General features: G+C 43.7%; 4 protein-coding genes across 6 annotated transcripts in view; all 4 read left to right on the top strand.

The window, feature by feature from the left end:
* Positions 1-182, top strand: part of LOC308332457 (protein sel-1 homolog 1-like) — a gene marked incomplete at both ends in the record, with an annotated part of 2,424 nt that extends 2,242 nt beyond the window's left edge. Inside the window, one exon of the mRNA XM_080788365.1 lies at positions 1-182. This exon is cut by the window's left edge and continues 2,242 nt beyond it. Within this exon, the coding sequence (XP_080644491.1) occupies positions 1-182 (182 nt within the window).
* A 3,382-nt stretch (positions 183-3,564) lies between these two features.
* snapin (SNAP associated protein) lies at positions 3,565-9,254 on the top strand. The gene is made up of 4 exons (XM_080787570.1): positions 3,565-3,701; positions 5,208-5,254; positions 7,274-7,392; positions 8,343-9,254. Exons 1-4 carry the CDS (start codon positions 3,574-3,576, stop codon positions 8,448-8,450), a joined length of 402 nt encoding a protein of 133 aa, XP_080643696.1. The 5' UTR covers positions 3,565-3,573; the 3' UTR covers positions 8,451-9,254.
* Positions 9,255-22,950: 13,696 nt separating this feature from the next.
* Positions 22,951-49,737, top strand: smad10a (SMAD family member 10a). Of its 2 annotated transcripts, none has more exons than XM_080787923.1 (13): positions 22,951-23,194; positions 24,606-24,681; positions 29,742-29,982; positions 36,184-36,358; positions 38,821-38,844; positions 39,036-39,245; positions 39,547-39,834; positions 40,301-40,402; positions 42,302-42,355; positions 42,527-42,710; positions 43,494-43,662; positions 43,899-44,037; positions 44,355-49,737. In XM_080787923.1, the coding sequence occupies exons 1-13, from the start codon at positions 23,191-23,193 to the stop codon at positions 44,564-44,566; spliced, it is 1,878 nt and encodes a 625-aa protein (XP_080644049.1). In that variant the 5' UTR covers positions 22,951-23,190; the 3' UTR covers positions 44,567-49,737. The 2 variants fall into 2 exon arrangements, with proteins under 2 accessions (XP_080644049.1, XP_080644048.1); XM_080787922.1 differs by having other exon boundaries at positions 39,027-39,245.
* Positions 49,738-50,501: 764 nt separating this feature from the next.
* On the top strand, positions 50,502-60,716 carry chtopa (chromatin target of PRMT1a). 2 transcript variants are annotated; one of them, XM_080787924.1, is made up of 6 exons: positions 50,502-50,779; positions 53,392-53,481; positions 54,478-54,631; positions 55,420-55,594; positions 57,050-57,253; positions 59,710-60,716. In XM_080787924.1, the coding sequence occupies exons 2-6, from the start codon at positions 53,417-53,419 to the stop codon at positions 59,928-59,930; spliced, it is 819 nt and encodes a 272-aa protein (XP_080644050.1). In that variant the 5' UTR covers positions 50,502-50,779; positions 53,392-53,416; the 3' UTR covers positions 59,931-60,716. The 2 variants fall into 2 exon arrangements, with proteins under 2 accessions (XP_080644050.1, XP_080644051.1); XM_080787925.1 differs by having other exon boundaries at positions 53,392-54,352.
* The last annotated feature ends 11,373 nt before the right edge of the window (positions 60,717-72,089 follow it).

The raw sequence follows: 72,089 nt of genomic DNA, 5'->3' as shown, positions 1-72,089 counted from the left end.
TGACCATCTGGTGGCTCATGGCCTGCCACCAGATAATGGTCATTGCTCGAGGACCGCCTCCATCACCACCCGTCACCAACGCCGGGTCACCCCAGGAGCAGCCACAAGCACAGGCCGAGCCCAGAAGCCATGCTGACACACAGCAACAAGCCCATGACCAGGAGGAACAGCAGCAGCAGTGAGAGAATATAATACAACAGATGGAAGAAAGACAATGACAGGACCAGGATTGCTCAGGGTAGAAGACGCAATTAAAAATGGGATTGTTTTTTGGTTTTTTTTAAGATACCGCAGTCAAAAGGGCCACAGCCACAATACTATAGGGAGTGACAACAACGTTCATCGTGCCATGCCGTGCCACCCAACTATAGAACAAAAATATCTCTTTCTGCTATACATTGTCAGTATGTCAGGATTGCCCTGACATCGTCCCTTAAAAATCACACTTGTGTGAAAAGAGGAGCGCCTGGTGTCGGTTGCCACATGACGTCACTGCTTAAAGTAAACATTAAAAGTCCTAGACTTGATGTCACATGATGTCATTTTTCAAAGCCAGACGTTTGAGGGGAGCTAGCCACTAGCCAGTGATGTGGATCACTGGCTAACTTCAAAACAAGCTAAAGCTATATTTTTTCTTGTATACTTTTGTACATAATCATACAGTTGTTTTATATTTAAATCATAAACCACCAAAGTGGAAAAAGAGCAACTCTCATTTAATTGAGAACACTTATGCGTTTTGGCAATCAGCCTTAAATCTGCTCTGAGGCCGGGGGAGGCTGATTGGCGAAACGTGTAACACCTTTGGTGTTATCGGTCGCCCGGTCTAATTAATCACTGTAATTATGAAATGCATTAATTGTGATGGAATACAGCCATTTGTCCTGCATGTTTCCCCACCGTAACCTTTGGTTGAACTGCTCAAGTTTCTTCTTTGTCTCCAGAATTTGGAGGAGAAAAGAAAGAATTCCTGCAGTTGATTTGCAGTCTTCGATTTAGCCGACGAGGATGCTTACATACAGGATACACTTTTTTTGCCCTCATATGATTGGACCGTGACATCACAATGTGTATGTCCTGCCCTCTTCTGATTGGACTATATTCCTACGGTATAGAGTCGAGATAGGCAACCGCACTCGCAATTGACCCTTTGTCAAGTCCCACCCTGCATGGTTGTGGCCTTCTTAGAACCCATCGGTTGCTGTTTCTTGGTTGGACAAAAATCCTTTCTCTCCATCCACTACAATTGACAAAACGTGGTTTTCAGTTGCTTCGTATTAATATTCTGTGAATTCAATTCTTATTTTAAACTTGGTGTCAGTAAAAAGGAACATCTCAGGTGCAGTATAGTGACTGGGGCATATTTATAGAATAAAATGACGGCGTGGGGTCGATTCCTGCTGGGGATGCTGGGGGCGTGTTCTCTCCTATCTATCAGTGCCCACTGCCCATACCCGAGGTGGCACGGCGCATTCGCATCAAACGGCACTGGAAGAAAACTATTCCTTGCAGGCTCTGCTTGCGCAAGTAAAAACTAGAAAAAGTACACATAAAGAGCTGTGTTAGTTGCGACCGAAGGTTGCAGTTAACTATGGAATCATGCATTTCCCGTCAGTGTGTTGGTCAGGCACCATATATGGTTCCCGGGTCTCGTGACATCCTCAGGGATGTAAGTGTGGGAGACCCTGATGTCATAGTAAATCAATATTGGCCAGCAACTCTATAAGACCTCAAACCCTTATATATCCATGTGGATATATTATGTCAGAACCTGTTCTGAGATTCCATTATGTTGATCCTTCCCCATCCATCCTTCCTCTCTGATGTCTCCCTTTTGACTGATGTCCATTTAAACTCTAGACAGGCCTGCCCCAAAATTATTAATACAGTCCCGGCCCTACCTGGGCCCTCATCAAACCCTGTACACTCAAGAGAATGTCCCTGCTACCACCCTTAGATCACCATATACTGTATGGACCTGACCTGTTCTGACATTCCATTATGTTGATCTGACCTAATCAAACCCTGTACACTCAAGACATGCTCCTTATATGGACAGTACATAATGCATTCAATGTTGATCTGACCCCCCATGCCAAAGCGCCAGTGCTCGTCCAGCAGTCTGCCGTCAACGAGGCGGATGCGTGCAAATATTGCCACACTAAAATCTGAACCCCCACCCACCCCTTTTACCCCCTCACTGTATATGTTTTTTCCCCTGTTTACCTCTTATTTGATGATTTCTTGTTTTTGGCTATATAGAAGTGTATATTTCTACATCTCTAAATGTTATGAATTGAACATGGTGGACCCTATTGTAAACAAGTATAATGCTTTATGGTGTCGTCCACAGTTTTGTATTGAGTTGTGCTTGAAATGTACTGTAATTCTCCAATCTGTTAATCAATCAATCAATCAATCAATAAATCAATCAGTAGTTAACAGCATACAGCAGCTGTTCATGTTGGCACACACCCCACACTCACTGTTGTTAGGTTAGGGTTGTGACGTTGTGTAGTTACTTTGCCATGAGGCAGACAGTTTGCAGTGAATATTTTTCTATGAATACTCTATGAATCCAGTAGATGGCGGCAATGCAACACTATACGGATGCCAAGAACAAGGACAAGAAGTGTTTCTAAAGGTAAAATGATTAGTATACCTTTATGCATGCATACAAGGCTTGGATCAAGAGATGTATTTGATCGATTCTGATCTGACATAAGCAAAAGTCAGACTCAATAAAAAATAAAATACATTGATGATAGTCTTGATCCAAGGATACATGTTAACATACAAACTATAGCATAAAAGTATCCCATGCGAGAATGCAGACATCAACAGTGTTTTTAAGGTTTGATTGATTGCATACTTTATTAACAGTCTGTAGAAAAAAGCACAAAGAAAGTACAGTTCAATACATGGTCTAAGAGGATTTTAAACCCAAGAAGGCCTATGGCATGCATGGTTCATTGTCATTGGTTCCATTGGGGTTATTTATATTAAATTCATCTGAGGTAAAAACAAGTAGGATCCATGCTTGCAGACAGCAGTTTTAGTATGATGATGCACTACAGACAGCAGTACTGATCTTGAACATGGATGATGGATGGATGGGGAACCCTGCAGGTAAGTCTTAGTGCTTTTCTGGTTTATCCTCGTAGCTAATTTTGTATTGACCCGTACTTTCGTTTGAACTGTACTCAATCTACAAACTGTGAATACAAATTTGAATACAAATTTGAATCAATCACCTCGGCTCGTACAGTACAATTTTTAGAGGTAAAACAGTACCCCATGCAGCAGTATTATTGAGGGGTGCTAGCCGCCCCATATGTTTAATGTTTGTTTTTCCTTAAACAAACATTAAAACGCCATTGACATGGACAGAGTTTAATGTTTGTTTTGTCCATATTTGTTTTGTCTGATAATTACGTCATAAAATATAGGCCTATAGCTATTAGCGCCCCTCACTTCACACGGGTGTGAGTTTTCTAGTATTCAAGGTAAAAACAGTACCCCATGCAGCAGTGCAGCCGGCGCAGCAGCGGCAGCACAGAGAAACAGACAGACATGGCGGCGGCTGTAACATCGGTGTGCACTCCTTCATCCTCAGACCATTCAGATCCTATCGCAGAAGGTCTGTTAGATCTGTTAAAACCTGCCGTGCAGCAACTAGATCTGCATGTTCACTCCGTCAGGTATGTAACATCGATTATTACTAAAGCTAAAGCTGTTTTTGACGCAGGTTTTGTTCTGTTGTTATGGTTATTATTGTGACTGGCAGCTGGCTGCCCCATGATGGTCATGTGATAAGTCTGGCGGCTCTGGCCTTCTCCATATGAATACGACAATAATTAACAATAACATGTCCGTCTCGCTGTACAAAGAGCTGATGGGTTGTCATCTTCTTATCGATTATTGACTAATGACTATCTTGATTATCTTATCTTTATTGATTGTAGGCCTACTTTGTTAGATTAAAAAGGTGCAGTACGTGATATTGTTTTGTTAAAATGAATGTGTAATAGCCTACTAAATAGCTCTTTAATTTGTGGTGACGGTTGGACCAACCGTCACCACAAAGGTACCACAAAGGTACACTTGTACGGTTACAACCGTCGGTTGTAGTAACCGTACAAGTGTACCTTTTCTGTATTTGGGACGATACAGAACGGGTAATCTATAGGGTCCCGAAGAGAGGATAGCCAAGGTATCCCCAGCTACTAGCCTATTTGTAAACAGAAAATACAATATGGCATGTTTGCCAACAAACGTTTTAACGTTTGGATTTTATATATTCCAATTAACGATTCCTGTAGATCGGAAACTGAGAGTTATGTTGGTCCTTGAAATGTAAAAGTTTCAGAACCACCGGCGTTATGTGGTCGTGTTTGATGACTCTCATTAGGACCCTGCAGGCAGCGCTGTTCTGAATGTACTGGAATGGGCACATTTCAATCAAAAGTACAGGTCAAGGTCAATGCAAAAACTGCTAAAGACTTAATTTGTTTACAGATAAAAGGGCATGAAAATAGCGTTTGTTTTCACAACAAATTGTCACTGTTGCACTTATCGGTCTACTGGACATGCTGGGAGCCTACTGAAAATGACAAGCCTCCTCATACCCTCCCCTAAACTTAACCGCAAGCATGACGCACTCGCAGGCGCAGCGCAGTCCTAATATTAACGCATGTTCGCCAACCTTAATCCTGTCGTTTTGGTCTACTGCCTACTAAAAACGACAAGCCTCCTCATACCCTCCCCTAAATTTAACCGCAAGCATGTCGCAGCGCGGTCCTAATATTAACATGTTCGCCAACCTTAATCCTGTCTTCTTTTTCTATCAGTCGGCAGAGCATGCCCATACTCGTCAAACAATCGTACTTATCACTGCGGACCGCAGTGATCACTTAGGATCTTAGGATCACTTGACTGTCTTCAGTGCGGTTGGGTGCGCACCCAACAATTTTGACACCTCTTGGTCGGCTGGGGGAGAGGTCCAAGAGGTGTTTAGGAATTCCCCGAAAATCCTCATGGGGGGCCCTGGCCCCCCGGCCCCCACAGACTCTACGTCACTGACTGCGGTCTTGTCTATTGATAACAGTCGAAACGGGTGACCTTGCGTGCAACGTCATTATCGTCATTGTTGGATTCATTTGACCATTCTTGTAATTCTGTGTTCTGGTGTCTGTTTATTTCCCCAGAGAGAGTCAGGTGGAACTGAGAGAACACATTGACAACTTGGCCACAGGTAAAACCCTGCTGCATAATTATATAGCCTACTCTACTGTGTAGTCTAGTCACTAGACTACACAGTAGAGTACACTAGACTCTAGTGTACACAGTACACTGTATGTTGTTATACTCTCAGCATATGGATAAGATAATTAAGCTGTTAAGAGATTTCATTTTGGTTCTATTCACATGGGACACCTCATTATTTGATAATTAGGAGGATGTCTGCATTTGTTTTAAAACCACTTGACTAGATCTGAGTTGACTATACTTGGCTTATGCGTGGGCGCTTGAGCTTGCCTTGTACAGTATACTGTTTTTGGCTTTGTCTAATTTGTCTTTGTAATCCCCAAGTGTAATGTAATGATGGTCACACTGACATCTGGTGTCTCTAGACACATAATTAGAATTTATGAATAAGCAGCAAACCTGACAATGTAGAGTCAAGTGGATAGACAGTGCTGTCAGCACTAGTGTCACAACACAACATTACTACTATGTTCTGTTATTAGTCCATTCATTGTATGAAATCGATTGTTTTCTGTTTTAAAGGTAGGGTAAGTGATATGTTCATGCTATAGCGCAGGGGTCTTCAATGTTTTTCAGGTCAAGGACCCCTTAGTTGAAGCAGGGACCCCCACAACATATTTAATTCATGTTAAATGTGTTTTCTGACAATTAACCACTTAAACCCTCAATACTTTGTAAACTTGACCTTTAGCTCTGTAATTGGACTGCTCTTTTTTTCCCTACACCAAACCTCTTCCCCCGAAAATAGCTGATCTACAAGTTCACAATGTGCCGCTGAGCACATTTGCTATTTTCAGCTAATGTTCCCCGCATAGGGATGCTATTGCTAGGGTTAAAGTGGTTAATGTACAAATTTAAAAAAAGTTTATATTACAAGATTATAATACATAATTAGATTATAAGATTTTCCGACCACCCTGCAGTATCTCTTGAGGACCCCTTGTTGAAGACCTCTGCTATGTTTGTTACTTTGTTCAGTAACAATGGTCTCCCTGTCTCGCCAGCTCTTAAAACGGAAAATAATTTTTCAGGCAGGTTGTCAATTTCATCCAACCAGAAAGGAGAAACCATTTATCAGCATTTGATAGTGTTGCATGTATTGATCCTGTATGACTTATATGTTATATCTCCTGGTTGGATGAAATGTGTATCGCAACCTGAACAATGAACATGTATTTATTTTGTGTTTACTCAAGAGCTGGAGAGACCTATTATTAATACATAGTATACAATGGACCTCAAGCTCCTGGGGATTTTTGTTATACCGGCTTTAGCATGTCGTTTGACTGTACTGTCAATAATCGTGTGATAAATAATCCAAAACCAATGTATAGCAATAATTACTATCAAAGCTTTACTTGGATATTGAGATGTGTTCACCTAGGTATTTGTTCCTGAGCACAGCGCATATGTTTTTAATTGTTTTCAATAGGAGCTCCTCAGCATTCTATGCTAGAAGCACCAGAGACCTTATCTCTCACGCCTAGTTCCAAAGTCGTGATGTCACTCCCACTACACCTATGGGTCCGTCACAGCGTTATTTTAGGCAAATCTTAGATCCCGCCATATAAGAACTGTGTTCCAAACCAAAAAATAAAGTCTTTGGATAAATTTGTACTTTTCCACAGTCAGTTGATGCTTCATGTTGATGATAACATTGCCGGGGTGATTTGATTTGTTTATTTCTGGAGCACAATTCACACAGAAGGGATCTGAGATTTCCCTATGGGAATTCCAATACAAAAAAATTCCACTGTGCCCCAGGGGGATAGGGCCCTTTAATGGCAGTGAAACAAGAGCATCTATTCTGCGCTGTTCTTTTATTTATTATTTGGTCACCCAGAGTTTACAATTCATCTCTTGGCGAAACATATCGCTTTCACCCCCATTAATTACCTCTCATTCATTAATGACCATTAGTTTTAATAGTTTTTCAACAATATTAACTTTTGATCGATATACTGTAGCCTTTTTTAAACTTTTTTCTAACATTGATTGTTTACAGAGCTGTGTCGAATCAATGAACACCAGAAGGTGGCGCTAGACCTGGATCCTTATGTGAAGAAGCTTCTGAACGCACGGAGAAGGGTAGTGCTGGTCAACAACATCCTGCAGAATGCTCAGGTCAGTGCCCGACAGTAACTAAGTATATTTACTCAAGTACTGTACAAAATAGGTACTTTTACTTACTTTACTTTATAGTTTATACTACTGTACCTCTTTCTGTACAGCTTTAGTTAAAAGTGACTTTGTAGATAAATTGTATTACTACAAAACAAATTAAGACATGGCTTTGACTGTCACATCACACTGCATTGTGAGCTTGTAATAAATAAGGAAAAACCGTTTTAGTGTCAAAATAGCTGATTTACAAGCTCACACAACACACGGTGATGTGAACCGTCGTCAGCTTGTATATTGGCTATTTTTTTGTGACATTGTGAAATATGGGCTTTTTCTTGCCATATATGGCACATTACGCATTTTGATATTGGTACTACCAGCCATTGTCAGTCATTTCTTTATTTGTCATATCTGCTCTGTGCAATTTGACAAGTACTGATTTAGAAGGAATTTGTAGATTCTTTACTTTACTTACTTTACTTTGTTTTTACAAACCAATGCAACTTAAATACACCAGAATTAGCAAGGATGATACATTTTATCCGCAGTCCCCACACAAAACATAAAATCACACCCGTGTGAACTGTGCAACTCCCCTCTCTCTCTCTCTCTCTCTCTCTCTCTCTCTCTCTCATTAGCAGGCAACAGTGCAGCACTGTCTCTCCCTCTCTGTTTCTGGCACAACAGCACCCCTACTGGTACTCATAGTCATATACTGGTGCTCATTAACGTCACACGGACACATTGCTGTTCCTTGGAGTGGTTGCACCACTCAAAAACAAAACAGGCAGGCAGTGAAGCACATCACCGGTACATTAATGAGACAAGGCATAAAAAACAAACATACAAGAAACAAAGTACAAGATTCGTCTTAAGCGTTTCAGAGGTGAGGAGACAGCCAAATGAAGGTTGTGTTTGATTGTAAAAACCCTCAACTGTATCTCCTGCAGGAACGACTGAGGCGTCTGAACCACAATGTTGCCAAGGAAACGGCGAGACGGAAAACCATGCTCGAAGCATCCGGAGCCTTCGCAACGCGCTCCCCTAGTAAACCATGACTCCTCCTCCTCCCCCTGGATCCCTGGCCCCTCCCACTTCTTAGAAACAGTGGGCGTGTCTGGTGGAATCGTTCAAGTTGTCACCGTGGTGGTGTGACATATCGGTACAGGACCTCGTAGCAGTGAGTGACAAAGTCCTCACTTGCCTTTAGCGCCATTTGCTAGCTAAAATCTGGTGCATTGCTTGCTGTACTAGCCCTACTTTCTTGGGCTTTATGATATGGTGCACGAATGAGTGAATGAATGAATGAACGAACGAACGAACAATGAACGAAATGCTACAGAAGGCTTTTCCGCTTTCCCACTGCAGAGCACCAGCTCAAACTGTCTCCTGGCTTTACTTTGTTTTCTGCTGCAGGTGGGACCATGTTAGGGGAAGGGGAGCCGGGCTAAGATGGCCATTTTTTGTCATTGGGCTCCTACGGGCTTGGGGGTGGAGCCGGTCAGCAGGGAATGTTGAGAGAGAAGAAGTAGGACCTAGTCCTCCCGGTGGGGGCTCCTCACTGGCATGTCAGCCGGTACGATAAAACAAATGTGTTGGGAGGGTTACCTGGTATAAAAATAATTGGCTACTCTTAAATTTAATCAATGGAGTAAAGTTAGGCCGCTACCATGCAGTGGAATAACGCCATATTTATTTGCAAATGTCTGTTTTTTGTATAACACATGATTGGCCACAAGTGGGCGATGTTTTGCTATTTAGATTTAACTGGAGAATATGAAGGCAGGCAATTGTTCCATATCTAATAAGAATGAACGTTTATTGTATTGTTGGAGACAGAATAAACATCATAATATGAGCAACTGATTGTGAGCGTTATAGTGTTATCAACGGACTGTATGTAGGAGTGTGTTTGGAAATCTGGAATCGAACCTGGGACCTCTGTCAGCCCAGGCAGGGGCTATAACCATTCAGTTATGGCCACCCTTTTAAAATTCACTCAAATTAACACTAATTCATGCCATGTCTAACATGATTATCACCTGTTTAGTAAGTAGATGTGTGTTGAATACATACAGTCTAGAACAGTGTTTCCCAACCTAGGGTCTGGGCCCCCATTGGGCTACCCCAAAGATTTACAGACCTCTGGAGGTAGTCCAACATTTTAAATAGAGATGCACGATATTGAAATTATGAATAATGATTAGTGACCGCATGACACTCCATGACGACAGATATTTTCAGAAAGCAGTCATGTTTTTTATGACTGTCGTGTCATACAGATACGTCACTCTTCTGCACACAGAAATATCTTATGCATGCACACACCTTCAAATAAAGTATGAATGGTAAATTCAGTTTAAAAATAAAATCTAAAAACCCACTGACGTATACGCAAAGACATACCGGTATATGCAAATAATATGCATTTGATAGAACTATATAGGGTCCCCTTACTGAACAAACCTACCTACCTATAGGGACTGACGCACACACACCAATGTATCTAATGTAGTTTATTATTTAGTCACAGCCTAAACAATCACACTTGTGTGAAGTGAGGGGTGCTCTTATCATCATACATCATCACATTGTGCTCAGCCAATCAAATATCACATTCCAAGACAAAGCTGTGCATAGGAGGACCTAGCGCCCCTCAAAAACAAACAAACGCAGACTTAAAAACGTTCGCTTTCAAATATTATGAATGATATAAAAAATGGCAGATTGGCTATTTTCACTACTTTTGTGTGACACTGTCTATGACAAAGTAGGTGGTCTGGTGTCCCACAGGTCTGTATTGGTCTCCTCCTTTTTCCTTATTCGCAAATCTCTTTGCTCAAAGTAGTAGTATCTACAGGCTCACAATGCGTCGCATTGCATTGTGGTCTTTTAGATCGGATATTTACGCCAAATGTTCACTTATTTTCGCCGAATGTTCACCTAGTATGCCATGGCCAGAATAGAGGCTCTTGGAAGTCAAATTATTGTCTCCACCAGGCCGAAGGCATGGGGAGAGAGTATGTGTTGCACTCTGTCCGTGTGTGTGTGTGTGTGTGTGTGTGCGTGTGTCCTTCCTTCCGTCCGTCCGTTATATACCAGCTAATCTCCGGCACCGTTGGCCCGATCCATGCCAAACTTTGCACACATACTCCCTGGATGCCAACATGAACCTCTGCCCCAAATATTCCTCAACGGCATGTTATAGCGCCACCATGAGGGCGATTTAGGCAATACACATTTCTGTATATTACTTGTACACATTTTATCCATACATCACACATTTCGGTATACACTATCTCCATAGTCATGTGATCAACATGGAGCGGCACCATTTCCCATCTTCCATCCTGATTGGCTAAGATTGGCTTTCGAACAAAATGCCACAAATCACAAACACAGTGTGCAATTTCCGTGAAATTATACACGCACATTTCCACTAGGCCGAGGACGACATTTGTTCCCCAAAATCAGCCTCATGGTGGGGCTATAACAGGGCAATTCCTGTTTTTACCTATAACTGCATCGATCTGTATGCAATTTATGTACGTGCACTCCCTAAAGGCCATGGAAAAACATTTTCCCTGCATCCCTCCACATCTGCCAGTTATAGCGCCACCATGAGGCCCATTTCTGCAAAACACATTGTTTATGTTGGTCGCACAGATTTAATCCAAATCTCATGCAAATCGGTACACATGATCTCTGTAGTCATGTGATCAAGAGTGGCCCGTTTCGTTGCACATGTCCTGCTCATCCAGAATTATATCCTAGTCTACACTCTACAGAATGAAGAAACTTGTTGCAAAAAATCAAACAAACATGTTTATATACTCCTAAACATTTTGCCAAACATCACACACACTATTATCCTCCTGGTGGAGACCTGTGCCCAGAAGGGCACTTTTTCTAGTTTTCTTAATTATTTTGCCTGTCACTGAAGATGAATAGAAGAACAATGAATGTTCTGAGTCAAATACCTTGCTCTGTGTCCTAACCTTCCTTAATTCCCCATTTCTTAATAAACGCCATTATCACTCGAATCTACTGCGAGTCTTCTCTTCTCCTTGTCTATAGCATTGTTCTGTTGACCCATGCTCCCCTATGAAATCCCTGCCTTGCATTCTCGTGTGAGAAGGGTCACCTTCAACCCCCCCCCCCCCCCCCCCCGTATCTCATTGCAAAACATTCATTATTGACACAGGAGACGCGCATACCATACTGCACATCCAGTGATGGAGGAGCAAAGCCACTGCCCTGCTGAAGCTATGTGTAGGTGAAGATTGCTTTTTAAAGAGGGATGTGCTGTACATCGTTGACCCCAGGGATCATTGAGGGGGTTCCAGGTGTGTTCGGTTCTTTTGAGTTTAAGTAGTTTATGGACATAAAAAAGCTCATTTATAAATAATGGGAACTGTGGAGTGTTAAAAATATGTTTACTTCATAATTGTCCTATTTAATAATTTAATAACTCTAATTCTTGCTTTACATTATGCGATACGTGTGTCAGTATAATGGTCATGATTATGTTTACGCATGCGCGACTGTGCGACCGCGACTATATGAATGGTTGCTCATAGCGTCACTCATTACATTCAACGTATTCAACGTATGTCAACAGGAGCACACAGCCCGTTGGTGAGTTAGATCTTGAACTGTAGTGTGTGAATGTATAATGTTTATAATGGTTTGCTATGGGCTAGCAGTAGTATTGTCGTTGTGTCCGCGTTGGTACACCGCAAGTATTAAGCAAGCAGCGCACGAATGTTTATGTACATGTTTATGTAGCAATGCTATAGTGTTTAGCTGTGGCCAGCGTTGGCTGTTTTTGACAGGTTGCTCTGTCGGAACGCTTAGCGGACTGTAGCGTGGTGGTGGAGAAGTCCTGTGTTATTGTGTGATGATGTTTGCACGTCCATATGTATTAACTTACGGACTCTGTTGCCACGGAAATGTTTGTAGTATCGTGCCGGCCGGCATAGTGCGTGCGTGCGTGCTGCGTGCGATCTGCGCAAGGCACTTTGAGAATTGCATTCTGGGAAATGCAGTTTATTATTTTATATACTTATTGTATCCAGCTCGCTGTATTAACAGAGTTTACTGTTTACTAGTTTACTGTTTACTGCTTTACTGTGCTGCTTTATATACACATTTAGTGTATACGCAGTATGTATGTGGTTTGGTTATATGTAGGCTACTTGTGTGTATATAGGAAATGTATGCATGATGCCGGTTTTCTTTATATTACACTTTTTGTATCAGTAATGAGAGGAGCTGTAAGATTATGTTACAATTATATTTCAGCAGGTATATTCTGGGAGAATGTACAGCTTTATTATATTTTGTGAGAGTCAAGTACAATAACATACTGTGATGCTTATTTCGTTAATTATTGCATTATTTCAAATGAATGTTATGGTAATGCCATTTTTATTTTATTCTTTCTTCCAGGTTTATGACCTGTGGTCTTTATTCAAATAAAATTGACTAACACGAGTCATGCCCGTGTGTGCTGCCTGTTATTAGCCTTTCGGAGGGCTGCATTCACCAAACTCCGAACAGTCATAAACCAAGGCCCGGCTACTTGAAGAAAGAAGTGGACCGGATAACCTTTGATCAAGCTTCAGCCCATCCATACCACCTGCTTAACAAAGGAGTCAACACTTCTACAAGATGGCAGAAGAGAACCAAATGGAGAAGCTGAGGCAGAAGCGCTCAACAGCCCAGACTGCATTCACCAGGAGAGCTAAACTTCTGGTCTCCAGAGCGAACGCACTGCCCCAAAGTGATCTAATAGGCGAGTGGACCAACTTCAAAGGAGAACATAAAAAAGTCACAGATGCAGGATTTGATTACGCCACGGCCCTACTAGATTCAAATGATGAAGATGAAGAGGCCATCAAAAAGGCAGATCAAGTCGACGAAAAGTCAGCTGAGTGTGACCGGAAGTTCGACGAAGTTGAACACCTCGTCCTGGGATCGTTCTGGACCAGGTTCGCTGAGGAGAACATCTCCACCCTCGCCGAAGAGGCCGACTCCGCCCTAGATCTGGCCGAAGCAATCGACCACCAGAAGCTATCTAGGATGGAGCGCGAACTGACGAACAAAAACCTGGAACGGGAGGTCTACGAGCTCATCAAACTGGTCGATGAGTGGGCGGGCTTGATCCCTCTGGCCAGGCTCACAGAGTCGAGAGACCGAAGCAGGAAGCTAAGGAAGCGACAAGAGAGACTGTGGGATAGGTGGGCGTGGCGAAGCAATGCGTGGTCCGACGGCGAAGAGGAGCAGCAAACCAAGGTAAAGCCAGATGTCGTGGTGAAGGTAAACCAAGACAGTGAGCAAGCCATGACTGCCAGTTCTGACCTGTTCCGTCCCATAGGCGGTCAATCCGCTGAAAGCTACGGTGTCATTCCAAACGCCGCACCGCCGCAAGGTCAAGGCGTTTCTGGCATGTATCCTGGGTCACACAACTTCAAGCCCCAGATTACTCTGGAAAGAGCACGCCTGCCCACTTTCTCCGGCAACATGAGGGACTATTACCGCTGGAAAGCTGAATGGCAGGACCTGCAACAGCTGGGAAACCCTCATGGGTTGGATAATGTGAGGAAATTCCACCTCCTAGGCAGCCTGGACGACAAAGTTAAGAGAGACCTTGTGCTGTCCAGCTGCGGACCGGCTGACGACGTGTTCAGACTCCTGGACAACAAGTATGGCAACAAGCCGAAAATAGTACTGCTCATCTCTAGGGAAATACATGACTTACAGCCTGTCAAGGGAAACCAACCTAGAAAGACGATCGAGCTTATTCAGGCTGTAGAAAGAGCCCTTCGGGATCTCCAAGTCCTGGGGGAAGAAGATGCGGTGAAGAATAGGGTGGTGGCCCAGTCGATCGAGAGCAAGCTACCTGACTCCCTGAAGGAAAAGTGGCTCACTCACAAGAACGACCCTGCAAGCGGCTTCTCACCCAGGAACCACTTTGATCATCTACTACAGTACCTGAAGAGACAAGAGGACATTCTGGAGGAGCTGGATCAGTTGCAGCCCAGCTCGAAAGACTATCCTGAGAGATCGTGGGAAAAGAGTAAAGAGAAGAAGGCGTTCACCAAAGCCACGTCAATTCACAAAGACTTTCAACCAAGTTCGTGCATAGCCTGTGGAGACGAAGGGCATGCAGGTAGATTATTTGCCTGCAAAGACTTTAAGAAGCTCAACCTGTCAAGCAAGAAGGCTCAACTGAAGAAATCAGGAGTATGCTTCAAGTGCTTGCGCCTCCATGGTGAAGATGGCAGTTGCACCCGGAAGTTTCTTTGCTCTAAAGACGATTGTCGGAAAGGAGGGTCTTCGGACCATAACTACTTGCTCTGTCCGCTGCCGCCGACCAAGAAGAACGACAGAAGGGATGGTGAGCAGAACAGTGAGCGAAGCAAAGTGGAGAAGAGGGGACTTGGACTGACCGGCAAGCAGGAAGAGCTCTTTGCTAAACTCTCTCCGGAGCTGAAGGCCGAGTTTAAGGAAGCCTTCTCGAACAAAATCTCAACGACAGTGTGCACAAGCACTGGCGGTGAGCCTAGAGAGTACCCAGTTGTAATGATGCTCCTGGATGTGACGACAAACTCAGGCCAACTGGTCGGGACATTGATCGACCTTGCGTCGGATACAAATTACATTTCCAACGACGCTGCTGAACGTCTCGGACTGAAGGGAGAGAATATCAAGCTGATCGTCCAAGGAGTCGGAGGAATGGAGAAGACAGTCGCAACCAAAAGGTATAGCCTGAGACTGAGAGTGAAGACGCCTAAAGGTACAGTGGCAGAGCACAAACTCCTGTGTTATGGCCTGGAGAGCATTGCGAAAGTGAACCAGGCAGTCACACCAGGGCAACTTCTGAAATTCTTTCCGGACCTCACTGCTCACGATCTGGTTCGCCCAGAGAAGATTGACCTGTTGATTAGTCACAGAGAAGGTCGCCTAGTCCCGCAGCCAGTCAAAGTGGAGGGAGACCTCGTCCTCTGGGATGGTCCTCTTGGAAAGACAGTCGGTGGGACCCATCCTGACCTCTTCGAGGAAGTAGACTTGGCAGCTCATAGGTCTGACACCCATTTTGCACGGTCAATGAGAACCGCTTCGAAGGCCTACAGAGAAGTCCTTGTGGATCCGACGGATCCTGTCGAAGCTGACGTGGGAGGCAGAGAAACGATCCTCCGGAGCACTGCGGCGACCAACAAAGAAGTAATCGAATGGTTCAAGTGGGACAGCGTTGGCGCGGCCTGCGACCCTCAATGTGGAGGCTGTAAGTGCGGGAGATGTCCCCCTGGAGGCAAAGAAATGACACTAGGAGAGGAAAGAGAGATCGAAAAGATCAAAGAGTGCCTCACCTATGTGTTAGCTGACAAGCATAGCAACTCACCTCACTGGGATGCAGCTTACCCATGGAAAGGAGACCCCGCAACACTGCCAGACAACCGACGTGCAGTGGAGGCAACCTTCCTGAACACTGAGAAACGCCTCGAGAGGGAGCCAGAGTGGAAGGCTGCTTATAAAGAGCAAATTCATGACATGATCTCCAGAGGAGCTGCTGCTAAGCTCACTAAAGAAGAATCCAACAGCTGGAAGGGACCGAGGTGGTTCATCAGTCATCTGGTTGCGCCTAACCCCCACTCATCCTCTACCCCTGTGAGAATTGTGTGGAACAGCAGCCAAGAGTTCCACGGGGTGAGTTTGAATGACCTTCTGCACAAGGGTCCAGATGTCCTCAACCTAATCAGAGGAGTCCTTCTCAGATTCAGGACTGGATTGTACGCCGCCCTAGGCGACGTCAAGAAAATGTATAACTCCGTCTGGTTGAAAGACGAAGAAGTTCAACTCCATCGATTCCTCTGGAGAGACAACCCAGAGGATGAAATTGAGGTCTTCGTCGTCGTAAGGGTCAACATCGGAGACAAACCCGCTGGTTGTATTGCCCAGGTTGCCATGAGGGAAACGGCAAACCTGCCGCAGTTTGCAGCCATGGTTGAAGAGCGCCGCGTCCTGGTAGAAGACAGTTACGTCGATGACATATTGACATCCCACAACGATATCAAGACTCTGGAGAGGATCACCAAAGGCGTCGAGAAGATCTTGAAGGCTGGAGGCTTCTCCCTAAAACCGTGGGTCTTGACAGGCCAAAGTGGGAGGTCTGGAACTGCGGCCGACTCCAGTGACAGTGAAACAACTTCGTCTGCGCCCAAGACTCTGGTGTTGCCTAACCAGATGGGAGACGAAGAAAGTAAGGCTCTAGGTGTTGGCTACGAGCCTGAGACTGACAAACTTCGTGTGATGACGTCCATCAATTTCTCAAAGAAGCGAGGAAAGATGAGGACGGGGATTGATCTACACGAAGATGAAGTCAGAAGCAACACTCCAAACCCCTTGACTCGTCGGATACTTCTAAGTCAAGTCGCTGGTTTTTACGACCCCATTGGACTTGCCACACCAGCAAAGCAGAAAGGAGCGATGCTCGTGAGGGAATCCTACCAAGAAGCAAGTGTGGGAAATTCAACAAAAGACACGTGGGATGAACCACTCTCGCCAAGACTCCGGGAGGCTGCTATACGACTCTTTGAGGAATATGTGAGACTCGGCCAGATCAGGTTCGAGAGAAGCCTCACACCTTTTGGAGCCATAGGCCGCCCTTTGGGAGTCACGTTTTCAGATGGAAGTGAGGCATCTTACGGCGCCGTGCTCTATCTCCGTTGGGAGACGCAAGGAGGGATCGTCGTGAGGTTGGCTGAGTCGAAAGCCAAGCTCACTCCTCTCGACCAGAAAGGAGACGTGATCAAGGCAGAGTTATGCGGTGCCGTCTTCGCAACTCGTCTGAAAAAGTACTTTGAGAAGCACTGCCGCATAGAGGTCGCACGCTGGGTCCACTTTGTGGATAGCCAAACCATCCTGGGAGCGATTCAGAAGGATAGCTACGGTTACCAGACCTTCTTTTCCAACCGCATCGGAGAAATACAGATGGCTGGGTCAGTGGAAGACTGGAGGTGGGTTGACGGCAACCTCAACATATCTGACATCGTCACAAGGGGAGCAACTCCTGAAGAGCTTGGTGAAGAGTCGGAGTGGCAACAAGGCCCTGACTTCCTGAAACGACCTGAAGCTGAGTGGCCTGTGAAGATGGCTAGCGAAATCGTGACCAAAGTCGCTGATGATGTGAAGAGGTTGCAGAGAAAGGCGTTTTCAGCTGTAGTCACCAGGGCTCAATCGAAAAAAGTCTCAAGCCCTGATGCTGGGGCCAACGTGGGAGTTAATGCACAGCGGCCACCGCCGAATGACCAAGGTCCAACTCAAGCAGCAGAAAAGCCGAAGAGAAGACCCTGGGGCGTGGCTCTCGTGCGCCTAGTTGACCCTCAACGGTTCAGTAGCTTGTCAAAACTATGTGGAACTGTCGCATGGGCTCGACGAATGGCAGAATTCTGGCTGAATCTAAGACACAGAGGCTCTGACTCAGCACAGTGGGAGGCGGAGAGTCCTAAGCTGTCCGCAGAAGAGAGAAAAATGGCCTTCCAAGACCTGGCACTTGCAGCTCAGGACGGCGTGGACTTCCAGACTACGACCCTGAACCGCCTGGTTGTAACCAAAGAGAACAACACAGGGCTCTTGCTTTGCGGCGGTAGAGTCCAATCTTGGAATGAAGACGGTGCAGCTGTACCATTAATCCCTTTCCAGTCATGGCTGGGGACCTTGCTGACTAGTGAAGCTCACGAGGCCAATCATGAAGGTATTTCTGCCACACTGCTGCGCACAAGAAGAAAAGCCTGGGTCATAGAAGGCCGGAGGATAGTCAAGAAGGTCATCAACAAGTGCATCACTTGCAAGAAGCAGAGAGCAAGGCTATGTCAGCAAGTAATGAGCGACCTTCCTCATGAGCGTACTAGCAGAGCCAACCCGTTCCAGTATACCACTCTGGACCTTTTCGGCCCTTTCGAGGTGATGGATGCTGTAAAGAAACGGACCAAGAAAAAGGTCTGGGGAGTCGTGTATTGCTGCATGGCTTCCAGGGCAGTCCACGCTGACCTTGTCGACGACTTGTCGTCTGAGAGCTTCCTTCAGGCCTACTCTAGATTCACCGCGCTGAGGGGGCATCCCCGGAAGTTATGGTCCGACAGAGGCACAAATTTCGTGGGCGCCAAGCCTGCCCTGAAAGAACTGCACAAGCATCTTGCCTGTCTACAGAAGGCGTCAGTCGAGAGCACAGCAGCAAAAAATGGCACTGAGTGGCAGTGGGAGTTCCATCCTGCGGACTCGCCTCACAGGAATGGAGCAGCAGAGGCAGCCGTCAAATTTATCAAAAGAGCTCTCAGTAGCCTCGGCGGAACGACCAGCTGCTACACCTGGGGGGAGTTCCAGACACTTCTCTACTCAGCAGCCAACTTGACTAACGAGCGACCCATCGACGCTGTGGCACAGGAGCAAGAGGAAACAGTAGAGTACTTGACTCCTAACTCCCTTATCCTGGGGCGTTCTGGACAAGGAGGAGACATGCACGGGATCGACGTGGAAACCCACCCTTGGCGCAGACTGAGGGCTGTCCAGGCTGGGGTGGACAAGTTCTGGTCGAAATGGAGTGAGCTGGCGGGACCAAACTTGTTTATCCGGCACAAGTGGCATCGAGCAGAAAGAAGTGTCAAGGTTGGAGATCTGGTCTGGATCGCAGACCAGAACGCTCTGAGGGGGCAGTTCCGGCTCGGCAGAATCGTCGTCACCTATCCGGACGAGGCTGGAGTGGTTCGGGATGCTGACGTGGCGACCTGTATGGCCTCTCCTGCACCTCTTGTATCCAGAACCCGGGCTAAAGACTCTACCCTGCCTTCGACCATCATCCTACGCAGAGATGTGCGGAGACTGGTCGTGCTGATACCTGCTGAAGACCAGCTGGAGGTATGAAAGTCCTCGCCATGGGTACCCAAAGACTCTCTGAACTTTATTTTGTTTAGTTAGTGGCCAACCCTGGGAGGCGGCTGAGCTGTGGGGGAAACTCACACTCAGTTAGGAGGCAAGGTGGTGGTGCCTACCTCCTTAGTGAGCCTTTCAGCTAAGGATAATCTTTTTTGAAAGACATTTTTCTTCATTGTTTCAAGAGACTCATGTGACACTGTTTTAGTGGCCTCCTTGGATCTGGATCAGTCGGCCAAGTGGGAGGTGTTCGGTTCTTTTGAGTTTAAGTAGTTTATGGACATAAAAAAGCTCATTTATAAATAATGGGAACTGTGGAGTGTTAAAAATATGTTTACTTCATAATTGTCCTATTTAATAATTTAATAACTCTAATTCTTGCTTTACATTATGCGATACGTGTGTCAGTATAATGGTCATGATTATGTTTACGCATGCGCGACTGTGACTATATGAATGGTTGCTCATAGCGTCACTCATTACATTCAACGTATTCAACGTATGTCAACAGGAGCACACAGCCCGTTGGTGAGTTAGATCTTGAACTGTAGTGTGTGAATGTATAATGTTTATAATGGTTTGCTATGGGCTAGCAGTAGTATTGTCGTTGTGTCCGCGTTGGTACACCGCAAGTATTAAGCAAGCAGCGCACGAATGTTTATGTACATGTTTATGTAGCAATGCTATAGTGTTTAGCTGTGGCCAGCGTTGGCTGTTTTTGACAGGTTGCTCTGTCGGAACGCTTAGCGGACTGTAGCGTGGTGGTGGAGAAGTCCTGTGTTATTGTGTGATGATGTTTGCACGTCCATATGTATTAACTTACGGACTCTGTTGCCACGGAAATGTTTGTAGTATCGTGCCGGCCGGCATAGTGCGTGCGTGCGTGCTGCGTGCGATCTGCGCAAGGCACTTTGAGAATTGCATTCTGGGAAATGCAGTTTATTATTTTATATACTTATTGTATCCAGCTCGCTGTATTAACAGAGTTTACTGTTTACTAGTTTACTGTTTACTGCTTTACTGTGCTGCTTTATATACACATTTAGTGTATACGCAGTATGTATGTGGTTTGGTTATATGTAGGCTACTTGTGTGTATATAGGAAATGTATGCATGATGCCGGTTTTCTTTATATTACACTTTTTGTATCAGTAATGAGAGGAGCTGTAAGATTATGTTACAATTATATTTCAGCAGGTATATTCTGGGAGAATGTACAGCTTTATTATATTTTGTGAGAGTCAAGTACAATAACATACTGTGATGCTTATTTCGTTAATTATTGCATTATTTCAAATGAATGTTATGGTAATGCCATTTTTATTTTATTCTTTCTTCCAGGTTTATGACCTGTGGTCTTTATTCAAATAAAATTGACTAACACGAGTCATGCCCGTGTGTGCTGCCTGTTATTAGCCTTTCGGAGGGCTGCATTCACCAAACTCCGAACAAGGTGGGACTTGACACTTGATTTGTCAATTAGAAAGTAGCAGATCTACAAGCTCACAGTGCGTTGTCTTTTACTTTCAAAGTGCTTTGAAAAATCTCCAAAGCTTGTGACACATTTGGAAAGATTTTGTACTGTTTTAACAACACAAATCTACATACTTTCAGGTTGGGGTCGCAAGCCAAATTTGCGTATGCATTTTGGGGGTCCTTGTTGTAAAAATGTTGAGTACCACTGAAGTGGAGTTTTACTAGTGGTTTTCACAGTTTTGGTATCAAATCTGTATGTAGAAATACTCTCTATAATGTCCGGAATTCTAAATTTACTTGAGTAAAAGTAATTCTGGTTGAGAGTTTACATCAACAGGAACATATGAATCGGGTATTTTCTCTCAGATTGTCTTTACCACTTCACTGTGCCTGTGAAATGTTATATTCCCATTAACTGTTTCGAGGCATGTAACCCAGGATTACTTTTAGTTGGATTCAATGTAAACACTTAAGCTGAAATCTCTGTTTGGAATGATTTAATTCTGAATTAATAAATTTTGTCCATTTTTTGCAGTTTTCCCCACATCAAGGAGTGCCATGTTTACTCCCACCATCTTCTGTTTTACACAATATTTTGGTCGTCCACTATGAGTCAAATGTGCTGTAAGTTATATCATTGCCATATCGAGTGTCAGTAAGGTCTCCTCGTCTTTCCATTTCTTTAATAAACATAAAAGACATATTCAGGTACTATTTTTTCCAACCAGGAGAGAGAACTCTACACTACAGGATTAAGATACATGATAAATAGCCCAATCACAACACTTGTTTCATTCATGGAGAATGTAAACTGATTTGTAAAGTGTCAACGTAATTCCCTTGAGCGTTAGTGCTACAGTTAAAGTATTACGTCCACTTCCCATTTTGGCCTATAACTCTTGAAACGCAGTTCATATTCGAGAAGAACCTGCAAGACTCATTGGCTCATACAGGTCACAGCCACAACCATTTCCGACATTTAGCATTTTCTTCAGAACACATGTACCTTTTGGTACGAATCCTACAAACTTCGTCCAAAACCTGGCAGTCAGAGACCTGTGCTTCGACTCGAGGAGCCCACGTTTCTTGTTATTAACTCCAGGCCGGATAGACATCGGCCAGAGATTGTTTTCGTCTCATGTCCGTTCATTTGTCCATCGGTGAGCAGCTAATCGCTGGGCAGATCAGTGTATAACTGCATGCACATTCCCAGTAGGCCATGGAAGAACCTCAACGCCTCTGTCCCTATCAGTACATAACTCAAACGATGGAAGAACCTCAACGCCTCTGTCCCTATCAGTACATAACTCAAACTCAAGATGTATGCATGTATCAGTCAGATTCTCGACATTGTATTACAAGAACTGGCTATGATTCACTTGCTCAACACCTTGCCCACGACAGACCCAGATGGAGAGTACTAAGTATGATTCACTTCCAAAGTTTGTCAGCCCTGGTATAGGCAAGTAAGGCAACACAGCCTGGTGGAGATCTGCACTCTGAGCAGTGTACTTTTCTAGTTTCATATGTGACAACCTCTTTCTTTATGGAGTATAGGTGTAATATTGTCTACCTTGATCAATGAAGTCACAACTTTAGTAACTCACAATTACTTTGATTAATAACTGCAATACCGTTGACAATTGTACTGTACTGTAATTGAGATACACTACTATACAAGTTACTGGTGATAGTAATAAGCATACAGTAATGTACCGTACTGTATGAAACTACTGCCCATCACTGGTAGGCACTAGGCAGTCGTAGACAGTAGCAGGCAGCAGCACAGCAGTAGTAGCAGGCAGTGGGCACTGAGCACTCGTATAGTATTTGTTTTGGGTACAGATGGGGGGTGGGTATGCATGTGTGTCTCGTGCAGAGGGGCGGGGTCATGGCCGCCCAGGCGCCAGTAGTACGCATCATGGCAGACAGAACCCAGACGAACCCAGACTCTGGAAATGTCACCTCCATCCCCATTGGCCTGGAGCCGCGGGCTACCGTTTGAGACGGCTGTTCCCATTGGCTGCATGGGGAAAAAAGAAAAAGAAAAGCCCCCCCGCCCCTTTCGGCGAGACGCCGCACGCACGCGCGCGCGCCCATGAACCCCCCCCGCCCCCAACACCCTCTCTTTTGTTATTGTAGTCAGCGAGGAGGAGAGGAGGAGGAGGAGGGAGCAGAGAGAGAGGGAGCAAGAGCACAGGATGCACGGAGGGAGCTCTAAAGCAGCCTGATAGTCTGATTAGAACCCTCGCCCCCCCCTTAAAAAAGAACCTACCAAACAACACCCCCCCCCCCCCCAAAAAAAAAAAAAAAAAACACACGCACACCCCGAAGAGCCGTCCTCATACCACCAGGACCCGGACTGATCCTCTACCTCAGCAGCCTCTGATGTGTGAGTATACCGCAAATACCTAACTAACTACTACAGAGAAATATAGACATATATAGTATACCGATGATCTCGTCTATTCTATCCGCTTGTTGTAGCCTCGCTACCCGCCGCGACCGCCCGGCGTCTCTTTTAAACCCATACTAAATACACCGAGGAGAGAGAGAGAGAGAGAGAGAGAGAGAGGGAGGAAGTCACCAGACAGACAGACAGACAGACAGACAGTTTACTGGGATCATGCTTCATGCTTGCATGATGTCTGCTCTCTGCTGCTGCTGCCTCGTCATGTTTTCATTACATTTTCCCAGCCATTCACCTCACAGTCATCGTGCATGGCCCCGAAAAAATAGCCTACCAATAGCGCTGTGCTGGGCTTGTAGATCTGCCCCCCCGCGCTCCCACGAGACACCTGAAGTATCAGGGTATTTTTAATGTCACAATTCATTTCGAACAACTAATAACACATCTGAAATGTGGAATGTTGACGTGATCATAAAGCTCTTACAACGTTACAACGTTGTTGTTAGAGCTGTGTGCCGTTTTTGTGTGTCGTTTTTGTTGTTGTTTTTTTATTTTATATATATAATTCCCTGTCTGGATTTGTTGAGAATGTTTAGAGACGAGCATAGATTTGGTGACGCGTGATGACCATATATGCAGTCAGTGGCAGCCAGGAGAACTGAATGGATGGTTGAATGTTAGTGGATCAGCTTTGACTTTCACAGTGTTGTTCATTGTTGTAGTCTACATTTAAGGCATCATCAAAGGTTATAGGAATAAAATGATAGATTTTTGACCTTGTCTTTTGACACTTAATCAAACTAGTAATTTATTGAGTCAATTGTGAAATTAAAAGGAATTAAGTGATTAATCGAGTAGCATACTGTGTTCTGTAACAGTTAAACACTTTCAACCTGGCATCTATTTCTGGGATTAGCCTATACTATGTTGGTGGTATATAGGTGAAAATATATATATAAAAAATCTAAAATAGATCTAAATCTCGCTATTTTTGCATGACCCTGTTCATGATGCGATGAAGTATAGTGCTTCAGCTTCATGGTGGTTAGTTAAGTGCTTAATCGGACTAATCAATTTAGTTGATTAGCCTCTTAATAGACTCTTCATGGTGATTCGTTGTATAATGTATAATAAATTAATACAATTATGAAGACAATTCGCTGCGAAGCGTTGTGAGCTTGTAGATCCGCTATTCTCAGAGTGCAACACCACCTGAGCGCAACCAAGAATAAAATGACTTGTCTTTTCTGGATCTCATCTCCACTCGTCCCTCCCTAACATTTCAGTCGACAGACATTTGTTTTGTCATAGTTTTTTATTCATAAGGCTTTATTCGTTTTTTTTTATTCTAAATGAACACTGCAGTGTTGGATGTGCTCTCCTCTCCATGCAGGGTCTGACTCAGAGCTTGGTCACCATGAAGCTAACAACGTGTCGGGACACCTGTTGACTGACCAGCTCAACACCAGGTAGGAAACGAGACTGACGCAGAAAGCTCTCATTCATGAACATCTGCAGTATAATCAGTTTGTGTGCCGCAGCCTCTGCTTCAGATCACGGCTTCACGTTGCAGCGTTCTCAGTATGCAGCAAATACAGTCTCACGTTGTGCCGTTCAGAGTATGGGTTTTATGGGTAAGAGGCAGCCTAGAGGTATAGCCAATCATGAAAATGTGTCACAGTCTACTAAGGTCGTCTTTACGGTCGCTAGAGAAGTAGAAAATGTAGTCCAGGCGCTTTTCAAGCACCTGGCAAAATTACGCAAGCCACAAGGAGCCGGACTCTTAATGATGTCACTGATCGAAGATAGATTAGTAGCCGTCTACTAGCCGACTATAGGCTGCCAAGCACAATAACTAATATAACCAAATATGTCCATAAATATGTTGTTTTAAAACTCATTCTAACTGCAGTGGATGGCAGAGTCCGCAATACACAGCTCACACTCTCAACGGGCAGCTACTTTATCAGGTACACTTGGTCAACGGCTCCTTAATGCAAGTTTCAATAATCAGCCAATCATGTGATCACAACCACTTCTGCTGGGGGGGAGTTGGTTCTACAGGATCTCTTCTCCAGTAGTCCCTCCCAATGTTAGTATAGTTTTTATTTATTGATAACATTGTCAATATACTTTGTCATAGTTTTAGTCATCATAGCTTAGTTTCATTTAGTTTTCGTCAGTAAAATATGATAGTTGACGGACATTTTTGGATAAGTGAACCTGATAAAGTGTCAGGGAGTGTATATTATCAACAATGGCGTTGGACCACTTTCAGAGCTTTGCATCCCAAACATCAAGGATGCAAGTGGTCTCACTCACCCTCAGAAGCAGTGGTGGTTTTGTTTTGAGACGATTATGATAGCTAGCTAACACTAGCTGGTAGGCTAGCTGGCATTACCTCAGGTAGCCTACATATCTTGCCTATTCATAATTAATTATCAGAGTCATATTATCCATACACCATGTGTCTTTCAGCACCAGTGTTACGGAAGCGGAGATCTCTCTCTCTCTCTCTCTCTCTCTCTCTCTCTCTCTCTCTCTCTGCCAGTGTGTGGGCTCCACTGTTTACAGAACGTCAGAGTTCAAGTGGTTAACTAATAAATGTGTCGGATAGTGTTTGCTGCACGTTAAAAGTCTCATGATCGTTCATGAGACTTTTAACGTTGGTTTCACCGTGACTATTGAAAGTTATAGAGTATCAGAATGAAACGTAGCGTGATATTTCTTTTGTTCAAAATGTTATGGTGCTAGTTATCATTGCTATAGACTCTGCTTAGTCTGCTATAGTGTTTGTTCAGTAATTGGGGTCTCCCTGTTTACAGGTTGGAGAGAGAGAGGAGAGAGTGCCAATCTATCAGCTTCATTTTTATATTGTTCCAGTTCTAAGTTTCTCTGCAAATGTATTTATTTAATCATTCCCAATTGTACTTGCATGTCTTCTTTCTCCTGAGTCCTTATTCGATTAAATTCTTATCCCGACCTGAAAATGTATGTCCTTCAGCTCCGTAGCAGCAAGCCAGTCCAGTGTGTCATTGTCTACTCTAGGTCAATTAAGCCACGATCACGGTGGCTGGTATTTGGGGCAGCTGGAAATCACGTGTTGCACAGTCTGTAATGGATCCCCACATTCGCAGTGGGCACTGTCTGTGAGACCCCACTTCTGTAATGCTGCAAAAAAACGTCCCATACCTGTCCGCAGGCGATTGAGGGTTGCTCACTCCTTACGGGGGAGGTGCTGGCCATGGAACATCTGTGGGGTCTGCAATGTATTGGTGAAGCCTGGATGGTTCGGCTGCCTTCCACTGGTCCCTCCATCCACCCAGGAAGCCTTGGAGGCGTCAGCTGGTGTTGTGCGGAGCAGTTCCTGGGCCTGTGTGGCAAAGGGGACGCGTGCGCTGTGGTGTCTCTGTGAGGACCCTGTGGAGGAGGTGGGATTCACTCATCTGTGCCTTCCGACTCATCTGTCTGTGCTTACCTTCTGACCTCTGCTGGAGTGATTCCAGCAAGGACAGAGAGTTGGTTTGTTAGAGTGGCTCGAAGACATCCGGAGACAGCCCGAAGGCCGGTGTTGAGGGCGGAATCCATCTCCTTGACATGAGGGCTACGGCTCCAGACTGGGGCACAGTACTCAGCGGTGGGGAACACCAGAGCCTCGGTGGAGATGCGCAGTGTCTTTGTTGTGTAATATCCCCACATAGTAGGCTACCGGCTAGACGCCATATCAATCAGCCATATCAGCGTCACGAGCGGTAGTCTTTCCCTTGACACTGTCCAGGTGTTGTTCAAAGGACAGTGTTCTGTCAAGCTTCACCACAAGATATGTCGGGGAGGACTGCATCTTCGACTGCATCTTCGACTGCATCTTCGACTGCATCTTCGACTGCATCTTCGACTGCATCTTCAACCATGATGTTGATTTTTCGCGTTGCTGTAGAGGTGGAATATTGTTGCTACGGTCTTCTCAACATTGAGCTTGAGGCGTCAGTCCTTCAGGTATCCTCAGAGAGGCCCTCCTCTACTGCTTCCCAGCATGACTTGCTGATGGCCAGGTCGTCTGCGTAGCCATACTTCCTTGATGTTTTTGCGGGTAGGTCTTGGATATAGATGTTGAATAGCATCGGTGCCAGGCCAGCACTGAGCCCTGCGGGACGCCGTTCTTGAGCTTTCGCACCATACTGCTTTGGCCGTTACTGGTGTGGAGCTGAAATCTGCGGTTTCCCAGCATCTCCATTATGAAGCTAACCTGTTACTGAACAAACACTGTAGCAATGATTACAATCACGATATAGATTTATTATACACAACACTTATTTTAACAAGAACATATTCCTGCACCTTTTCAGATATATTTTATATCTTGAGTTGTGAAGAGATGTGAATAAAAAAGAAAAGAAAAAGAAAATCAACTAAGCCTAAAACAACACATTCATCGATCATCGAATCAGCTATGAGAGGACAGCCCTAGGTCTACAAGCTCAGGTTTTGACCAGTTTTTATAGTAGTTTGTTGATTAATATATACTTTTTAATGTAGTAATGGTCTTTTTTAATTTCTTTTCTTTTTAAGGTATTAAAAAGGTCATTACATTGGCACTTTGCTGGCATCTGCATGGGGACCCCCCTCCCCCAAGATCATGTGGGGATCATGTGGGTGTCCCGACCTACAGGTTGAGAACTACTGGTCTAAAATGTGTCAATTTGGGGCCTTGTCCTTGACATGAAAATGGTTGAGAACCACTGCTTTACAGAATATATTCTCTCACACACACACACACACGCACGCACACACGCACACACGCACGCACGCACGCACGCGCACACACACACACACACACACACACACACACACACACACACACACACACACACACACACACACACACACACACACACACACACACACACACACACAACCTTGTCAGGAGCAGTTAGGTGTTCAGTGTCCTGCTCAAGGACACTTTTTTTTTTATCCTTACATGTTTTATTTCAGGTAGGTCAGTGTAGAGAGACAGGAAACAAAAGGACAGACAGAGGACAGACAGACAAGACTGGGTTGAGATTCAGACCCTGGTCACATATCTTCACTGTTGTATTTCTCTTCACCTTGTATTTACATATTTCAATGTGGTTTTATTTTCATGTATTAATGACCTATACTTCGTCATACTCCTTATCCAGATTCATCAAAATGTGACTATTGTAACGCCAGAAGCTATAGTGATTCTATATACTATAATTCATTATAGTTTAATTGTACAGATATTCTACGGGAAGTTCCAGACCCACAGGAACACACCCAGGGAGCCGCCCCGCGTCAGAAACGGTTGAGAAATGACAGAGTTACCGTGTGGGGGTCCCACTACTGTACTGTACTGTACTGTACTGTAATGGCACACCCGAAATCACCATATATACAGTTAATATGTGTCTCAGGGATAGAGTGGCTGGATGTGAACAGCAAGGTTGCCAGTTCGAACCCAGGCTCCCCCAGAGTTAGTGTCGAAGTGTCCTTGAACAAGACACTGAACCCCTAATTGCTCCTGATGTGCAGGTTGATACCTTGCATGGTTTCCTCCGGCATCAGTGTATGAATGTGTGTGTGAATGGGTGAATGTAATGCACGATCTATGTAAAGTGCATTGGATAAAGGCGCTATATAAATCCACCATTTACTATATACAGTGAGTAAATGCACTATTTTACGCTGAAACAGGTCTCAAAGTCACTCTTTTAGCACATAAATGAACACAAAGATATATTCAGATTCAGATTTATATAGTACATCAAGCTCAGTACTGTTTGTTTTTTGTTTACTATTTGAAGATTTGGATCTGGATCCAGCTAAGTGTGTCTGTGGGTTAATATTGAACCAAAGAAAAGTATTGAGTGACAAGAGCGCCTTAAATACATAAGGAACACAGGCTCTTTTTGAGTGGCGCTACCCCCACACAGAGTTGCACCACTCACTTCACACGGGTGTGATTTTTTTTACATTCCTGAAAAGCAAAGTTGATCTACAAATCTATGTGCAAATATGTACAAGCTCACGATCTACAAGCTTATTGCGTCGTGTTGTGAATTTGCCGATCAGCAATTTTGGCATGACCTCTTCTGGATTCATCGAATAGATAGTTGCAGCCCTTTTTGAATCAAGCGAAATGTCTAATTTTGTCTCTGTCTTGTGGATGTAACATGTCCAAAACGGTTACTTTTCAGGATAAAAAAAAACATAGCAAAAGAATCTACAAGCTCAAAACGTGTCGCTTCGCGCTGCATTTCGAGCTTGTGGATCTGCTATTATTATTATTATTATTATTATTATTATTATTATTATTATTATTATTATTATTATTTAAATAATGTAAACACTGTGGAGAAGAGCTGTATGGGGACTTCTCTTCTTTAACATTCTGCAATTTTAGGTGCCTTTTGTGTGAAAAAAACACAAAAAGTTAAAATATGGATATAAGAGGTTTTTCTTCCTAATGGCAACGATTTGTCTCACCTGTCCCCCCGGCCGCATGCAGCATAATGTCAGTGAACCCTCCGAGCAGCAGCGATGCGTGCCTCAGCATCGTGCACAGCCTCATGTGCCACCGGCAGGGCGGCGAGAACGAGGGCTTCGCCAAGCGGGCCATCGAGAGCCTGGTGAAGAAGCTGAAGGAGAAGAAAGACGAGCTGGACTCGCTCATCACGGCCATCACCACCAACGGCGTCCACCCCAGCAAGTGTGTCACCATCCAGAGGACCCTGGACGGACGGCTGCAGGTCAGTGACGCGCACACTATATATAGTTTATATACACACACGCACACACACATTGTCGGGCAGAAACCAGCTAACTCAATTTTGCACCTTTTTTTTTCATAAATCAACGCTATTGAGCACCCTTTTGTGTTTGTTAAAACATATATTGAAGTATTAAAAAGCACTTATGACAATTATTTAAAAAAAACTCTTGTATTTGATTAGTTCGAAAAAGTAATCAATTACATAATCACTAAGATTGTATTGTAGGCTATATTATTTTATTTCTCCGCCTGTGGACAGTCAGTCAGTCCGACGTACGTATGGATAGACAGGTCTTCTGAAGGTGATACTTCAGGAACACTTTGAGTGAATTTCATGACTTATGTACGCAATGAACTGATATCATGTAGGCGTTCAAAGGTCACTGTGACCTGACAAAAAACTAAAGCGTAAAAAAAATATGTTGTTCCAATGGATAGTTATTAATTAGTTCTTAATAATACTATTCATTGGTTCAATATTTATAAGTGCATCTATATGGTTTAGCAGTGTTTTTGTAGGGCAATACAGATTTGTAACTAATGTAACTTGTGCATAAAGTGCAGTATTGTTTTCCAATAATACAAGATACACTGTCAAAGTACACTACTAGACAAGTAGGCTCTACAATACATGATCACAGGTTTGGTTGTCGATAACCCACCAGTGTGTTGGTCCCCACATAACTTTGGTGGGGTCCCCAGATGACAATTTAAGGACTTTTAACTTTTAAAACCTTTTTAATACCTATAAAAAAATATATATATACAAGAAAAATACCATTAATGCTAATGTTTCAAAAATCAAGGTCTGAAAAGTGAAAAGGTTGAGAATCACTGGTCTAATCTACTTAGTTCATTGTAACTGAGTATCTCAAGCTTACTTTTAATAACTGATGAATTACTGTATTACTATTTAAGGAAAAAATATAATAGTAACTAGTTACTAAGGAAAGTAGTCATTTTGATTAAAATTGACTTTGATTTATTTAATCGCCTGCATACAACCAAAAGACAATCAATGATAGAAAACACACTAGACTTGTGTCCACTGTGGTCCCCTTACACAAATCGACAGGCACTGACATGCATAAATAACAATATTGCTACAGTAATATATTACTTGGTAAATATCAAACTGCCCAAACTGAGTGTTGTGCAGTGCAGCAGTTGTTGAGGCAGGTTTGCAGCAGCTTTTTTGTTAGGCTGCCCTGGAACCAGGTAAGAATGAATGGGGGCGAGGGCTGATGAAATCCATGGAAATATCCTGACTGTCGGGCAGAAACCTCCTATCTCCATGTTTCAACTTCTTTTATACATTTCCGTTATTTCCAATGCCCTACTTCGTCGAACAGACGTTGCACAAAAGTAGTGACAATAGCAGATCTACAAGGTTGCAACGTGTCACATCGCGATGCGTTGCGACCTTGTAGATATGCTATTTATATGATTTAAACAAGAAATATCGATAAAGGAACGGTTTTGGTGGTATGAGGTTTCCACCCGACAGTGAAGACATGCAGATTGCCTGCAGTGTGTGTGTGTGTGTGTGTGTGTGTGTGTGTGTGTGTGTGTGTGTGTGTGTGTGTGTGTGTGTGTGTGTGTGTGTGTGTGTGTGTGTGTGTGTGTGTGTGTGTGTGTGTGTGTGTGTGTGTGCGTGTGTGCGTGTGTATGAACACTTCGTTCACATGTACGCACGCAGGCCCACACACCCCAAAATGCTCGAGGAGATGCGACCACTTGGAGGGCGTGTCTGCTGTCTAGACCAGTCGTTCCCAAACTTTTTCATGTCAAGGACCCCCAAATTGACACTAATTAGCCCGCAGACCCCCATTTGAAAATATTTTTACGGCTCTAGCAGAGATTCTGAACCTGTTTTGTACACTCTCAGAGTTACAGACCCATAAGGGTCCATTTGGTTACAAACTATCATTTAGCTGGAGACCCCCTGGTTCCCCAGACCCCACTTTGGGAACCAACTTCTTACATCTGATAAATGCTGAGACACACACACACACACACACACACATGCACTAGATACGTACATCTCGTGGAACGAATTTCAAAAGGGGGTGCGCACGCTTTTCCGACACACCGAAGATCCGAAGCGGGGGGACATGCGATGCGATGCGAAAAAGCGATGGTCCGACATGTGCTGCTCCCGTGCTTGCGGTTAGGGTTAGGTTAGGATTGAGGTTTCGGATCAATAGTATGTCGGAACTAAAGCTACTGCACCCACTATGGGGTGCAGTACTTAGTTTAGACCGTTTTTGGCTTAGACTAGTCATTGGTTAGACCAGTCATTAGTCCTACAACTACAACCTATCTCAACCCCTCACCCTAAACCTAACCTCCCACGGGGCAGCACACCTAAACCTAACCTAACCTAACCAATGACTAGTCTAAGCTAAGTATGCACCCTGTACTATGTAGAGCAGATATTTCCGCTAGTTTTTAAAACAGAAATAATATGTTTTTGATTATGACTTGAAGGAAATAGGGATGCCACATGTTAGCGGACAGGCGTACAAGCGTGTACATCCGAAATTGTATTAATCTGATATTCTTTTACACGTATTTATTTATATTACAAATCTTGAAAAATTGTGAGAAACACTGCATTAGTGGAATCGGCCTTAAGGTCTTAATGGGTTAAAATTTGGGATGGGCCATCAATCATTGGTCATCACTTCAGATATTTTATTTTATAATAATTATGCTGAAAAATAAATAAATAAAGCCTGATAAAGCCTTTTGTGGTGATGAAGGCTGCAAATTGTTTTCTGGGGAAGCTTTCAAAAGAGTCAACAAGTTGGAACATTTTAAAATAAAAATACTATTTATGTTGGGATATGGGCCAACATTTAAATAACGGTGCATCCCTAGTTTTGGAATAAAGAGGCATTGCTTTTTTTCAAATTCAGTCTTTATAAGCTTTTTTTTCAGAATGGACAAAATTAAAAGAATGAGTTCATATCGACATTAGTTATATCAGTTATCGGCCATAACAGCATTTAATTATATCGGATATCGATATCGGCCAAAATGTCTCATCTATACATCCCTAGTTAAAATGTTGCACTACACTAGATCATTGGTCTTCAATAGGGGGGTCTGGGACCCCTAGGGGCTCCACAGAGTTACTGCGTGTGGTGTGTCCTCCAAATCTGACAGCAGGATCTTTCCTTTACCACTTTAGAGCACCGCAATGGACATAAGCTGAAAGGCTTTCTTGTGTTCTTAAAATCAATCAATATCAAATGAATCAATCAATCAAACTTGGAACCCTATCATTCCTATTCTGAGGCCAACATTAGCCGAAAATAGAAGATTATAGATCTTCTATTTTAGAGAAATGGTGGTTAAAGGTCTGAAAAATAATTAACATGAATGGATGTTGTGGTTGAGGTGTCCCTGCTTCATCTCTCTCTCTGCTTTTATAATGTTTATCCCACAACTTTGTAACCTATTTTTCACCCGGTGCCAATTGCCTAATTTTGGAGTCCTGACTCCTAGGCGACCACATTGTTAATGATATTTTGTAGCCTACAACTAACAAACAAAAATAAGTTAATTTTATTATACCATAGCAGATGTATTATGATGCATACATATTTGTACATTTAAATTGTATTTAATTTCATTTGTATGAGAGAGAGAGAGAGAGAGAGAGAGAGAGAGAGAGAGAGAGAGAGAGAGAGAGAGAGAGAGAGAGAGAGAGACTCGTGTGTGTGCGACTGTGCGTGTGATCATTGTTGTGTCTGCACCACAGGAAGGGGGTGGGTGTGTTTTCATTGGCTAAGGACTGTTTGGAGACTGTGCTCTGATTGACAGAGGACATCTGCTGTCACTTTCTGTCACCTTGTGGACACACAGGGTCAAGGGTCATTCTGCTCACCCTTGTATCTTAACTGCTCCTATCTTTCAATCTATGTTTCTAGCAGTTGTCTTGTTAAATAGCCATTAAATAGCTCTGTATTGTGACAGTACTCATCGCTATAGAGAGTCTTTGTTCAGTAACAGTGCTAGCTCTCTCTATATATTCTTTTATTCCACGATTTTTGTAACTCATTTTCTTCACCCGGTGCCAATTGTCTAAACTGTAATCCTGGGCAACCCTCTGCCAACCTGTGGAGAGCCTCGAACTGAGCTCATGCTTCCTTCAATGCATGAGGAGTGAGCAGGCCGCTTCTTATCACCTGACAGGGGGGAGTTTCCCCGGTAGGACGTAGCGCGTGGAAGGAACACGCTATTTACAAGAGAAATGGCTGCCAAGAGGGGTTAAACTAAAGGACAAGTCTGCACTAAATTAACATAAAGGCCTTTTTCTACTTAAGTAAGTAAGTAGTTCAGGAGAACATCAGCTCCCAGTTATTACTGCACGGCTTGCCGCACCCAAGCCGTGCTACCCATTGTACGCTGAGTTGGCGATGCCCAGGATCTAACCCCCGAAGGTGAGAGCTCTACCGACTGAGCTACCACTAATATTGATCCCTAAAGACTGGCCAGGGGTCTATTTGCAGAATCTCCCATGTTGTCGACCTTCGCCAGCATGAGCCGCCGCACTCGTAAATCTGGGGTTTTGAGGTGAGCGCTAAGCACAACTCATACCTGACCGCAGAGCGTCAGATAAAAGGAGAGTTTTTTCGGAGGGGGGGTTGCAGGGGTGACACTGACGACTCCCTCAAGCAGCAGGGTCTGGGGGTAAAATTTGTAATTTCCAGTATTCAGGTGGATTTGTGTAGTGTGCATCAGGCTTTACTAACATGATAGGATCCATTAAGAAGCCTTTGACCTTTGACCTGATTGACCACGCAAAAAGGGTGAAAAGCAGGAGAATTGCGGGCAGAAGAGTCGTGCAGGAGAAATGGTCAAATAAAAGAAGTCTCCTGCAAAATGCAGGGGGGTTGTAAGCAGGTATGACCATAACTGCCAATCAAAGTGACTGTGGAGGCTGGTGGGGAAACTGGACGTCGGGTGATGACACACCAATGCTGTCAGTTACTGAGATGTCGGATGTCAAGAACAACTATCCCTCAAGAAGGGAGTTAGAATTTCAAGGGTACCGGATTGACTGGTTGAGTCACGATTATTAGGAAATGTGCCCATATAATCAATTAATCATGCATGTGTCTCATACATTAGTTGCATTGAATCAGACATGAGTTTAATCTTCTTCTTCTTTCGTGTATCATCACATGGCCAACTCAGTGTCATGCAGCCATGCCCTCGTCTCTGGTCCTAAGTAAAAAAGGCCAGCTTCTGAGGGTGGGCTGTATAGGGGCAGTCTGTGATGATGTGCTCGGCAGTCTGTTCAGGCACGCCACACTCGCATGCCGCACTATCCGATAGGCCCCACTTCTTCATAGATGACTTGAAGCGTCCCACGCCACAGCGCAGACGGTTCAGCGAGGTCCATAGATGGCGTGGTAGGTCTTCTCCTTTAACGCCACCTGCTGGGTCCCGGATGTGTTGTTGAATCCGGGAGGGCCCGGCCGTCTCCCACGACTGTTTCCAGGATGCTGCCAGCCAGGCGTCTCTGGACGAGTCCTCAGGAATCGACTGTAGCATTTCTTGAGCTGCCTCGTTGTAGGGATGGCGAGACTTGAGCCTGCCTGGTGGTGACGGTGTTGTTGTGGCTTTGTGCAAGATGTGCCAGTCGTATTTCTGGGCTTTTCTTGCCAGGGCTAGCGTAGCCGCATCCCGTCGGAGACTGGCTGGAGCAATTCCAGCCAGGACTGGCAGGTAGGACACCGGTGTGGGTTTCAGACAACCAGTTACTATCCGGAGGGCGCTGTTAATGACAGTAGCTACCTTGTTTACATGTGGGCTTCTGCTCCAGGCAGGGGCGCAGTATTCTGCTACGGGTAGGACCAGGGCTTGTGTGGATACGCGTAGGGTCTTAGGGGAAGCTCCCCAAGTTGAGCCCGCCAGGCGACGGATGAGCGAGACCCTTGCTGTTGTCTTGGCCTTCACTTCATCCAGATGTTGCTTGTAGGACAGTGTCCGGTCCAAGCGGATAAGCAGTTGAAGATGGATGGATGGACCTATGATTAATTTCATGCTCATTATAATATAGTCTGATGAATAGCTGACAGACTTTTAAAACAATAATGTATTTTCTAATTTGTTTCCAAAAGGGGGAATAAGTACTGATGCAGAGTTTTTGTTTTTTCCGCAGGTGGCGGGGAGGAAAGGGTTCCCTCATGTTATTTATGCACGGCTGTGGCGCTGGCCCGACCTACACAAGAACGAGCTCAAGCACGTGAAGTTCTGCCAGTACGCCTTCGACCTCAAGTACGACAACGTGTGTGTGAACCCGTATCACTATGAGAGAGTGGTGTCGCCCGGCATCGGTGAGTCTGTTTTCATTAGGGATAATCGCTATTATGGTTTTTTGTGATAAAAAAAACGCTCGCATATCACAGAGATTTAAATTTATTGTGAAATTGTCATACACTAGGATGAATTAGCTTTTGTTGTGCTGCATATTCAGTACCACTTAAACCCCTCTATACTTGATAAAACTGACAATCTTCAATCTACACAAATCCCACGTTGTAAGCTTGTAGATTGGCCATTTTTGGTGAACGTTCCCCCCAGAATCAAGGACTATTTAAAGAGGACGGGAAGCGAAGACCGTACGGTGGATTCCATGTTGCTCCCTGGAAGGAAAGAAACATGCGCAGTTGAGACCAAGAAGTTGTACATGCACAAATCATAGATATGGCACAAATGGCCCAGCAGTTGGTGTGATGTCACTGAAAGGAGAGATGATTGTACATATCATGCCACGTCCGACCAGCATTACTGTCTGTGTGATGATCCATGCTGGGATTTACTTATCCACTTGCTGTTAAAATGTTAATATAAAAGGTCAAATGCAATGACGTGACATGATATGTACAAGCCTCTCTCCTTTCAGTTGCATCACGCCATCTGCTGGGCCATTTGTGCCATATCTATGATTTGTCACAGTACAACTTCCAGGTCTCAACCATGGACTATTTAAAGAGGACGAGAAGCGAAGACCATACGGTGGACTCCATGTTGCTCCCTGGAAGGAAAGAAACATGCGCAGTTGAGACCAAGGAAGCTGAATGTGGAAGTGTTGGCTGCATATAGCCCACTGCGCATGTTTCTGTCCTTCCAGGGAGCAACATGGAGTCCACCGTACGGTCTTCGCTTCCCGTCCTCTTTAAATAGTGTTGACTAGAATTTCGCCCCCCTTCGGGGGGCTCATCCCAGTGTCGTTGCAGCGCAATATGGGAAGAAGGAAATTGCGCGAGTTGACAGACTCCACTTCATGTTTCAGCTGTGTTTTTAAACTCAGTAGTGTGCCCTGCACACAGCGCACACTCGCAATTGCAGCTGGAGGGCGACGCGACACACACACACACACACACACACACACACACACACACACACACACACACACACACACTGAGATTTGGGAAATGCGCACGCAAGCACAGAATGCACGGCGTTACAGGATTATATAGGTCACCCGTTTTGGTGTGACACACACGGCTTCCACATTTAGCTTCATACTGGGTGAAAGTGTCCTTCCAAAAATTAGTATTTCGCTCGAAATTCTTATTCACAATGACATTGAGTTGAGGTGTTTGTGTTTTTAGGGTAATTGTTGCATAAGCGCTATTTCGCACTGGAGTCACGTGAGCCGGGCCATCTCACTCCCCTCCCCTGTGTCTGAAGCAGCTAGCATGGAAGCTTTATGGAACCTTTCCCTCCGAGTGCACACAACCATGCCGTTATCCACGCGTCCATCCGATAGCTTTTAATGTAAATGTCCCATCCACTGAGCAAAAGCGATATAAGCGCCTTATTCATTCATTCGATTCATTTGGGTGTGGGGCTGTGCAGTGCTGTGGGCTTTGTGACGGAGGCGAGCTGCTGCTGCTGCTGTTCGACTTCGAGTCGCTGTCTATGGAGCAGTATAGAGTAGGCGTGGCGCAGCATTAGAAGGGCGCAGCAAATACGACATTGAGGGGTAGAAACCATCCCGGTCGCGTGGTTCATGTAACGTGTGTGTCACTGTGAAAGACTGGCCCCATGAAGTGAACGTAGTTGGCGTAGTAGACGCCAACATGACGATTTTGACGTAGGCTGTTGAAGTTGAGCAACAATAGCGTGTTTGCCAAAAGTAATATTTAAACAGTAAATAAGACACTTAAACGGCTAAAAAATTGCCTATGTAAATTCTGGGAGCGTGCCGAATTTATTGTGCATATAGAGATGTGTGGTAAAAGTGTGGTTCGGTCGGAGAAAGAGTTGGGATAAACGGCCATGTGCTTATGTACCCCCTGTCTATTAGGGTAGCAGGATATTAATTTTGTATTCATCCTTAGGACCCCAAATCACACCTTAGAAAGCATGAGTGTCTATTTCAAACAAAGTGTTTTTTTTACTGGGGGGGTCATATTTTGACAGCAGGAACCCGCAAACCCACAATTCAACATTTTGGTTTGATGTTCCTTGCCCAGAATAGGGATGCTGGGGGTTCCAGTGACTAACAATGGCAAAAAGTTTTAAACATATTTTGATTATCGAAATAATATTGTTAAATAGTGCTGCACAATTAATAGATTAATTTCTAAATTTTAGCAAAAATTGTGCAGCACTAGTTGTCTGTCCAAATAATTTTAGTTACTCTTGTGTTTTTCACAAGAGATTCACATTTGAGCACGAATCGTGCAGCACTATCGTTAATCACAATAGTTTTGTGCAGCAGCAGTGACAAATGATGTGGTTTTGTCTGTTTATAACTGTCACTGTGTCTGTGTTCTTCTGTCTCCAGTGGGTCTCAGTCTGCAGAACACAGGTGCGTTTTACAATAATAAGATTATCATGTGATGTGATGTGATGTGATGTCTACTTGTTTGTCTGTTGTCTTTGTGTGTTTTATTGTTTAGTTAAGTTGAAAAAAACCGTCCCTGGTATGAGTCTAGGTGTGATAACTTTATTATTTACATATAATAGAAATACAAAGTAAAATGTTACCAGTCCCCCCAGGCAGGCTGATCAAGGAGGAATACATACATGACTGCATCCAGATGGACCTCCCGCCTGGCATGCACCCTTCAGACCACCAGGGGCCGCTGAAGTTACCCCCTACAGACCACTATGGACAGCCTCTACCCTCCCTACAGCTTCCCCCTGAGCCGGGCCGCGGCCCACCCCCATCTGTGACCCTCTACCCTAATCTGCCCGTCTCTCCCACTGGTAAGAACCTTGTCATCAGGGTAATATTAGGGCTAGGGCGATATGGACGGTTATTTCAAACTGTTGCCTCGATTACAATTAGTGAACAAGTAGTTAATTAATTTCGTTCTATCCCATTTGATTATACTGATTCGGTTTTGAAGTGTACAGATACTCTGTATACACTTATACTGTATGTTGGTTTGTTTACTGTTGAGTGAGAAAACAATGTTGCACATTAAGCTACCTGGCTGTGGGGACCCCCCTGAGGGTCCCCGAAGGGTCCCTGCTTTAAACCGTGTTCTGCTGACCTCTCCTCTAGGCTCTGGGGGTCCGGGGGGCTCCATGCTCCCCATGCAGGGCGAAGGCCTCCTCCAGATCACCTCCCCTCAGTCCCAGGTGATGACCCCCATGACGCCCACGCCCCCGCCCCCCTCCACCCCCACCCACGGACCCCCACAGCAGCAGGCTCCACAGCAGCCTCAGGGGTCCCAGTCGCAGCAGTCCCAAGCCCCCCAGCCTCCTCCTCAACCCGCGCCCCCGCATACCCCCGGACACAACGGCTACACCCCCTCCAAACTCACACCCAGCCAACAGACTGCCTTTCACAGTGAGTTACACAACACACACAGTGACTTACAACTCTGCCCAGTGCCTCCCTGCTTGTCACTGAGCATCAAGGTTTGGATTGGTTCCTGCGACATCCTAGCGTCATTACTCACTACTTGCTTATAGAGGGGTATGCGCAAGCATAAAGTGAGTTGCAAAGTGAGTTTTAACATTGTTTATCATCGTTTAACAACCAGAGACTTTTCTGTTTGGATGTATGGGCTGTCAAGGCCAGGAAGTCATTTTTTGCCACTCAGTAGGCGTTCCCACATAACTTCCGGGTATTATGATGATGTCACGCGCATGCCCTCTATTAGATGATCTAATAAAAGCTGATAACACACACACACACACACACACACACACACACACACACACACACACACTGTGATGTACAGTACATTACATATGACACCACACTGGACTCATTGTAACTGCGTGATGTGTTTGTGTCATTCACCATGCAGCCACGTGGACAGGCAGTAGCACGGCCTCCTATACTCCTGTAGGATCCCAGCCGAACGGAAGGAGTCACCAACAACCTCCACTCCATCATCCTAACCACTTCTGTAAGCACCTATTATACTGTAAATGCATTATATACCTTCACTATATCATATCCTAACCACTTTTTTATACCTATTGTACTGTATGTCCAAAATCTTAACTGTTCAGGAAGTGAAATTTCTTTTTTTTTAATTAAATTAAACAAAAATACTTTTAGAGCAACACAATACGGCCTCATAAAAGTCGGTATAGTGACTTTCTAAATGGTCAGATACTTGAATGTGTCCTAATATTATCATCTCTTTTTTCCCATCTGACTTTGTCATTATAATCAATGGGGGACACACCACCCAGAGCCATACAGTAAGACAGAGTTACGATTGATGGGGCAGTTTGAAATACATTGTTTTCAAAGAGGGCGGCACAAATATCAGCAATGTTAGGCATGTGTGCAACATGACAACTTTTTTATGGTATTGTACAGTGACAACTAAAGTCTCTGTAATGTTTATGTTGTACTATTACTAAAAGACGATCTAAAATAAAGGGATTTAAGATCATTAAAGCTGGGCTGTTGCCTGAGTCCAGTGCATTCTGCCAACTTCCGGTCCAGGACATTGTCACTCTGCCGCCATTGGACTGGTCCCATGAAGTGAACGGAGTTGTCGTAACTCTGTCTTACTCTATGGCTCTGAAGCTTTTTAAACACTTTTCATTGGTTCAATATTTGCAAAACCCACACACAGACGTAAAGAGTTCAAGGGTGTTCAAAAGAAACGTTGAAAAAAGGGAGATAGCTGGTGTCTGCCCGACAGCGAAGATGTACATTATACCTCCACTATGCCATCCTAACCTCTTCTGTAAGTTTATATAGGGTCTACCAAAATCTCCGGGAGTGGGCGTTAACATATGTGTCACGTGGTAGCGGCCGCCATGTTGGCTGGCTTTTCTGGTTTGTTTACAGTCAGCGACCATCCGTGTGCGTTCTAATTTTTAAACACCAGAGGGAGTTCAAAGAGCTCGTTCCTGGCGACAACACAGTGAGCCAACACCAGGATGGAAAGAAAAAACGTCGGCCTCGACATACCTTACATAAGGACAAGCTGAACTTTGAGGGAAAGGAGCGTTAGTGGTGGTAGAAGATCGAAAGCATCCTCTGTCCAGTCAGTGTGTTCATAGGGGTCGAGACCGTCAATATCCTTGATTTTGTTGAGGTAACGCTCCTTTTCCTCAAAGTTGGTTCGGTACTGGAACCAAAAATGGTCACCGGTTCCGTGACAGCACCACAGTTCCAAGAACCTAGAACGGAACCAGTTCTAGAACCAAAGTTATTTTGGTGGAAAAGGGCCTACGAGTGTTTCCCTAATACTGGATCGGAAGTTCATAAGTTACTTATTTATATATTTTTCTCCAGAATTTCATGAATTCCAAAAAAAGAAGTGATAATAACCGATCTACATGCTCACAACGTGCTGCATCGCGACACATTGTGAGCTTATATATCGGTTATTTTCACTAATTTGGGTCCCTTTGTCTCCTTTGGGTCTCTAGCTAAAGAAATTGGGAACCATTGCTCTATAGTAGAGCAACGGTTCCCAATTCTTTTAGTATAGAGTCTATACTATAGCAGTGGTTCCTATGTGGGGGGAGGGGGGGGTCCAGTTCAAATATGATAATTCTTTGGGGCTCACCGCCTGAGCAGGTCATTATTCCAACATTACATCCCATTATTCTGACGTTCCGTTGGCCCCACTATAACTAACCCTAACCCTGACCTCACACGGCACGCTGGAATTATGAGCGGACCCACTATTGTCCCTATTTACAGTTATGAATAATGAGAGCCTCGTGGTTGAGTTCAGCAGTAAATGGTTGGTTAAAAGCTTTATGGAAAAGAAAAAGATCCTATGAAGCGAAATGTGTTGTTGATAATTCATAGTTCTTTTCTGGTTGCTTTTCAGGGTCACAACACCACGGATCCAACTCGTTCCCTCCACCTGTATCCAACCACCCTGGTTAGAAAGACTATCTATGAATACGTTACATACTGGAATAGTGGCCAATAGTCAACTCCTCCTTCACATAGCACTGAACATGCTGTATAGTTGGCAGTGTGATACTCTACCGCTAATGGATTAAGATGAGGAGATTGAGCGATGGTTGTCTTGTCGTTGACCTTTTGGCAGGTCCAGAGTTCTGGTGCTCCATCTCCTACTTTGAGATGGACGTGCAGGTGGGGGAGATGTTCAAGGTCCCGGCCAGCTGTCCCGTGGTGACGGTGGACGGCTATGTGGACCCGTCCGGAGGGGACCGTTTCTGTCTGGGCCAGCTGAGCAACGTGCACCGCACCGACGCCAGCGAGAGAGCCAGGTCCGTGGCCTCCTCTGCTCTTATTCACCAAGGCCCCTTTTCCACCGGGGTTGAACCTAATATTGAACCAGTTCAGAGTGTTTCCACTGGGAATGAATTCAAGGACCACAATGAAAATAAGTTCGGAAGACTATTTATCCTTGACGCTTCCAAGATGAACATGTTTTTTTCTTGCATGTCGTCTGTCGTCTAATACAATCAAATAAAATCAAGAATTGGTTCAGAACCCTTAAAGTTGGTTCGGAACTGGAACCAAAAAATGGATGCCAGTACCGTGAAAGCACCAAGGTTCCAAGGATCTACAAAGGAACCAGTTCTTGAACCAAAGTTCTTTTGGCGGAATAGGGGCCTTTTGAATGTCTTTCTTAGCCTCTTTGTCATGTCAAGAACCCCCAGTTTGAGATGTATTAAATCAGTCGTTCCTCTATCTAAATCAGTGTTGTCCAGCTTTTTGGGCGGCTTCAGTATGATTTAATATCACTGGGGACCCCCCACACACACACACATTGTACACTCTCCAGTGTTTATTTATCGCTGAGATAGTACAAACTAAATGGTTTTTGATAGATTATTTAGGTTAGTTTTTTTCTAGACATAGAAAGTGATTTTCATAGCATGCTGTTTCGACAGATGCTAGGTTCATTGTTTACCTGGGCTGGTATCATATAGTTTCAATGTGCAGAATGTTTAGATGTAGCGTGCTGTTTTGACAGGTTAATACAGTATAATATAGTATACTGGTATACTATAGTTTCAATGTACAGAATGCTATGTTTGTTGCAGGTTACATATAGGTAAAGGCGTGCAGCTGGAGTGTCGTGGGGAGGGAGACGTATGGATGCGTTGTATGAGCGACCACGCGGTCTTCGTACAGAGCTACTACCTCGACAGGGAGGCTGGCAGAGCGCCTGGTGACGCCGTGCACAAAATCTACCCCGGAGCTTACATCAAGGTGAGTCTCACTGTTTCACCCATCTGTCCATGTTACACTTAAGGCCTGATGTACATTCACCCATCTGTCCATGTTAAGGCCTAATATACGTGTATGTGTACATAGCTGTATGCCGGTGTAGAAAATAGTGAATCTGTAAGGTTCAAAATGTGTTTTTTCAGCCGGAAGTCTTATTTTGAAGACCATTAACTTGCGGGTTGTGAACCGTGTGTGTGTGTGTGTGGTTCATCCTGCAGGTGTTTGACCTGCGGCAGTGTCACAGACAGATGCAGCAGCAGGCGGCCACAGCGCAGGCAGCGGCCGCGGCCCAGGCGGCCGCGGTAGCGGGCAACATTCCCGGACCAGGGAGCGTGGGCGGAATCGCACCCGCAGTCAGTGAGTGTTTTCCATATCACCTGTTGTACTTCACCCTCAAGATGCCTTAGTTTCGATCTAAAGATAGAGATAACTTCTATAACTTCTCAGACTTTGTAGCGAATGTTATTTCTTTAAGGAATGATATTAATAGTTACAATTTAGTTAAATGATTGGCTGCCATGTGTGTGGGTGCATGTGCGTGTGTGTGTGTGTGTGTGTGTGTGTGTGTGTGTGTGTGTGTGTGTGTGTGTGTGTGTGTGTGTGTGTGTGTGTGTGTGCGGGAGAGAGAGAGAGAGAACCTCAAAACGTGTTCTGTTTTCTTGTTCCCGTTACAGGTCTGTCTGCCGCAGCAGGGATCGGCGTGGACGACCTGAGGAGGCTGTGCATCCTGCGTCTGAGTTTCGTCAAGGGCTGGGGGCCCGACTACCCCCGGCAGAGCATCAAGCACACCCCCTGCTGGGTGGAGGTGCACCTGCACCGCGCACTGCAGCTCTTGGATGAGGTGTTGCACACTATGCCTTTAGCAGACCCAGGGCCTGCTAACTGAGTAGCAGTGGTTCTCAAAACGTTAGATATTTCGTCTTTCTTTCTTTCTTTCTTTCTTTTCAAGGACCCTGATAACTCTGACTAGCGTACAGATGGAACCAAATGCGAAGCCCCATGTGTACGCTCTCAGAGTTGCAGACCCGTAATGGTGCATTTGGTTCCATTTGTATGCTCTCAGAGTTACAGACACGTAATGTTCCATTTGTACGCTCTCAGAGTTGCAGACATATAAGGGTCCATTTGTACACTCTAAGAGTTACAGACCCGTAATGGTGCATTTGGTTCCATTTGTATGCTCTCAGAGTTACAGACACGTAATGGTCCATTTGGTTCCATTTGCACGCTCTCAGAGTTGCAGACATATAAGGGTCTATTTGTACACTCTCAAAGTTACAGACCTGTAAGGGTCCATTTGGTTCCATTTGTACACTCTCAGAGTTTCAGACCTGTAAGGGTCAATTTGGTTTCATGTGTAGCCTACACTCAGTTACAGACCTGTAAGGGTCCATTTGGTTCCATATTTTGTACATTCTCAGAGTTTCAGACCTGTAAGGGTCCATTTGGTTCCATGTGTACACTCTCATAGTTTCTGACCTGTAAGGGTCTATTTGGAATGACCCAATTTGGGGGTCCCTGGACCCCACTTTGAGAACTCTGCTGAGTACAATTCATGTTCCAATTCCAATCCGGATCAAAACGCCCACACATACTATAAATCCTAGCAGATATGCACACAGCTACAACTCTAGTGTATCTTTGCTGCAAGCCAAACACTCGCTCCCAGAAATGTACAAAGAATATTTACGCCGCAAATACACACACACACACACACACACACACACACACACACACACACACACACACACGCACACACACACCAAGAAAATGCATTTAACAATCAGTGTGGACAGCCTAATCACCCATGCTGTCACACACATGCACACGCAACATACACACACACACACACACACACACAGCGAACACACACACACTTGCAACCACTCTTAACCAAAACATGTGTGTGCGTGTACATGTACACACAGACATACAACTACTGATGTCTTTGACATAATGTGTCATGCTTTGCAACGGAGAGAGCAAGCTTTCTCCACAATCTGAACCAAACCCGGCTGGTTTTGAATCGATGTGTCCTGACACAAAATGTATCTTTGTCCTCTTCTGTTCTACCTTTCAACTAACATGTTTGTATGCACTGTAGAAACCCAGACCCCCCCCTATATTATATGCACTTTGGTACTCCTTCACAGCAACATAGACAAAACCCTATGAACACACACACACACACACACACACACTTAAAGCGACATGGCAGATCGAGACATGACAAGACAAGACAACTGAAATCAAATAACCGAGGGTCCATTCAGATGACAACGAATTGGGTTAGCTTAATAAACCATGATAACAATAAAAGCTGACAAGACAAAATGTCTCTCCAGACCCATAAGCCAAATTCCAATACTCAAATTTCTGCATCCTCCGTCCTCCAGCGTGACCAGAAATCATTCAGTTCCCTTTACTTTCTGGGGAGCCGAGAGCGAGGAGAGAGGAGGCTCGTCAAGCAAGCAAGGCTCAGCCAGGAGACATCAAAGCAATCAAATTCCAATACCCAAAATCTTGGCCACTCGTTCACTCACACTTGGTCACTCCGGAATGGTGGTGTTACGGTGAAATTGGTGACCTGCTGAAATATGTGACAATCGTGTGTAGACAATCTCATAATGTCAGTGTCCGAATGGAAATCATTGCAGTTTGTTATTAGCAGGGTTGCATTTAGCGGTATTTACAGTAGGCCATGTATTTAAGACCTCCATGTAAGTTATGTGAAGTCCACAAGATAGTCACATATTTTGGCAGGTCACCAATTTCACCATAACGCCGCCATGCTGGAGTGAGCGAGTGGCAGAGATTTTGTGTAGTGGAATTTGGCTCAAGTGTATCCTTCATGACTCCTTTGCGGAAGTGTTTTCATGGGAAGGTGTGACGTATAAATTCCCCTCCTCCACACCACAGTGATCCAGCTGTGTGACACGTCAACGGTAATCGCCGTCGCTTCAAAATGACACTGATAAGTGTCACAAGAACAATTCATTAAAGCGAAACTCCATCCTCGCCTCCCCTCCTTCACTCGTTTAGCCGAACGGAGGACACGAGGATGGAAGTTTGTGTATTGGGATTGGGCTATGGCAGTGGTTTTCAACCATTTTCACATCAAGGCCCATTATTTATTTGGCATTTGAGCCACGGACCACCATTTGATGACATTTAGCCTAGCAGAACCAAAACATTTAATATTTTGTTTAAAAAAAAATACTCTTGAGAGTGAAAATGAAAAAGGGCCCATCATTTAACTGGGGACCACCTGGAATCCCTTCAAGGACCACTGGTGGTCCCCGGACCACTGGTTGAAAACCACTGGGCTACGGGAAGGTTTCAGTGAGTGACTAGTGAAAATGCGTGCTCGCAGCAGGTGAAAAAGGCACGACCCACATGGACCCATACTGAATTCTGTCACCTCTGTGCTTGTATTGTACTCTGCTGTGTGTGGATCTAAAAACTCAAAACTAGCCGTCATCGTTAGCCTGGTAGCCCTCGCTAGAACCACTTTCAACCTAATTTATTTTCTTACCAAAAGATCTTTAAAAAAAAAGCCAAAAACATTCAGCTTTAAAGTAGTGTTGTGGATATTTGTGATGAAACAGTGCTGCCGTGTATGTAACCAAACCTTTTTGCCATATGGTGAGATCTCGCCAAAGCCAGAATACCTCATGATATAACAGTGCAAAACTCACGTTTTCGTTTTTTTAATCTTCTGATGCTAAGCTTTAACGGGTTACACAGTCTATACATGAACAGGCTGACGTTAGCAGTGGTGGACAAAGTATACTCAAGTACATACTCAAGTATTCAAAAATAGTGAAAATAACAGATGTGCAAGCTCACAATGCGGTACACAGCGTTTAATTTGTATTCCTAGAAAGTAAACAGTAAAACATGTTTATATTTGAAATGTCAAAACTGCTCGGAAAATGTACATTAAGTAAATTCAAGTAAATGCACTTAATTACTGTCCACCACTGGACGTTAGAATCTTCATGATTGCAGCGCTCTAGTTCTTCAGCTTTAAACTTTCAAAATGTTTTGTCAAAAAAGCTCTTGTCAAGGGAATCAGGTTGGCACTGAGACACTAGCAAAGTGGTCTGTAATACCTGCCGTGATGACCCTGAATAATATGTCTTTTCACTAAATAATTCACTTCACACCATACTATAGATGGTCATATACACAGACGCCACATTAGGCACTGGATCGTACGTCAATGTCGCCACCATATTGGTTCGGGCAACTTGGCCAAAACTCTACAAAACATTTTTAAATGGTTCAAATAGCCAATATACAAGCTCACAACATGTCGATGTAGATGTCTATTTTCACTATTTTAAAATGTTTTTGAAAATACAAAACAATACCTAAAAGGTTTAGGCATAACGGTTAGATGGGGCACCATTAACATACACATTTACAAAACAATTTTAAGAAAAAGGAAATGACACCAATCAAAACAATATAGACCAATTAACAGCAAACTATGTTTAGGTTTCTGTGTTCATGCTGTCGCAGTTCATTTCCATATGTTGGCAGCGTCACACAATGTTTCACCATCTGTGAAACAATCCAGGACATGAAATGCTTGTATAATCCAGACAAGAACAAATGCCTAACGTATGTATGACAGACTGATCTACAGTAGGTATTTTTGGTGTGACACCAAGTATATTTCTGTCTACACGCTGTGTGTCTCAGAGGTGGACTGTGGATCGTTCAAACATTTGCCTACCACTGATATCATCTGTGGTGATTTCGCGATATCGTTGCTGGCAGTGGTGGAAAGTAACTAAGTACTGTACAATTTTGATGTTTTTTTTTTTTTAATACTTACCACTACGTCTCAGAGTCAAATATTGTTACTCCACTACAATTACTTGATAACTTTAGTTAATACTTTGATGATTTGGGATATTCTTACAAAACATACATTAATCACTTCGGCCCTATATTCTTTTTGGAAATAGGCGATCTACAAGCTTGTAGATCTGATATTTATACTGCATAATGAGTACTTTTACTTTTGGTACTTTAAGTATATTTTGATGCCAATACTTTTGTACTCTTACTCAAGTAAAAGTTTAACATCAGAAATGTACTTGTAACAAAGTATTTCCACATTGTGAGTCAAGTAAAAAAAGAACGTCAGTACTTCTTCCACCACTACTATAAAAAACGAAATAAACAAATATCAGTATCGGCCAAGAATTTACATATCGGTGCATCCCCTTGCATTATGTTATGATAAATATGAAACATTTCATAGTTAATTATTATGTAATATTTACCATTTGAGTACATATAGCATCAGTGGAATGCAGATCGGTAAACTATGTACTCGGTACATTTAAGGACCATTAATTGAACTCAAGTTAAATTATTTTTGCCTTGAAATTCACAAATAAATGTTGCCTTTCATATATGATATTTTGGGGGATAGTTTTGCTTTTCCTTTGAGGACATTGCAGGCCGGATTACCATGATCCATGGGCCGTTGGATCAGGCCAATCACTTGTGCCGTCCATAATGTTCTGTCCTCACTTTTTATCCCCAATACGTACATTGCTCAGCCAATCAAATCACCGCTATGGAGTGCTCAGCCAATCAAATCATTGCTATGGGGTACACACAAACACACAAAGCTGGGCAAAGGAGGGGCGAGCGGCCCTCAAAGATCACTGAGAATCACTGCTCTATATTCTGACCCTAAACCAAAACAATTCACTTACCACTAGAAACAGCTTTAGTCCTCTCTTGTGTTTTAGCAACAGTCTTTGGACAGCTCATCCCATACCGATGAATCTACGGGAATAATAGACCATTCCACATGGAAAGCCCTCTCCCATTTCTCTTTGTTTCAAACATAAACTATATAGATAATATGTTATTGAGTGTGAAACCTAATCAATTTGGCTATTTTATGGGTATTGTTATTTCTATTCATGTTGTTATTCTGGTTATTTTATTGTAAAGACGTGCTGCTCTTGTAATGTTGGCTGTACATCAAAGTGAAATAAAAATACAGCATTGTCATTTTGATACAAACTTTGTGGAATGTGTTTCTGCTTTAATATATGATTGTGTATTGTTGTGTGTGTGTGTGTGTGTGTGTGTGTGGGGGGGGGGGGGGGGGGGGGACATACTAATACAGTAGGCCTAGATCTGGTCCATAGCTCTAATGGTGCAACGCATTAGAGCTATGGACCAGAGCTACAGTAGGCCTACAGTCCAGGTGAAGCTGATCTGCTGATGAGAAATCTGTTCATGTGTGGAATATCAAACACCAGCATGTTTCTTTTGAATGTGAAGCTTGTGAGCAATGTAGATCATCTATTTTCACATATTTTCACGTTTTGACATAGTAATGGTCTTATATTTATCTTTAATTTTGTATTATAAAGTCCCTTGTAGCTGAAGAAATGTGCAGAAATGTATGCTGTATGTATACGTTTGTTTGTTTAGGCCTACTGTTTATTAAGAAAACAATGTTATGTTGCATATTAGGCTGTTCATCTGGGGACCAGGCCCCTGGGTAATCCTCCACATGGCATGCACTGTAGCGTTAACACACCACTTGTTAATACAGTATTCAATCAAACAAACCTATATATAATATTGCCTACGTATGCAACATGTCCATAGTATAGACACACATGGGCCACATCAAGTGATGGTGGTTGCCCATGCGTGTATGTATTGCATAGCTTACTCCGGGGCAGTAGGTGGCACCATCGTTACAACTTTTCCATACAGTTTAATGCATATAAACTCAAAGAAAGAAGAAGAATAAACAGCTCTGTCTCCATTTTCATTCCACCCACACACAGCAGCAGGCAGCACCATTTTACACACAAACACACGCAACGATAGCTCACAGTTAGAATTATTATTCACTCATTTACACAGTTTACGTTCATACACGACGACTCTGTAGCAAGAAAACGACGAGAAGAGAACAAACCAAACAACGAGAAGACGAACCGAAGGCTCAACGCAAACCGCACGCCACGAACGAACAACAAGTAGCTAGCCGGCTAATGCTAACACTAGCGCTGCTGGCTGTTGTGCTTTAAACGGTTTTGTTATTGTGAGTATGATGATAACTGTCGTGTTATTAGCCGTGTGTTTACATTTAAACGATGCAAGTGTTAACCTTTACACTGGATTGACACCGGTTCGGGCTATAAAGGTAGATTTAAAGGCATATAAATAATGGCTGACTGTATGGAGGGCTATCACTCCACCCATCATGAGAATCAGTAGGCTAGATGCTAGATGGTGTCATTACTTAGCTTGAGGTGACTGTTCCAATGTGGTAGTTGATCACACTAATCATTACATTTCATTATGTCAAATGTCAACAAATAGAAAGGAGCTGATACGGCTGGTTTGGTTTATATTGACCATATCAAATCTGTCGTGAATTTGACCAAATCAATGAATTGATCAATAGCAGGTAGCCAGGTTATTTTAAGTAGGCCCTGTTTTCTTTTTTTGTCAGGTGAAACCTAACTTTTTCCCTGCGTCTAACACTTGGACATTAAGTTACTTTATATATTCTCTGCAATAATGCTATTGATGCTTTCGCAAATTGTCAGAATAATGAGATAAATAGTAATTACTAATGTCTGTCTACTAACAAGAACGGGAAAGTAAGAGCTTTTCATGAATAACGAAAGTCTTTAAAACCAGGCTAAGACATTACGTTTATTTGTTATATCAGTATCACCTTGATTGAATACTGTATTAACAGTTTGAAAAGTTAAAAAAGCACAAGACAATAATTGAAGACAAGATCCAAAATACTAGATGTAATATATCGTAGCATATTATATGATAAATAAATACAAATCTAGAATAAGTGCACCTACAAGTAAAATGGTAAACTAATGTCAATGGCATTAATGGCAAAACAGTAGTGCAACATCAACTGAATCATTCATGATACAAAATCATTAATTGCTATGAATGACATCATCATTATTTGGTATGGGAATGGCATTCTCACCAATACCAGTATTTCAGGTGGTATCGGCAGTCGGGATAACTCGGAAGACTGCTTACCACTTAACAACAGCTTGAGTTTTCCTGAAACTGAATCTTCCATCAGAGGTGTTACTAATGACACTAGTTAAGGAAGGTTTTGTTAGTGTTAACTTGGCAACATGCACATAGTGGCCATGACTGTTTGATCTGAATAGAACACAACCTTCATTAGGTGCCACTGGCAACGTGTGAAGGAACATTACACTTCTGTGTCATGCCAGTGTAGTTGCTGTGTGTGAAGAGTACATCAGTGGGTCCTAATCCTTTTACCTTGAGACCCAAACTCTGGACCCAAACTAGTGAAAATAGCAGATCTGCGTTTTTTTTTATGGAAATGTTTATTTATTTATTAAATATTTAGAAACTGTCAATATACCAAATACACATTTTAAAGTGTATTTGGTATATTATGTGTATTATCTAAAGTCTAAAATATGATGTGTTCAACTTTTTGGTATAATGGTATGGCTGTTTATAGGATATCAGATATATGGAGATTAGTTAATTGACAGAAATTGCTAATCTATGTTCTGGGTGTGGCTCACCCGTTATAAAAGGGAGTCTTCAGGTGAGGAGTCACAGTTTTTGACTTGGAGCTGACTAGTACAACACTAAAGGCTCATACATAGTCTGGATTTTTGGTGGTGGGGTGACCACCGAACTACAACATGACGTCACGAGCCGCGGTGAAGAGCAAACCACCGCTCCAGCCCTTCTCTCTGTTTTTACTCGCCACCGCTCAACGTTATTTCAGCTCCGGTGGTCACCTCGCCACTGAAAATCCAGACTATGAATAGGCCTTAAGGGAGAGCTGCCAGGGCCGTCAGGTGTAATGTTTAGCCTGTTCAAACAGTTTCTCAAGTTCTTAATTTGTTGTGTTTATTTAGTTTAGCTGTTCAATTGTTCATTTCAGATTTTGAAGTAACTTTTGGCCAGCCTTATTCATGGTATTGTCATTGTCTGCAAGGACCCACTGTGTATATGCTGCTATTTATTAGGCGTTTGTGGAGGGAAATAAACATAAAAAACCCTGTATTCCTGTACTTTGAACTGTTCTTGGAGGCTTGACCATCGGCCAACTTTACAGAAACATTTTGGAATTGTTTTTAATAGATGAAACGTGATTCCCCCCCCCCCCCCCCCCCCCTCTTTTGAACGGAAAAGAAAATGGATATTTAGTTGCAGCCCATAAAAATTGGTCAGCGAGACTGCAACTGAATGTTTTGAATAAATTATGTAAATTGAACCCCATATAGTGTGCATTGTGATGTATCAGACAATATCCAGCCAATTTTTTTTTTTTTCAACTTAAAATTTATTCATTTTTCATGAACAGAAATGACATACAAGGACATACAGAAAGCAAAAAGACAAACAATCTAACATTACAATATGTGTTGCCAACTCAGTAAATAAAAAGTAAAAACGGTAGATAAATGCTTGTAGGAGATCACACACAGACAGGATGATAATAAAATGAAAATATGTGAGCGTACGCGTGCGTACACACACACACACACACGCTTACATCCCCACACACTATCCAGCCAATTAAAAAGAACATCTATGAATTACTTAATGACTTTTAATATAGGATGGTTTCTGCGTTGCTAACGTCATCTTTTCCCCTGCTTGTGTTTCATTTTCCTCTAGGAATCTGCCACTGACCGAAGCTAAAATGAGTGCCACCTCTTCTCAAAAAGTCGTGCTGAAAAGCACCACCAAGGTTTCCCTGAACGAGCGGTGAGGCGCTGCACCCTGTCAGCAACAATTATTGATCCAGATGTGAGGGGAGGGGCCAGTCGTTGGTTCTGAAGGCTCTGGCGCTGCCTGGCTGCGGAGAACTGGACCCGACATGGATGTGTATCTGCCCATGCCTCTTATGTGTGCACTGCCCTGCGCGGAATGTCTGGCCACTCTGGCTTTGCTAGTTTGAATGTAATGCTTGTTTTGGTCAAACATCCTGTGTGAGCAGTGCACACATGATGTCATGAAAAAAAAAAGGTTAAAAGGTGATGTTTGGTAAACACAGCAGTCCCGAAGAGGCGGCACAATTTGCCCCTTTGCAAATGCCTTGGCACATGCATTCCATTGCATATAGGGGGCATAATGCTCTTGAAATACAAGAGGAAAAGAGTGCCTCCAGATCCAATGAGCAGGTGCTTTTTTAAGAGTGCCAATCTGAAATCACAGGTTCAGCATGTCTCTCTGTCTCTACCCTCATCTCGCTCCTCTCTACTGGACGTCTCTTCCAGAGACCCACTCGGCACCCAGTCCTAGCTTGGACGTGACCCACAGGCGCCCCCCACCTCTTTCACTCAACGATGCCCCTGTGTCGCACGGTCCGGGCTGTAAGTGGCTGGGAGGCCAAAACCAAGCCACCTCTTGCCCGGGACAGCCTGCCCTGCCAGCTGAGCAGGGTGATGGGTTTGTCTGTAAGTGGCTGAAATCCCTCTCCTGTCCTCTGCCTCTCTCTCTCTCTCAATCTGTCCTACAATCTGTTCTGTTTTTTTATTTTTGTTATTTGACAAAATGTGCTGAATTACTGCTCAAAAAGGCATTTGGGATTGTCTATGCATTGAGAGGGAAAACGTAGCGACGAGGTGCCAACAAGGTGGGCCATAAGTCTTGCATTGACACAGAGAGCCGCCAACATCCATGGTAAGCCAAGTGACTTGATTTGGAAACTCCTCCCTCCTCCTCCTTCCTTCTCTCTCTCCCCCTCCCTCCACCCTGAAGCTTCACTAACATGCTGAAGAACAAGACTCCAGTGACAGCGGTGAGTGTCAGAGCCACCATGCAGCAGCAGCACATGGCCAGTGCACGCAACAGACGTCTGGCCCAGCAGATGGAGAACAGGCCCAGCGTGCAGGCAGCACTGCACCACAAGCAGGTCAGATTACTAGGGTTAAGCTGAATTCCAATTCCCCAAATCTTGGCCACTCTCTATGTATGCCACGCTATGAGTGAGCCCATTTGATACTATTCGGAGACCCGAATCGACAATGTACAATCCTGTGTGTAACTCGATAGTGTACAAATGGAATCAATCAAACCCGTATTATGTATGTGTCAACCCCATAGCTCAATGTCCTCGTTTCCAAACAGTTGATTCATCATGGAGACACTAGAGGGTGCTGCTATTCTGCTGAATCTTATGTAAACATCAGAATGTTCTTGCATACTGCAGCTTCACTTTACTTCAAGCACTTAATCGCCACTAATAATATAACTAAAATATAGTCATTCTTCGCAGCATTACAAAACCTTTAAATTTAACTTCCTGATACCTGCCGACACTGAAGACAAATATGCTTTACTGAAGTGAAACTGCAAAGATTTATCTAAACCAAGTTTATAATCACATTTTTGCTCTTCTAGAGGAGAGCAGAGCTACGTTGCACTGTGCAATGCCTGTTTTTGAGGCGCATGTCGCAGGGAATCGTTGGGAAATCGAAGCAGCTTTGACAACTTTGCCGTCTTGTTTTTAATGTACTTGAGATGGTAGGGGTACCAGATCTAAACACTCAAGTGTCCCATCACAAGCTTGTAGATCTGCTATTTCTTTAACATTGGGGGGGGGTGAATACCACCATTCCCCATTGATGTTGCGACGGTGTGATATTCAGCTTAAAAGTTAAGACCACTTTAATGTAATGTTGTGACGGTATGATCTTCCAGAGTCTGAAACAGCGTCTGGGTAAGAGCAACATCCAGGCCCGTCTGGGCCGTCCCATCGCCTCTCTAATGAGAGGCGGAGTCAATATAGGAGGACGAGGAGGCATGAGGGGGCTCCGAGGAGGCCTGAGAGGACGCATCCGAGGAGGAGCCATGAGAGGAGCTCTCTCTCTAAGAGGTGAATACTATGCATCTCTGAGAGTCAGTGGTTGAAGTTTAATTTTTTTGCTTAACTCAATGAAATCGGTTCGGGCCACTACACCTACGTTTCACCGGTGAACCAACCGACATGTCCAAATATGGAGATCCGTGTTGTCATGAGTTAAATGCCCATATGGGCATGCCTTCTTTTGTGGCTACCCATAAAGGCATGCCAATGCAAACACTTTTGGGCCGTGTCTCATCATCTTTTCTGGACCGTGCTGTCATGAGCCTCCTTTAAAGCTGATATAAGCAATATGTCAAAATTGTAATGACCTTTTTTTAGCGTTCTACTCTGCTGGCTCAGTCCAAAAGTCATTCAAATCTTGACATATTATTGCTTATAGCAGCTTTAACAGTATGTTTTAACAGCGGGAGAGCATCTGCTAATCGCACGTCATCGCCCCCAAAAAGATGAATTATTTTTATCTTTTCGTTTACCCGTTCGCCTGCTATCGCCGGGTCCCATAGACAAATAATGCACTTCCGGAAAATTCGTCTTGCTGTCGCCCGCTGTTAAAACGTACTGTCAGTTTCACTACCAACGCCTCCATGATTATCGCTCGATTGGACCGGCTGCTACCACACGGGGGTTAATCAATGCAATTCACGCCACGGTGGAAAACCTCCGCCGTTTTCAAGGCAGTCGAGCAATATTCATGGAGGCATTGCTAGAGAAAGAACAGGCTCGGACGTCAGGTGCTCTGCAACACACTACAGTGCTACCGGGTGTTTCAATAACGAGTGAGGATGCACGCAAATCAATGACCCATCGTGTGTGCAAACTGCAATCGTAAGGTGGTCAGAACCAATACCAGTATTTACCAATACCATCACCAAAAAATCACTAATGTATGGAAAAACAAGCAGTGTTGGGGGGTTTTCCCTCTCGCAACGTTTCACGCATCAGGTCATGGTCTGAAAATCATTTTCCATCTTGTTTTTTGTTTTAACCCCTGGGTTATGGCTGAGTCATATAGTGACAGTGTGACATCGGAGGTCCACTGAACCTCCCTTAGCCAATGTTTGAGCAGCGATGAAACATTGGCTAAAGGAAGACCAGTTGTCCAACTTTGTGTGTGAGATGTAAACAAACGGTGCAAACATCGAACGCCATTAACAATAAAGAGACTATGACGTAATGAAGCACATTACCCTTCATTGTCAATGACGTTTACAAAACGAACTAAAGACAAACATTAAACCTGTACATAGGAGGAGCTAGCGCCCCTCAAAAATAACATCAGTTTTAACTAGAATATCTGTACATCGACACTATAGGATGCCAGATCAATAATGACCTGTCTACATAATATGCTATCCAAATGTACATGTTTTAGCCTTTGCATACGCAAGGCAGGGCAAGTGCTACGGGCTAAGGTGGAGTCTGAGGAGTTTTCAGACTAATCCTATGTTGTCCTTCTCCCTACAGGCAAGAGGCTGTCCACAGGTGTACAGATGATGCAGGGAGGTCGTGGGGGCCCTGGGCGTGGGGGTCCCGGGCGTGGGGGCATGCGTAGAGGCATGAGGGGACAGAGAGGAGGACTTGGTGGTCCCGGTCGTGGAGGACCCCTCAGAGGAGGAGGAGGAGGAGCAGGAGCAGGAGGAGGAGGAGGGAGAGGTGTGGGAGCCAGAGGTGAGAATGATGGAACTGCCAATTTTACACATGTCTGTCTTTTAAATCCTAACTGGCTGGAGTAACGTGTTCTTTCCATGCGCTACGTCCTACCGGGGAAACTGTCGGGATAATAAGTGGCCTGCTCACTCCTCATGCTGTTTGGGGCTCTCCCCAGGTTGGCAGACAGAGAGAGATTACAGTTTAGACAATTGGCATCGGTGATAAATGGGTTACAAAATCGTGGGATAAAACGTTTAAGTGAATGAGTGGTGCTCAACTTTTCATGTCGAGGACCCCCAAAATGATTTTGGTTGCAGACTGCCATCTCAAAAATATTTTGTTCAAGGGACCCCTGGAACAAAAAAAAGAATGGCAGACAAGTTCATAGTGTGGCACAAAGCGATGCGCTATGAGCTTGTAGATGTGCTATTTCCGAATAGCTAAAATGTAAAATGACACTGTTTTAATGGGTTAAAAGTTCTCAACGTGCGCTCCAGAGGCCCTTGAGGGGGTTCCAGGCGGTCCCAGGCTTAACGATAGACAGTATGTAACCAATTAGACCAGTGGTAACCAACCTTTTCAAGCCCAAGAGCCCATTTTATTCCCAATTGTAAGCCAAGATCTACCACTAAAACGTGTTAGAAAAAACACTTGTTTTTTTGCTATTTCTGACAGGCTCAATGCATGTGCACACATCCACACAAAGACTAAAGCTTAAATTAGAATAAATACTTATAGTAAGTTATATTATCAATGTCAAATAATATTAAGACAAATTAGAAATAATTAGTATTAGAAATATTTTGTTTCTCATTTCAATGAATATTCACATTGGCAGATGTTCAAATGACATAGGCATAACATGACCATATATATTTGCACAGATATGGTGACATACTCTCAGGGTCAGCCCACCTTTAATGAGACTGCTGTGACTGAACTTTATCTGCAAGCGTTTTGAAATCATATTTAGTGATTGCCAGTCTGAGGGTGTCATTAAGATGTGAGTCCGTCATACGAGTTCTATTTTCTAGATTCTAGATTTTATTATTTTCATTTGTGAAAAGGCCATTCTCTGCTCACAAGATACCAAAATTCCTTCTCTTTAGCTCTGACCTGCAGGTGACAGTCACTTACTAATCCAATAATCTCCATTTAAATATCTGAAGTTAATGCAAACACATCCTGCATTTTATCGGACAGCAGTTCAATGACAGTAGGCTCAGTAAAGAGGAAAGGAAAGCAGCTACTTGACTCATGCGTTGTACTTCAACAAGTTTTCATATTTCATATTTTTTGCTCTATGTGTGCATGTGTACATAATTCAAACTGTAGCGTTGATTATTGTCACGGACAGAAGTCATTCTTTCCCTTTGCATATGCCCTGGAGTGCACTCGCCTATTAGTTTGCATTGCAGACTGGTATATTCAGTATATTTTTCTCATTTTTATATTTTTGTTGTTGCTGCGCAGCAGTTGAGGAGAACGCAACTATGCATTCCTTTAAGCAACACAACTTCTGCAGCTGCATCCATATGTTTAGAATTTGCATCAATGATCAAATCCCAATAATAAAAAATATAACGACGAACAACGAAAACTGAAGTAGCAGCGGCGCTATCGGCTAGTAGTCCCAACTCTGTGTCTGCAGCCTGTCACGAGCCCGTAATGAACGCACGTTGTTCCGTATTTTAATGTCGGGTCGGAGAATAAATACAGTATGAATGACGGCGGGATTTATTTGACAACTCTGTCCTGCTTTCTTCACGAGAAGAGAAGAGCGCTCACAGCTGCTAATATGGTAGCAGCCCTGTGGCTGACCTGTCAGTTCTCTTTACGGCATGACGTAGTGTAGAATAGTTGAGATGTGAACCTGGGTCTGGGAAGCTCAGAGCTGCAGCCATTGGCTCATGATACGAGCACACGACCAATGGGACAGATCATTCAGTGTTGCTAAGATACCACCACCCCACCACACACGCACACACACCCTTGGACGATGGGGTCTATTCTCAAACTCAGAGCCACAGCGCTCTGCTCAAAATTAATTTGCATGTGACGAGCGGCACTGACATTATTCCAATGGGTCTGTCTGACGTTCCCGCGAGCTACCGGTAGATCGCGAACCCCCGGTTGGTTACCCCTGAATTAGACCCTTACAGGTCTTTAACTCTTAAGACTGTACTACACTGTACAGTACACAGTCAGAGATGCATTAGGTATTATGGCCCAAACAAAAAAAATCTTTCAAGCTTTTGTAGAAAGCCCCCCCCCCCCCCCCCCCCATTATTCTTCAGGTGAATATATTAATTCATGCAGATTATACCGATAAGGATAATGGGAAATAATTGCAACCAGGCGTTTGTCATATTATTTGTGACGGGTTTAGTAAGATGTCTGCTGTCTGGTCTTTTCATGTTGTGAATACCGTACGTCTGAAGCTCATAATTCCCGTTTTGTTTTCCGATTTTCAGGAGGTCGCGGAGGACTGCGAGGCGGGCGCGGCGGCTTCCCGGGCCGAGGCGGACGTGGTGGTCGCGGGCGGGGGGCGGCCCGCGGAGGAGTGGGCCGCCCGGTGGTGACCCGGGAGCAGCTGGACAATCAGCTGGACGCCTACATGTCCAAGACAAAGGGCCACCTGGACGCTGAGCTGGACGCGTACATGTCCCAGGCAGACCCCGATGCTATGGAGTAACCCCCACACCCCTATAAGCCCAGATCCCACAAGACAACGCCCCTCTCCACTTAGATGAAGCTCTGTCAAAGGGAAGCGGATAGTTTTTTAATTGTTTAAGGTACACGTCACCCATTTTCAGTCGTATCTTAATGTAATTGGTCCTCATTAATGCTCATCGGTCTCAGAGGAGGGCTGTGTGTGGACTGTTTCTGCCTACCTGTGACGGGTTTGGCCATTTCAAAATTAGATTTAAAACTATTCAATGAGTTCTAATTCAGCTTGCTACATCGCTACAAAGCCTGCTGTTTTTATTATCTTGGTATAACCATGTTTCTGAAGTGTCCACAGCCCACCAATGAGACACAGCGTGAGTAGATAGAAATGGTGCCATATTATTATTATTATTATTGGTATTTGTGTAGACCATCTATATGAAGATAAGGTTGAAAATGGGTGAAGTTCTCCTTTTAAAAGATGCACTCACACATAGTCACTACGCAAACCTGTCCAAAATAACAAAGGGATATTTAGGTGAACATTGTTGTGACGCCTGCTTCACAGTAGAGCCCGGCCGATGTACCAGTCTGGCCGATATATTGGCCATTACTTGATTATTTTTAAGACGCAGTATGTTCTGATTTGTAACTACTTTCAACTTGGGAGTCCCTATTTTGGCCATGTCTTTTTCAAAAATCTTTAACAAAAAAAAACTCATCTGTGACAATCGGCAAGATGCTACGTGTCGCAACTAAATTTGTCTTTTTTTTTTTTTTTTTTGGTTACAATTGCCACAAACTTAAAAACACTGTGAGTCCTCATGTGTCTTAGGATTGACCCATGTGAACCCAGCCATTTACAGTTTGCCAATCGCAAGTCAAGGACAATGGTTCTCAAAGTGGGGTCCCATGCCGAGCTAAAAAACAAAAGGCTGGCTGTCAAACTGGGAGTCATTGAAATGAAAGGAAGAAGTTTGAGAAACGCTGGTCTAGGACACTCCAATCTGTCAAAAAGCCAGGCACTAGTTCAGGTCAAATGACCCACATGGGTGGCTGATATGGGGACACATCAGGTTTGAAGTGTGAACAACAGAATTTTGGCTTTCAGCACATTGTTTTGTGCAGGAGCTCCCTACTCGACGCTGGTCTCGTTAAACTGTGATTGTGCAGCAGACATTGCATTCTTGAAGGACGCCGCGCTCCACAGGCCTTCAACTGACCAACTTTCTCCTCCCAAAAAGGCTCTTCCCATACAAGGCTGACGTTTATTTTTATAGGTTGAAATGGGAATGGTTTATGAAGATCCAAATGGTTTGTCAGATTGTTTTAATGCTCGGGCCGATGTGGCGGCACATTTCCATGTTTCACCTGTTTTAATCGAACGTGTCAAAAAGAAACCCTTTTTTTACCCATTTTTTCCGTTGCTGCGATTATGTTGGTGTCCGTTTTAACCATCCTGAAAACAACAGCCATGTAAATTATTTGTTTAAAAAAAAGATGTACCAATGTAGGTCATGGGAGTCTTTAATGATTTGTTTTTTTTCCTGTATTTAAATATTTTGAAATTCAAAGTCTAGGTCTCGGTAATGTTTGAACTTCCATATCTTCTACCTGTTTGCATTCTAAAGAAAATATTGATAGTGACATGTACTGAGAAAACTTCATGTTCCATGTAACTGTACCAAGTAAAATAGGTTTTAAAGAAAATGTGCAAGTGCTGGCATTTCTCCTTTTCTTACTGTGTACAATATAAGTGAAGATTGAAATGTATAAGGGGTCTAAATGGGTTAAAACGGGGGCATGTGATATGACCTTTTATGGAGTTGTGGGCACCACGTCACATGAAACGTGTGACTTCGGTACAAACCACTGTTGCAGAGAATTAGAGTGATAATTCAGTCTGACCTCACAGAGAAGATGGACATTACTAACGAAATCGACGGTGTCGTCGATGTTCCAGAGCTCCACAAATTACCAAAAACTACAGCACCCACTTCGAGAGCCAAACGGGGGTCCTCCAACCGGGAGAAAGTGGAGGTCTATAAGACGGACTACGACCGCCTGCTGTCGGAGAACGAGTCGCTGAAGGAGAGCAACGCCAAGCTCACCCAGATCATTCTGAAGAACAGCCAACTGGAAGAGGAGAATGGGGAGCTGATGGCACAAAGGCAGTGTTTGGCCCAGGAGCTGAGTTTTACCAGCAACACTACAGATGACATGGACTTCTGGACAAATGGCAAACGAGGGAAGATACCGGAGCTGGAGCAGCAGTCCCAACCGGGACACGGCACAGACGAACCAGACATCTGCAAGAACTGCAAACAGGAGCTGGTTACAGAAAAGCAGTCTTTTGCGGCGGAGAAAAGCTTTTCCTCATTAACCTTTGCTCCTGGCAGCAGCAGCAAAATGGATGAAGCAGACATCTTGAAGAGACCACTGGAAGAAGAGAAACATGACCTGTTTGCTCACTTGTTTTCTTATTTTCTAGTGCTCCTATTTGCCCTGAACGTTTCGTTTATTTGCTTATATCCTGATCAGGCCATTCAATTCATGGAGGATGTGATGGCCATCACAACGACCAAGTTCCAGGAGGTGAAACATTACTTCTTAAATATCTTGCAATAATAACAAATAATGGAGGCTGTGTGCCTGGAAAAGCGCACGCAAACTTCTATCTTGGAGAAAATGTCAGACAAGACACTCAATGTTGCGTCCGCAGACCACCCAGAGGTCCTTAACGGTCTATCTTTGTATTTGAGTGTACAAACAGTTTTGGGTCTGTAACAAGAGTCTACAAATGGAATGAGGGCACAGTAAAAAAACGAACAAATGTGATGAAATAAAATTAAAGCTAAAAAAAACAAGAATCCAAACGGCTGCTCAAAATGATACTTGCACACTTGCACAGTGTACATGGATAAGTGAAATAGAATGCTTTAAATATATTAACAGGTTTGTCATACTGAGCTGCCATTCAGCCTGTACTTCAACTTTATTTCTGTTATGTTTGCTTTTTTTTTTTTACATATGTATACGGTATTGTTTTGAGGGCCTCTTTTGCCCAGTTTTGTGTGTACCACATAGTGATGAGTTGATTGGCTGAGCACGGAATGTAATGTATGACAATAACAGCGCCCCTCACTTCACGAAAGTGTGATTTAAAAAAAGTATTGGCATGTTTTATCTGTCATTATTACTTGTGCAAGCAGAGCGTGCAATCAGGTTCCACAATTCTTGATGTAACTAAGGTACGTTTGGTGATCGGCTGGGTATGTATGTTTGTCGGGGTAAGAATGGTGGTCCCTTATTGGCTGTTGATGGTGACATAACTAAGGTACGTCTCAAGGTTGGTATAAGGTCAATAACGGGTCTAAAGTATTTGGAACAATAGTAGTTGTAATAGACGATGTTAGTAGCAGTACTTGCAAGCTCCAAGGTGTAAGTTTGCACCTCTACAGTGCATTTCTAGTTTTGAATGTGATAGTCTTTGTGGAACAGGTCCCAGCAACATTTCACCACTTATACCTCTGTGTATGTGACAAATAAATCCCTCTTGAACCTCTTGGCCACAGACCGACAGGGAGTAGGCTACCACTGCACATCAGCCAGGTAGAGTCAGCACAGTGTGTCACACAGCAGCGGCGGGACACGGCAGCAAAGGTAAAGAAAGCACTGGAGCAACAGATTATTACATTTTTGAGTGGTGCAACCACTCCAAGGTACAGCAATGTCCGTGTTAAGTGTGTGGCTATGTGTGTGGCTATGAGTACCAGTAGGGGCAAAAGTGCCGCTGTTGTGCCAGAAATGGAGAGATACTGTTGCCTAGTACTAATTACAGAGAGAGAGAGAGGCAGGGGGAGAGGAGTTGCACCACTCGGTTCACGCAGGTGTGATTTTTTTTTAAAGAACTCCAATCAGGATACAAGGCCATAATACCACAGAAAAGTTAATTTAAGTTAATTTAAGCATGATGTTTAGCAGTCTTGCAGCCTGGGGGAGTGCTCTGGTATAAATAATAGGCCTGTGTATAAGGAGACCAAAAGGGAATGGTAGTATTGAAACACAGGACCAGATCGAGCGGTGGATTCTGCACCATGGAAGATGGAGGGGAAGCAAGGGAGCAAAGGACCAGGGCGATCACACTCAGATGTGTTGCTAGAAATTAGTCGCCAGCAAAGCCATTGTTTTCCATGCATCATGTTTTTCAAGTGTGTAAAAAAACATGCATACCGGTAAGTAAGTATCGGAGTGGCGTAGAGCGTTTTTGAAACATCTGCAATGTAGCAACTTGTTTTAGTGTGTTCACCCCTAACTGACTGTATCTGCTAACCAGAACTACAGTATAAGTGCTTTGTCATCCGGATGGTAAACTTCCTTATCCATCCATCTTCAACAGCTTATCCGTAGTTGGGTCGCGGGGGCAACAGCTCCACCAGAGTGCTCCAGACTTCCCTCTCCAGAGTAACATTAGTGACTTCCTCCTGGGGGATTCCGAGACGTTCCAAGGCCAGTGAGTCGATGTGTTTCCTCCAACTGCGCTTTGGTCTGCCCCTGGGTCTCTTCCCAGTGGGACATGCGTCGAGGACCTCCCTAGGGAGGCGCCCGAGAGGCATCCTAACCAGATGCCCGAACCACCTCAGCTGGCTCCTTTCCAGGAGAAGGAACAGCGGTTCTACTCCGAGTCTCTCTCGTGTGACTGAACTTCTCACCCTATCTCTAAGGGAGATGCCAACCACACGTCGAAGAAAACTCATTTCGGCCGCTTGTATTCGCGACCTTATTCTTTCGGTCATCATGACCCACACTTATCCGAACCCTTCATATTCAAAGAGCTTTTTTGATTTGTGGCAGGGGTTGCCTTTTTTTTCTTTTTTTTATTAAGGGGTTTACACATTATTTTTGAGGGCCTATATAGAGGTTTAATGTTTGTTTTTAGTTCAATGTTTGTTTTAAAAACGCCATTGACAATGAAGGGACAATTTACGTCATCTTGTCCCTAACACAAACATTAAATGCCATTAACAAAGAGAATGTAATGTTTGTTTTGTCACCGTTTGTTTTACATCACCATTACATCATAGCAATTATTCATGAGTTATAGACTTTAATATATTAGCGCCCCTCACTTCACACAGGTTTGATTTTTTAAGATATAGTAGAGAAATGGGAAACGTAAGAGAGAGGAGATGTGGATTACATTATGACAAGGGTTGGATTAAACATAATTATCACAATTCTCCTGGTGGTTCAAATCATGACCATAAAACATGTAATTCTGTGAACTGGGACTTCCTGTTAGAAGTGGTTCCGACCATGGTCCACTGTCCATGGACCACTGACCGCTGCTGTATTTCAAACCCAGCAGCAGCGAGCTTTAGGACTCAGAGCAGCAGTCGTACGAGCAGTGGTGAGCACACCTCATGGCGTGCTCTGCTGCTTGCGCACAAGTAGGCCATACATGGACTACTTGTGTACAATGTGCAAGTTGGCAGCTCGACAGAGTGCATTTCTAGTTTGTTAAATTATTTTGGAATGGGTCTGATGTGGGTTAGTTATTATTTAGTTAGGTTCAGGTTTATTTGTCATATGTTTAAATACAGAGTATAACTAGAAATGCACTCTGTCGAGCTGCCAACTTGCGCATTGCACACAAGTAGGCCATATATGTGTGGCCTACTTGTGTGCAAGCAGAGCGTGCCACTCACCACTGCTCGTACGACTGCTGCTCTGAGTCCTAAAGCTCTCTGCTGCTGTCTAGGTTTGAAATACAGCAGTGGTCAGTGGCCCATGGACAGTGGACCATGGTCAGTGGACATATGCAGCCGATTACAGTACTTGCACACTCTGCTTGCAAAATTAATACGTTATAACATTTATTACATTTAATTAATTAAAGCGTAACTATTTAATCAAACCCGGCCTAAGCCGCCTAATAACCACGAGTCACATCTGCTTTTCATTCTGAATTAACCCGTGTGAGCCTGTGAGGACCCTAATGTAAAGTCTTAGTCAGTGCTTCTTCTAGTTTTATCCTTTTAGCAATCTTTGTATCACCTGACTGTACTTTCCTTTAGTAGCCTACTGTAACAATTCTGCAAACTTAACATTTTTCAATCAATAAATGTGGTCTGATCTAGATCCTGAGGAAGAAATACAGTCCGCAACACTGGTATGAAAAACTCAGCTCCACTGATTTATTGATTCAACGTTTTGATCACTAGGATCTTCTTCAGGAATAGTGTGACAGCCAGGGAATGGGTGTGCACCTTTATATAGGAAGGGGTACAAGTAACTGATTGGCTCTAATGATGGGTGGTGACTAATGCCATCTAAGCCCAAACCAATTATCCAATTTCCAATATCACAATAATAATAAACATGTTTAAATATACAAAAATTACAAACAAGGTACAGAATGTATACACAATATGCAATAATAATAATAATAATAATATAATAATAATACACAGACTAAATTCAGAATAGGAAACAAATAGATTGTCATGGATAACAGTAAATCTAAAGTCCCAAAGCTCCTTGTAAGGAAGCTGAGACCATTACTTTAATTTATTTTCGCAGATAAGTAAGCCTGAGACCGAGGCTAAGGGGCACTCCATCATCAGAGTCCAAATAGAGAGGAGAACATGTGAGATACAAAAAGTATATCAGGTGAGTACCTAAACATAATAAAGTATAGGGCCCACACTGTACTACTGCAAGAGTTAAAATCAAGTTTAAAACCATCAAATAAAAGGGGATAAGGGATAAATTCACCACACATGTACTGATCTAGATCCCGCCCTCAGCGCCCTGCCGTATCCGGCCCTCTAGATCCAGGCAGGATGTCAGCAACCTGCGAATTGTCCGTTTATTGGTCGGGGGCGCTGTCATGTCATTCCAACGTGACCCCGCCCTCCATTTTACAGTATATACGTTCTCGTGGTGCGCCATTCTTTCTCACTCTACACTACCTCCGCACTCAGACCTTAGAGTATATATACAATAGAGAAGACACCCAAGTTCTCCTCCCGTCCACTTGCATTGAGTTGCTCAGAAGCGCATGAGGCGAATCCACTCCTCCTTCCGGTTTAGGAGCCCTGTGCATTCTGGATTTTTGCCCTCAAACACATGAACGCGCGAGCGACCGGCAGAGTGGACGGAGCCTAGTGCGCGTTCATGTGTTTGAGGGCAAAACCTTACCAAACTGCAATACCTTCTTCGGCCACTATGTCCATTGCGCTTCAGGATTTCCTCTCGGTGTCTTCTCTATTGTATAATAACTCTATGACTCAGACGCCTGCGGTTCTCGGGACTCACTGGCTCAGGCTTCCTACAGGCCCCTGAAAACCTGGTGACGCGAGGTTAACTCAACTGGCCCCTCTGCATACGGAAGGTAAACGTATTATAATATTAACACAAATAGAATTAATTGTTTTACTACAATGCTCATTGCTCACAACGCGTCGCGAGCTTGTGCGTCTGCTATTATGGCTCAGCTAAGCTAACTCATGCTACACGCGGGTTAGCACGTGTTTCGTTGCATCCCCAGCGACCTTTAGCGGCTAACGTTTAGTTATCCGTTAGCTCAGCCTTTGGCTCAACCACACCAGTCTCGCCATGGTGTAATTAAAATTAAGTGATGTGTTGTTGCATGCTAGGTTTAGTAAACTACTTGTAAACTGTAACTTTCCATAGTATGATAAGTATGTGCCTGCCTAGAATATGACACTGTGTTGGGCTTGTGTCTGCTAAGCTAGTTTGCCCCTTTGCCCATGCCGGAGTAAAGTGGTGTTCATGATTTCTTTTTGTATAAAACCGTACTTGTGCATAAGTTATTGCGTTTGGTTCCTCGACTTGGTTGTGGCAACAGTTTAAAAAAAAATGGACAGATTTTCAGCCATAGGAAAATGCAAGCTTGTTGGGGCCCAGTCATGTGATGTAACGCTGCCCCTTGGTAGTTCTGTCTAGTGGTAATGTGTACAGTACTGTACACTATGCCAGTGTTATATTGAGTGGAGGTTCCTCTTCAGTGGGTACATTCCTTCTTTCATTGGCTATATAACTTCAGGTTTTGCTTTCACCACTGCACTGCCAGTTGCTGAATGGTGTCAATGAGGCCTGATACATTACAAGTTTAAATTTCAAGGACCTAGTTTAGTGTGCATTTAGGCCAGGCTCCCACATTGGTTCCACCATACCGACCTGGTGGTCCCTTATTGAGAACCATTGATGCGTTAATTTCTCATAGAATATACTATGTGAAAGTTTAAAGTGGTGTTCTGCAGTGTTTAGCCTCATTGTGGTATTTTGTTAAATGCGGGTTGTCTTTTTGTTTCACAGCTCGGGTGTCCACGGCTCAAGCTGCTAATCGACTACGTTACTAAAATGTCTGCAGTTGCTCCTGAGACTAGCGAGGTAAGTAATAATTAGACTATTGTTCGGAATTAAATTGTTTAATGTAATTTCTAGTGTCAGGATGCCAAACCATAATTTTGTGTAACGAGCTGATCAGAAATCTCAGTCTACTGACCTACATCTTGGTGCTCTAAATTCAAATGACTGCTCAGGGAAATCTTAATGATACTTTAGGGTGGTGCTTGAAGTTAAAAGATAAGAACCATTGGTTTAGGTTTGTAGGCCTACTTATCAGCACTGCATGGTATCTGCAGCCAGTTTGCCAATTCACATTGTTTAGACAGTACTTGGTTTAGACCAGTCATTAGTCCTACAACTACAACCTATCTCAAACCCTCACCCTAACCTCCCACAGGGCAGCACACCTAAACCTAACCTAACCCATGTCTAACCAATAACTAAGTATGCACCCCGTATCTGCATCCAGTTGCTTCATCATCTGGTATGTTCATAAGTCGGTGCTAGATAAACTCCACATCGCATCGTTGGTCTCCTTCCTCTGTGTTTGGAGTCCTGGTATATCTGTGGAAACAGGGTTAAGAAAGAGCCCATTTGGCATTTCTTCTGCTTTTAGCCTTATTGTGGCTTACTTTATTCTTAAAATGTTACGTTCGCAGGATATCGGGGTTTGGTGTCCTTGCTGTTTTCATCCCCTGAAGATTGATACAATTGGCTAAAGCCGCTGGGACAAACTGGTTAGTATGTATTGAAGACTGTGGAATGAGAATTAAAATCGGTGTCTGTGTTTATGTTTCTGATTGTTCCATTAGGGCTGCTAGCCTGCTACAGTTAAATTGCTGTTGCCAAATGACAATCCACAAGCTCTCTATGTAGGTCTGCTTCATCTGTCATGTATATATTTAAACCACACTTCACAATTATTAATTTAATCACAAGTAATGACTACACTACACTGATGCTAAGAAATTAATATTTGTAGCCCTTTGGTCGATGTCTATTTGACCTGTGTAGAATGCACAGCACCAGCTGAGGTCTTGACTGGGTGGGCCTACAGCATGTGCAGTGCACAGAATAATCCATTCTCTTGCAACCCACTGCTGTGCTGTTCTCCTCAGCAGTGTTACTTATGAGACTGGACAATCCACCAATCAATAGAATCATAATGAACCTAAAGGCTATGCTTTGTCTGCTCACTTGTTTCATCACTTCAATTTCACTTTTACTCTACACTGTACAGTTCCTGAAATTCTTGCACCCAATGAACCCCATGGTTCCTTGAGCTGGTTCAGGGTGTCCCCAGCAAAATTAGTTTTAAACTCTTATGTCTGCTAGAATATATAATAAAGGAAAATTTGCTAAATGTGTGGCAAATCTGCCAAAAGAAATGCTTACCACTAGCTTTCTTCACAAATGTGTTCATAGATGTCTATTGCATATAAATTTGTTCCAACCCTGTGGCTGCTGAAAGTTGGGGTATCAACATTTTCCAAATGTCATTATTCTAAGTAGCATGTGACCTGTCAAACTAGGGTTTTCATGATTCTGAATCCATTGCAAGCATTGGTTTTGCACGAAAAACACGCCGAATTTAGCCCAACTAGTGGTAAGCATTTACTCACAGATTTGCCACACATTTCACTAACTTTCTCTAATGGGACCATGCCACATCTACAAGCTCAAAAACCATCTTAACCTAGTTCATAGTGAGTTTCTGAAATCTTTGAACAACCTTTAAAAAAATATTAACACCTTACCTCTTTTGTTATAGGGGTCTCTGGCACCAAGGTTTCACAGATGAGGGTCTCGTGAGCTGCACATCAATATGGGCGTCCTTGACCTGAAAATGGTAGAGAACCCCCCCTGCCTCAGAGCAAACTGCAGTGGTAAGTTGAAGCATAAAGTACATACCTACCATACACACTACAGCCTGACCCATGGCAGATATTTAAAAAATTAGAAAAATGAATTAATTTTTTCATTAAAGTAAAATGATAGGTGAAGTATGGGTTGGGCTCAAGGATGCACATGTCATGATGATTGGCTAAATATGTTCAACTGCTCTGAAGTGTGAATGAGAAGTGGCCTGTCTGAACAAAGTCTTCCTGCATCGTAAAGTTATGTACGAATGTAGTCTTCATGTCACCTAATGTCCTCTGATGCTTGTCCCTACAGGAGAACGTCATGATGCCATTCATGTTAAGGTAATCTTAAGTCCATGCTATTACCACTGTACATGACTTATTACATGCTCTGCATGTACAGTTGTTGAGGTCTATCCCGTCAGCCCCTTTCATTGTGGGGTCTCGGCGTTGGAAATGCCTCAAAGAGAGAACCTGTGGTATTGCTTTACCCTCATGGTCACTGCCATTGTCCTTGTGGGATATCACTACAGAACAAATCTTAACCCCATAATATGAAAATGGCAGACAATACTGAAGTTTGTGCTGTATAGTAGTGGGGTGTGAACGTTGTCTCATCCCGTTTCGTCAAATGTGGTTTTAGGTCGTTCAAGATCATGCAGGTGTGGGTGCTGAAGCAGAGCTGGTGAGTGATGTTCATATAGTCTACTGTACCTACTGGTGTAAGGAAAGTAGTCTTGCTAAATACAATACTAATGTCTGAATGATATCAAGTGTTAAATTGAAATACAAATTTGTTTAATATACGAAGCGAGGCTATAGAGTCACACCTGGACAGTCCCCGTTGTCCTGGTGTGCTAGAGTGCTCGTAGAGAAAAGCTCTTTGTTTATTCATTGGCTGACCGTATTTCATGTTTCAGTCAATCACCAACTCAGAGACATTTTATTTGCATAACATGTTAATATTTCATCTATAGCTTTGATTCCTTATCTAATGCTGTTATCCTGTGTTTTCTCAGGCCATCTGGCTGCTGTGCACGGGAGCAAGAGAAGCTGCTTTCAGGAACATCAAGACCATCGCCGAGTGTCTGGCTGATGAGCTGATCAATGCAGCCAAGGTACCTTTATTTAATAGGAATAGTTTAGTGTGACATGCTCTAGCATATTACCATGCATGTGTAAAATGTGTCCTCTCAGTCAGAATATAGTTTATATTGGTAGTACCTGAGATGGAGCCAATTTTCTATCTTGCGACACTTATTATTATTTTTGGGTGTGGGGGACTAATGCATGTCAAACTGGGCATCCTTGAAATGAAAAGGAACCGCTGGTACAATAGTATTGTACAGGCTCATAGCCTCACACTGCATGGTATCTGCTGTATGCACCCCGTATCTGCAGCCAGTTGCTTCATCATCTGGTCTGTTCATAAGTCGGTGCTAGATAAACTCTACATCGCATCGTTGGTCTCCTTACCTCTGCAGTGTCTGGAGTCCTGGTATATCTGTGGAAACAGGGTTAACAGCCCATTGGAATTACCAGTAGACTTTTCTTTAACATTCATACTTAAAACATTTTATTTTCCTGTTTCAGACACTTCACAGCCAAAGACGGGCTCTCCACAGCCATTGAATGTAAGTAATGTGCCATAGCATCTGTCCAGAGTTTGGTGCCTGTAAAAGTTCAGTTGAGTGTTTTGGTCAAATATACCAAGGCTTTCAAGAGACTTGATTCTTGACTAGCTGTGGAATTGACCATAAAGTAACCCCAGTGGCGTCACCCCAGCATCAGCTGGCGTGACCTGTTGGGAACATTTTCAGTCTACCATGTCATATGAAGATTAATTTAAGAAGGACCAGCTTGCCTATTTTCAACCTACTGTATTTTCATAGAGTTGAGTACAGAAATGGTGCCATCTTCTTTGCAGTTCAGAAACCTGCCTAGTG

The sequence above is a fragment of the Protomyctophum bolini genome (assembly GCF_963924005.1).
Source record: "Protomyctophum bolini genome assembly, chromosome: 17".
Classification (NCBI taxonomy): domain Eukaryota; kingdom Metazoa; phylum Chordata; class Actinopteri; order Myctophiformes; family Myctophidae; genus Protomyctophum; species Protomyctophum bolini.
This window is presented reverse-complemented; position numbering and strand designations above follow the sequence as displayed.

Bases quoted from the DNA above. Each gene is read 5' to 3' on its own strand.
- chtopa (XM_080787924.1), top strand. From the start codon at position 53,417: ATGAGTGCCACCTCTTCTCAAAAAGTCGTGCTGAAAAGCACCACCAAG. The intron at 54,632-55,419 runs GTCAGATTACTA...ATGATCTTCCAG, and splicing joins CAGCACTGCACCACAAGCAG to AGTCTGAAACAGCGTCTGGG. The intron at 57,254-59,709 runs GTGAGAATGATG...TCCGATTTTCAG, and splicing joins GAGAGGTGTGGGAGCCAGAG to GAGGTCGCGGAGGACTGCGA.
- smad10a (XM_080787922.1), top strand. The intron at 40,403-42,301 runs GTAAGCACCTAT...GTTGCTTTTCAG, and splicing joins CCATCATCCTAACCACTTCT to GGTCACAACACCACGGATCC. The intron at 44,038-44,354 runs GTGAGTGTTTTC...TTCCCGTTACAG, and splicing joins CGGAATCGCACCCGCAGTCA to GTCTGTCTGCCGCAGCAGGG.
- snapin (XM_080787570.1), top strand. From the start codon at position 3,574: ATGGCGGCGGCTGTAACATCGGTGTGCACTCCTTCATCCTCAGACCAT. The intron at 3,702-5,207 runs GTATGTAACATC...TTATTTCCCCAG, and splicing joins CTGCATGTTCACTCCGTCAG to AGAGAGTCAGGTGGAACTGA. The intron at 5,255-7,273 runs GTAAAACCCTGC...GATTGTTTACAG, and splicing joins CATTGACAACTTGGCCACAG to AGCTGTGTCGAATCAATGAA.